Source organism: Rhynchophorus ferrugineus, unplaced genomic scaffold, assembly GCF_030347505.1.
Source record: "Rhynchophorus ferrugineus isolate W39M unplaced genomic scaffold, kcgeb_rfMv2 rfM1, whole genome shotgun sequence".
In the NCBI taxonomy this organism is placed as follows: Eukaryota; Metazoa; Arthropoda; class Insecta; order Coleoptera; family Curculionidae; genus Rhynchophorus; species Rhynchophorus ferrugineus.
This window is the reverse complement of record NW_027472580.1, coordinates 68262101-68323048: the sequence shown is the minus strand read 5'-3', so window position 1 is coordinate 68323048 and position 60948 is coordinate 68262101. Positions and strand designations below refer to the sequence as shown.

The window sequence follows — 60948 nt, the reverse complement described above, 5'->3', positions numbered from 1 at the left end:
GTTATCTATTCTAATAGTCCTCTGATGATCATCTTGAGTGGCCTCTCGTGTAGGGATGCGAATAAGGATCTTGGTTACCAGTCTGTAGCCGTCAGCGGTTTTGTAGAATACCATTTCCATGGGTCTTATCCTGTATTTTTTATATATACACGGACGATTTCCATATATTTGGTTTCATCCCGGAGTAATATCGGTGGGATTCTTCCTTCCTTCTTTTGTTTTTTTTTTCTGTATCCTGTAAAGTCTATAGTGCCTGTAAGAAATGTTGTACTTCTTGATCCATTTTAACCTGTGGCTCCATTCCGTTTCAAATTTCCTGATTTACTCTTTTAATAATTCGTTTTCTCACGTAAGCTCATCGTTGCGGGCTTATATTTTCTGTATCAGTGCGCGTAGCTCCGGGGCATCCTTGTTCATGTCTTGTCCGTTTTTCCTTTGATTTACATTTGTAGTGTTTCATTGGTTGTTCCTGTCGTTGAATTTTCCATTTTGAGGAAGGTGATCTATGACTTTAATAATTTTGAGTTGGAGTTGATTGTGCCATTGGGTTACCGACACTTTATTGGGACGGTGATCGAAGTTCCCGACAGATCCGGTCACTTCGAGCGCTCTACCTTGACAGGTTATATAACATGTGAACCAAAAATTCGGAAAAAATCAATAAGAGTTCTGAGTAACGAAGAAATATTAATTATAGACCTAGGATAGTATCCAATTTTTATCGGCTAGTTGTGAACATACTATAGAGTTCCATTTATACATTTTAGGTATATTTATTGTTTTTCAATGAATATTTTAGGTGAGAAATTTGGATTAAATGATTACTTGAATACAATAATGAAGTAATGAAAATATGCAGAAAATAAAAATAACTACATAATTTGCGATAATAATTGCGCATGGAACAGATGGGATAAATAGAAGAAATTATACAGAAATGTTTTGAAAAGGCAATAGTAGTTCATTTAATTTTTTTTTACTCTTTGCGATTCCACAATCTGCCCTATAGGCAATAAGTATTTCTTATGTCTATATTATATTTACATGGCATGCAGAAAATCACTTCATTAAGCAATCTTCTGTATATTATAATATTATCTTAAATAATTAGTCTTATTCTAAAGCTTATTGTAAAGTTTATATATGTCCAGTAATCAGATCAGGTGGTGTTAAACGTTTTAGTCTACGCACTTCACTATCACGTCGCATATTTAGCTGATTAGCGAGTACATTGGGATGCACCGACACTCTTTCGAAGTACTCCACAGAAACACGTTGAATTACACTCGTTATAGGTTCTAGAGGAATATAGCGTTGTATCACTTTATTTGAAATATAGTACGGAGCATTAACAATGGCACGCAACACTTTATTTTGGAACCGTTGAATGATGGATATATTTGATTTGCTAGCGGTACCCCATAGTTGGATTCCATATGACCAAATAGGCTTGAGTATAGACTCATACAGCAACACATTGTTATCTAATGATAACTTGGATTTGCGCCCGATGAGCCAATACATTTGATATAATTTCAGACGAAGTTGTTTTCGTTTATAGAGTATGTGCTTCTTCCAGGTTAGGCGTCGATCTAAGTACAAACCAAGATATTTAACTTGCTCTGCTTGGGGGAGTTGACGATAATTGATATTCACTGGTGGACATGTTCTTCTACGCAGGGTAAACGTTACATGGGTGGATTTTATTTCATTGACTTTAATGCGCCATGTCTTCAACCATAATTTTATTTGATCCAGGTGGGTTTGTAGGTACATTGATGCTGTGACCGGATCTTCATGGGATGCCAATATTGCTGTGTCGTCTGCGTATGTTGCCACAGTAGTTATTTTTGTGGTGGGAAGATCGGCCGTATACAGAAGATATAGTACTGGACCCAGTACACTACCTTGCGGAACTCCTGAATATATGGGATTTAATTCGGTATGTTCATCGCCTAGATTTACAATAAAATGTCTATCAGTGAGATACGATTTTAGTAACTGATAGCCCGGATGAGAGAGCAGTTTCTTTAGTTTAACCTGCAAGCCCGTATGCCATACTTTATCAAAAGCCTCAGATATATCCAGAAAAGCAGCCGAACAATATCTTTTGGCATTTAGGTCAGTGTTTATTTTGTTTACAAGTCTGTGCATTTGTTATATAGTCCCATGTTTATTGCGAAACCCAAACTGATGTTCTGGAATAATTTTTCTTTTTTCTATTATATAGTTTAGTTTCTTGATGTACAGTTTCTCGAAAACTTTCGAGATTATTGGTAATAAACTCATAGGCCGGTAGGAGGTCACATCTTCTGGTATTTTTCCTGGTTTAAGAATCATTAGTATTTTAGCTACTTTCCAGATGCTAGGGAAGTAATTAATTCGTAGCATAGCGTTAAATATAAATGTTAGTAGTTTCATACCCTTTTCACATAGTTCTTTTAAGATTTTACCAGTAATTAAGTCATAACCAGGAGCTTTTTTAATATTGATTTGTCTCATTATTGTTTGTTTAACTTTTTTGACCGTTAATTTCTCGTGCGGTAAATCTATTTGAAATGGCGAATCTAGAAAGCTAGTAATTTTATTTTCCTCATCTTGATGTAGCTGAGACTGGAAAGGTTTAAAAACGTTTTTTTAAGTGTTTTGAGATAATGTCGGCCTTCTCTTTATTGCTTCTAGCCCAATTATTTTCGCTTGTTTTAATAGGTGGGTTATGCTGCTGAGGTCTCTTAAGCTTTCTTGTTGCTTTCCACAACGAATAGTTTGTGGCTTCAGTTGGTGTCAAATTCTGTAGGTATTCTTGAATGCCTTGGTTTTGTTCATTTTGACAATTTTGTGATTAGACCGGTTAGTTCTATTATTGCACAGAGAAGGGGGTTTATCTTTGATGGCAATTTTTGAAAAAAGTGTTACTATTTTTTTGAGGTTATTATTCTTGAACCCCACATTAAATATTTTGCATTGTAATCTCCTCCGGTTATAAATCTATTATCTAGCGTACTGAAGAATTCTTGAAAGTGTTCTGCCTTGTTGTTATGTTTGGGTGGGCAATAAATTGCAGACATTGTTAATGGTCCATGGACTTCCTCTATGGTTATACTGGTTGCTTGTATGTAGTCTTTGCGGAATTTTTCTTTTTCGAAATGCTTTATATCATCTCGAATGATTATTATGTACCCCCATGTGCTTTATCATCAAGGTGATTTGTATGATAAATCTTATATTTGGGAATTTTCAAATAATGTTTGTCTGTAAAATTTCTTTCAGAAACCATCATAATATCAATATTTTGTTCAATTACGAACATTTTTAGTTCCCTGGTGTGTTGTTGGAGCCCATTGGAATTCCAGACGGCGATTTTGTAGCTAATGGTTTCAGGCATTAAACAAGTTTGCTGACGACGGTTGTGAGTAGACCAAACATCGTACGCATGGTAGACTGGTAGGTATGGATTGTTTTTGTTGCGGTTGATGCCTTTTTTTCTCTTAAGGCTGGGTATAGTTTCTGCTGCAGTTGTTTGTCAACTGCGCAGCCCTTGTAGTTCGCTGGATGATTTCCGTTACAGTTAGCACATTTCACTTTTTCATCGCGAACTTTACGAGTACAATCTCCTGTTTTGTGTTCTCCTGCACATTTTACGCATCTATATGATTTGCGAGAGTTAGTTTTTGTGTGACCGTGCGCTTGACACGTCGTGCATTGTGGTATAATTATTTTTGTGTGTGGTGGTTCGCATTTAATAATGTTGTTTTCTAATTTGGTGATTTCATACACCGCCTTATTATTTCCTTTAGGTTTAATATCAATATAGAACATAGGCAGAGGTTTTTTTGTTGTGCGATGTCCTATATTGTGAACATTTACGACCTCCTGGCCTTGTTCAGCTAGGGCTACCTTGATGGTGTTAAAGTCCGTCCCGTGATATAATCCTTTTAACATGAATTTAAATTTTCTCTCGTATTTAGGCCTGAATGTATGGTACTGGGTGTTTCTTTCATCTAATTCTTTTACAAGAACTTTAATGTGATCCGCTTCGAATAATTAGATTTTAATTGTTTCATAGCTCACTGTTTTAATTATGTAGTTAGTAGTAATGGTTTTCAATAGGCCATGGATGTGTTTTATTACTCCTACCTTATAGACTGTTATTGGTGGTGGTTTGGGAACAACTTTTTCAGCGCTTGGTTGTATATTGTCTTCAATTTTTTCCGACAGGTTGCTAAAGCTGTTTTTTGTCTCTATCGGTTTCTGTAACCAGTAGTCACTGATTCTTGTTTGGTTCCTCGCGATTTATTCTTCTGGACTTCTCAATCGTTTTTTGCTAATGACTGTAGTCCATTCTGATGCTGGATTTTGCATTATTGCTGATTGTTTTAATCTTATATCAAAGTGTGCAGGTGATTTGGTTGAATCGCTGTGGTTTGCCATTTTTAGATTCTTAATATTTTATTTTATTTACTTCCAGGGGATCAAAAAATAATATAAATATATTGTTTATTTCAGGCACTTCATTTTTCACTTACGTTATTTTTTTGACTAAAAACACTAGTTACTAAACTAACACTAATAACTGAAAGCACTAGTTTTTGACCAAAAATACTATAAAGGAATTTCAAAAGGACTGTTGTGAAATAAGAGGAAATAATTTTAAAACACTAATAAAAATGAGATGCAGTCTTTTTGTCTGGTAGTTCATTTAATGATTGCAAATATATTTCTTTAATATATATTTTTGAATGTAAAAAATTAAGTACTTAACACAATCAGTATTATTCTAATACACGTACTAAAGTCAAAGCATAACTTAAGTAAATATAATTAGTACAATGTATAGTATTTTAATATTCTTTCTATTTTCTAAACTATACAAATGTACCCATTTTTCATTATTTTGATGTTACTTTAAGTAATATCGTATATCATAGAAATCTTTTATTAGACATGTTATCAAAACAAGTTACAGTAACATTTAATTTCTAACCTATTATTTTCCTATTATAAGAGAAAGATGATTAACTTAAGAACTTGTATAATTTTCAACTTGTATTTTAATATTTCTAAAATTCGATTGAAATATTCATATTATTTCTCATAACGGAGCTCACTTTTTTATTCGAATCGAAATAACCATCTTAACATAGCACGAACAGCTTTTCAGATATATTTTTTATTAGATTGTTCGTATTGATAGTGCTAAAGATATTCGACGAGAGTTCTTGAATCTGAAATATATTGAACAATGGTGATGATTAACGAGCTCTGGGATTCGGATTTTTGTCAGTTTGCGTTATAATCGGAGTCGCTCATATTTTGTCTGGAATATCGTTCTGACGCTGCTATATTGAAAAATTGGATTCACATTTTTTTTACGTCATAACGTAAAATAACGTTGTTAAATGCCTTTTTTCGATATTGAAATATGGTGTAGAAACTTAAAGGTCAAAGGTGGCTTATATTATTCCTTGAATGATTTTTAATCTGGAATAATGTAGTATTATTGGTTAATATAATTACTTTTAAATAATTAACAGGCTAATATCTAAGGGTTTATTGGAATTATTTATCAACTAGATTCATTTTCTATGAATTTAATTTGCTTTTGTCTTTTGAATATGACGATTTATATAATTTTTGACTGTTTCAAGAGATAATGTTCTTTAGATTTAATTCTTAAGGTTTTAATAATTAGGTACTGATATAAAAACTATAGTACTGTCAATTTTTAATTCCTTTCGTCGAGTTAACGAGTTTGAACACGTCTCACACCTCGAAAGAACTATGACCGATCTTCGTGGGAAACGATCGACAAGACGGTAGTTCTCGACACAACAGGACCTAATATTTGAGTGTTATACGTTATTAGCGTGAATCACCTCAACTCAAAGAGATTTAAATTTTAATTTTATTAATTCACATCCGAACAGACTCTTGAACTTCTTGGGTCGGAGTTTAAAAACACAACATAATTTTTGCAAAAATGTATCTACAGTGCAGGTAAAGTACAATAATTATTGGTCTTAATAGCACACAATGTATATCGAACAAATCAGTATATAAATAACGAATTTAAGTAGACAAACAGGAAACATCTGTACACACATGTATGTATATATATTCAGGAAAAATTCTGCGATGTTTTAATAAAATTAGCATTGAATTAAAAAAAAAAATTTAAGAATTGCCAATTTCTTATCCTGTTTGAAAAATAATTGAAATTCTGTCATATTTAAGCTAGGAACTTCGATGTTTATTCCGTATATGCCACTCGCTTGAATTTTTGATAGCAATATGATGGTACTAAGGCTTTATGCATTTTTCGATTTTGAAAGACAGCCGGCCTTGTAGTGTTAATTAGCTTCACAATACTACTTGATTTTGTCAATTTATTTAAGCGTATTTAGGGTTTTAACAACGGTAAAACATCGAATAAATAATTTGTCTTTATAAGTGTATTAGATACACGTCAATATAGGTGAAACAGGGAATTCAAAGCAGTTGCAATATGGCATAGGCTATTTTTTTAGGTACTTCTATCCCTAAAACTCAAATTAACATTTCGAAGCACTGCTTTTGTGTCCATAGAAATTATAAAAGAAAATTACGAAGATTAAAGAAATTTGTTTAAAAAGTTTTGATAAAAAGTCCAACTATTTATTGGCCTAAATGTATTATTTCGAGCCTTATTAAATGGTGAAATAATAAACATTTTATATCCTGTAGTTTTTGGCAGAATGTGGTATAAATATAATCTTGATGAAGCACTTATTTATGTTTCTTTACATTAATTATATATTATATGTAGTGTTGGGAACAATCGACTGAAATCGACTATCGACTGTTCAGTAATTGACTACTTTTTACTATCGACTATTTCAGTCGCTATTTGGTTCGACTGTTTTTACTAGCAACTGTTTTTAGTCGCTATTTTCGGTCCGATTGATTTTATTACTATTTACTATCGACTGTTTCAGTCGTTTACTTTTAGTTACTATTTTCAGTTCTACTAGTTCATTCGTCTGATTTTTAACGTTCTGGCCTTCCGTCCTAGCCGCGACCTTGAAAATAGTGTGCCGAATTTATGCTTATGTAGATTTGTATGTAATATATGTGGTTTTATGTTTTTTTGTAGTTTGCTTGTGAAAAACTATATACTGTAAAGTAATATAGCAGCATTTTGGAACGATAGTTTTCGAGGGAAAAAAAAATAAAATTGTAAATGATAAATAGTAAAAAAAAGATACTTTTGACTGGCATAATAGGTAATACTTTTTTGATAAACTTTCACGATTTTTGCCCAAACCTCTTGTTTGTCGAAACTTTTTTCCTAAAATCTTGAAAACTAAAATTAGGTTCCAAAGGTTTCAGAAATTGCATAGATTCAAAAGATTTGAAGAATTTTTTACAGCAGCAGTTGTTAGATTTCTTTTAAAAATATTAACCGTAATGAGGTGAATAAAGTATATTAAATATTTGTAATAAATACATTTTCTGATAGGAAAACTCTACTTTCATATTCAACAATTTATTTTGTTGGCTATTAAGAAGAGCACCACAGCACGAATGGACTATCCTAACAAAATGGGTTCAACTTTTAAATCCATTGAAATAATGACCACCGAGTTATCTGGTGAAAGATATCCCAACGATGTCTTTAATTATACGGTTAATAAGAGGACTGCAACATTCCCTCAAATCTAGGATTTTAACAAGTGAATGAGGAAAATATGATAAAATTGTCTGTTAGATGTCATCAATAAAAGACTGGCAATTTTAGAAATGAATACGATATGCAGGAAATCCACATTTTTAGATCCTAGATTTAAAAAAGCAGGATTTGGTATTGCAAATAATGCTGAGCCAATATAAAACGTTATTACAAAAGAGGTATCTTCCATTCTAACAAAAAAAATACAAATATAGTTCCACAACTCGAAATTCAAGACAAAACTACTGACCAAAAATGTAATGACATCTGGAGATGTGTTGATAAAAAAATGTCTAGAATGAAAGAAATAATTACGCCAAGTACTGCAGCAACTTACAGATTTAGCAGTATTTGGAAATTCCATTGGGTCTTTAGAAAACTCATTGGATTTTTGGCAAACCCATATAATGAAACTACCTGAATTATATCAGTTACACATAAAATATTCCTCTATACCCGTAACATCTGTCCCATGGGAAAGAGTTTTTTCAAAATCTGGGCAAATAATTAACGATCGAAGAAATCGCCTCACCGGAGAAAAGTTGAACATGATAATATTCACAGTAATTTAAAAATATTTCCGTTAAAATATAAATAAAACTTTTATTTAAAAAGGGTCTGATAGTTATTGTATGATCATTTTTAGGTTCATCATGTATTAGATTTTTCAATGATTAGGTATACGTTTACATTTCATTTAGTAGTTATGGTTATTGAAAATCTTTAATTTTTACGTTTTATTTAAGTTGTATTCTACTATTTATATTTATTATGCTATGTTACTTAAAAAAAGTAATTCCATTCCTTTTTAGACATCCACAGAACATTCAGTATAAAAGTAATCCTACTTCCTTTAAAATTATATTATTTATTACATGATAATAGAAGTTATCAGGTGAATGAATATATACACATCTCTGTCTCGCTTATACTACTATTGGAGATTACAGACATTTAAAATTAACTGCTCCAAGCATTTATCTCCGTCCTTTCGTACGTCACTTTTTATACACACAAGAATTCGTACATCTTCGTCTGACATCACGAATGGAAAAAAAAACAATCGAACCGTGCATTTGAACTGCTATTTTTTTGACTATAGACTATTTCGGCTGTTTTGCGGCTATTGACTGTTTCGACTGTTTTCAGTCGATAGTTGCCAACGCTAATTATATGCATATTTTATCGAATTAATGTACTAAAAAGTATTAAGAAAGGTATTAAGCGGTTTGATAATTGTGGCCGATAGTTTTAATCAGTTTTGAATATTTTTGTCACAAAATAAATTTCCAAACGCGCCCTTAAGCATTTGACAATCAACAAATATGTCGATTACTACTTTGCTCGCAATTTTCTGCTGCATATTTTCTCATGTTATAAACCTTCGATGATCTCCAAAAATATTTTATGACCAAAACAAGCCAAATCGGAGCCGTTGTTTTCCAGCTTTGGCGTGTCTAACGAACAACGATCTACTAAGAATTGTTTACCTTCAATATCTAGTATAATAACAGCGGCTCTTAACGCTAACTTGAAAATGGTTAATCATTATGAATTTAGAGAGAATGTGTAATTTTTAGATAATAAATAGTCTATCATTATAACTCTCTTACTCATTATATATATCTAAATCAACTTACATTGTTATTTACTAGCAGCAAATAGTGTAACCCCAACTTACTGCTGCAATTTTAAATGCATAGCTTATGTTAGATTCTTCGTTACAAATTTAGTTAGAATAGCGAGAAGAACATAGTGGGTCGAGTTTGTATATCAGGGTAGAAAAATTGATTGTTTAATGCAGTTTTCTGTATGTCCAAGACGGACCCGAGGATAAAATTTGGTGTGTCATCAAGTACACAGTTCATGTCACTTCATAGTGTGAAGTTTGTCGTCATTAACCTTTTATTATACCTCTCTATTCTTTGTAACTTAAGTTTGCTTCCAATAAAGAGTTTTTTTTCTTTTTTAAATCGTTAATAATTTTAGTTTTATAATCGGGAGGAAAAGACGCGCAAAACACGTAAATATGTTAGGTTTGCAGATAATTTTTTAACAACATGAACATCAAGCAACCAGGAATAACCGTCAGATCGGTGACACAAAATATATAAATAAATAGTTTAGGCTCTACTTCAGTTGGACCTGAATAACCCGCTGCCAGATGCACTCCAAAGACAGTGGATTATTCGCCGTTTCTGTTGTACGTAAATCGACTAAGTGTAATTTTAGTTTGTGGCGGAAATTTCGCAGCGCGGTACCGCAAAGTGTTTACAGAGCAATTTTGAATCATAAGACACGTCCTTACGTTCTGTATTTGAAGCGTATTAATGCGGTATTAATAAGTGGGTGAGTTAAGACACTATTAAATGATTTTATTTAATTAGAAGTAGTGTTGTTTAAGGTTTTGTATTACTCGTGGTTATTCTCGTAGTTTTGGAACTATTACAGAGACAGAGTTATGGTAGTTATGATTTAAGGATTAAGAAAAGTTTGATCATATAAAAGTATATTTTACATAATTTGTAGGGACGACAAATTAATGTGTCCATTTTATCGGAATTTATATTCAAACATGAGAGAAATCACAAAATATGCGAAAATTTCATCTTAATATGGATTAACAAAATTCTAGAATAACAAGAATCATCTATTTTTAGTTGTTTACAATATATTTGGATTTTCTAAAGCAGTTTTCCAGATTCATAATATAAATATTAATCTATTTCCAGTTTTAAGAATTTCAATTAGTTCTGGAGCTCTTTTACGGAATAAATAAGTAAATAACGATACAATTTTATTGAAAAATGTAAGTATAGGAATTATTCTTTTATCAAATACCACTGGTCAATTATTTTTAATCGATTTATTGCTTTTGAATATGTATTTTAGGTGAAAAATATGTATAAAAGATAAATATTATATTAATACATAAATGAAGTAATGAAAATATTTAGATGAAATGAAACTTACTATGTAATTTGACTAGATGGAACACATGGGACAATATGAATTATAGAAGACATTATGAATTATTAACAGTATTTTGGTAAAATATTTTAAGCCTATGTATAAATATTAATATGTTTAAAGATTAATGTAATAACATACGACAATTTATTCTTTGAACCTTTTATGAATTATTTTAGTTAGTTATTTTATAGGGCTAACTTTTAATGAGTCAATAGCTCATTTAATTATTATAAATACACTACTTTAAAATATTTCTATATTGTAAAAAATAAAGTATCTAATTGTGTTCGTTATTGTTTTAATTTATATACAAATATATATTAGATCATTTAATATTCCATGTTTATTATTATAACATAAAAGTAAATTAAAATAATATATACTTCTATTTGATACTCTGTTACGAGTACAAGTTACAAGTAACTGTTAAGTTGTTACATTTATGAAAATAATCTTACTTATTATACCTTAGTTATAATGTTCACTTGTGGAGTAATTAATAATTTGTTGCTTATTAAAACTCAGTGAAGATTATATTTAATTAAACGCCCTTTTAAATAGCTTAGTGAGTGCTAGTTCTTGAGATAGTTTGCATATATTTTAACATACAGACATTTGTAATTCTAATTAATATTATATATCAAATATATATTTTTATACGATATCAAAAATATTAGCAAAAGAAGTTTTAGTAATATTAAGTTTCAACATTATACATTTCAACCCTTTAAAAGACCGCTGATGATCTAAATAAGTCGATATATATAGAGAGACGTGTTGACTTTGGAAAAACGTGGGAACGTTGAATCTCAGGGAATTTTTATCGAGATGAGAGAATCATCATTCCACAGGCCTTTCTTTGCTTAGAAATAAATACTAATCAGGTTGCGAGTAGGACAGTTGAGCCAATATATTTTGTCAGTACAAGGTATCCAAGGAGGTGCAATGGGAGATAAAATAACGATGTAACCGTTTAATTAACAGACTCTTGAAACGAAAAGCTCGCACAGTCTTTACACAAATCACTCGAGTTATCAATACAATTACAATCAGTACACAAATCCAAGTCTTACCCATATCTTTATGAACCTTCAAGAACAATTAAATACCTGATCTAGGGAGCTCACAGTTGGTTCCATTCTGACAATGTGAAGATTGTCGTTACATTTATATCGTCTAATCTTTGTAATTTAAGTTTTAATGTGAATAAAGTCGATTTAACTTTGTCACTTTTTCTCTTATAATCACTTGCAAAAAAGATTTGCAGCATATCCTATGGTAAATTTATGATTCAACAGAATTACAATGTAAATCAAATTTTGTGTAATGTTTGGAATACTCTAAATAATATATTACAACAGATAATTAACATATAGTACTATACTAACAACTTACCGGTTATTTTGTAGTAGTTTAATTGGAATCTGCTCCAACTATTCTTATAGTCACATACCTCGTAAGCCACTGACCATCCCACAAAAGGTATCAAAAAGTGAGGCGTTAAGTACACAATAAAGATGATCGCGTAGATATATTCATCGAATCTCCTGCTCTTATTTAATAATATATCAATTCTTTCATAGCCCACTACAAACACGATCAATAACGTTTAAGTCAGTTAGAATAAAAAATGAGCTGTAGGATATACAATTTTATTCCGGAAAAAAAATCCACACAAATATTTCTTTTTTCAAAAGAAAGAAATAACAGTAGTCTTTTTATGTTTCTTGGTTGATTTGAAATGTTCTTATATACAAATATTTTGGATTGTATTTTGTATTGTTTGCAAAATAAATGTTTTATCTGGTATATATTTAAAGGAAAAAACGCAGTAATTTTGTATTTTGTGTAAAGAAAAATGTGACTAACGTATCCATTTTTTTTTGATAACATATTTCTGTTTTTCTGTTTATTCCAATTTTGTACAACATTTTTAGGTGTAGTCTTGTTTCAAATATCATATAGCTTAGTTGTAAAGATCGAGGAATCGACATTTCTAGTTCGTGTTCGTTTATAAAATATTATATTTTTGATTCAGATCTTAAATGGGTCTGTTTATACATATAACAGGTCAATTGAAAAGTCTCCGGTCTACCATAGAAAAACACATTTTTTGGCAAAATTCCTTTTTTATTCAATATAATTCTCTTTAAGGGCGATACACTGATTATAGGGACCCTTCAACTTTTCTATATTATTTTTGTAGTACCATTTGTTCTTTGCTTCAAAATAGGCCTCAGATTCGGTGATCAACTCTTCATTCGACGAATATTTCTTCCAAGTGAGCATTCTTTTGATCTGATAACAGGAAATAGTCGCTGGGGGCCAGATCTATATATCTGGAGAATATACTATACAGGAGAATACGGTGGATGAGGAAGCAATTCGAAGCCTAATTAATCGATTTTTGCCTCTGTTTTCACTGACTTGTGACATGGTGCATTGTCTTGGTGAAGCCTTTCTTTTCCTTGAAATGCGGTTGGCTTTGGGTTTGGTTGAAACGGTCCAATAAGGTTATGTAATAGTCGCTGTTGATGGTCCTTCAAGTTTCAAGGCGGTCAATGAAAATTATTCCATGCGCATCCCAAAATGCAAACGCCATAACCTTGCCAGCCGACTGTTGCGTTTTCCCACGGTTTGGAGCGGGTTCATCGTGTGGAGTCCACTCGGATGATTGTTGATAGGACTTCGGAGTGAAATGATGCAGCCATGTTTCATCCATTATCACATATTGATGAAAAAACTCGAGTTTATCATCAACTCGTCGTTGTTTTTGGTCAAAAGTGATGCCGCATCCATTTTGCACAGAGCTTTCTCATACCCAAATATTCGTGAATGATATGATCTACATGTTCATTTGATATCTTTAGAGTGTCAGCTATTTCATTCAATTTCAATTTATGGTTCAAAATTATTGTGAGGATTTTTTAAATATTTTCGTCTGTAACAACCTCTTTTGTCCGGAAACAAAAGTTGTTCAACTAAAAATGCTATAATCCACAAACTAATGATCCGATAGCTGTCAAATTTATACACACATCTTTTGAGGGTTAGGGCTAACTGAAAAACATATGGATGTAATTCTAGTAGCGCCATATATGTGTCAGTTCGGTAACTTGCTTTAGGATTTTTGTTGAAAAAACACCTTTAACAACGAGGCGTATTTAGCTATGTTAACAAGTATAATCAGAATTGTTGCAATGACGTTAGTCTACGTGAGGACTATCACAAAATGGTAAATCATCGACAGTCGTTGAAAATTTGATCACTCAGATTGTGGATATTTGAATGATGTCTTATAAACCCATTTAAGCTGCAACAATGTATCATTCAAACTCAAACGCTTTCATGCAAAATGATGACCTTGTGTTTAGTACTCGAGTAGTTACTGGTCTATCTGGCAGTAACACACAATTTGTTAAAGTGATTGCGGTAGACTTATCGAGTAATAGTTTTATACGGTTTGGCTATCTCATAACATCTTGTTAATCTTAATAAATCCATATTGGGTTTTCGACAAATATGTCTTAAAATTTAGGATCTTTGAACTTTTTTTGATCTTACAGGTCGTTTTGTATAATTGACGTCAAAATTGCAAAATTGAATTTGAAACAAAATTGTTGTTGTTTTAAATCGTTGAAACTAAAGCGACAATTGGGATATGATAGAAACGCATCACCACATATTTTTAAAAGTGTTTGGTGGGCTTCGGTAGCAACTTTATTCAAATCAAACAAGAAATATAGTTAACATTAGTAAAATGCAATTTTCAGCGTTCCATGGTTAGCTTTTGTTTGTAGTGAATAATTTAATACTACTAAATGATAAACTATTATTTGATGTAAATTTGTATTAAAACCACACAACTTAACAGTTATTTTGGGCTGGTTAATAGTTGTTGGTATTTGTACGGTTTATTGTATACATTTTCGACAATTGATACCTCTGATCAGGTTCAAACTACATCTAAGCACCCAACTCTAGTACTATACATAACGAGTTTGTACAATGTGCTGTGTGGTTTTAAGTTACTAAAGCCTAGTATCGTTTTTAATTTTTTTAAGGACCTTTGTTAAGATTACCGATTGAAAAAAAAAATTGCTCTTTTTTATTATTATATATGTTTGCTTACCTAATAGAACAAGAACCGTCGTAACAATGTAAAAAACATAAGCATATATCATTGGTTTTGAAGTCCAACCAAAAGTAATTGTTCCAGCTTCTCCTCTTTCTACCGGCATAACACCCATAACCTAAATTAAAAATATAGTTAGATATCGAGTTTTATCAATATTATTTAATATTCAATTAAAGTAACCTATATTCTAAAGAAAATGAAATTAGTTTTATCTAAATTATTAAGTGTGCTTCCTGTTTACCAATTAACGGTTTTGTTTTATGTCGGCTTTTTTTGTTTTTAATATGTTACTTTAAAAACACAGTTATTAAGCTTCCATTTTACAGCAAATTAGTATTTGCCAACAGAGAAGAAGTATCGATCATATAGAGACAATTTTATCTACTCACATTGGCTACACACTCTCTGAGTGGCCTACTTACCGCAGGTGTTTTTAAAAAACAATTGATAATGATTACTACCGTAAAATAGATAATCATATAGAGGAAGACATGATATTTTTAATGATGGATTAAGAAAATATTTGTAATAAAAAATTGATATTGAACTTTATAAAATTGAGACTAAAAAGATGTGACTTGGGTCTCATTAATAGGCTTAAGCGCAAAAAATACTTATAACTATGGATTGTAAGTCTGGCGAAAGCAGTTACTTACAATAAGTAAACTGTGAAAGCTTTTTGTGATAACCTCTAAGATGCAAATAAATTCCAGAAGAATCACATAATTAACAGTTAAAATGAGGTCACAATGCATGACCAAATAATCATGGTCTCTAATTCCATATTCAAATCCAAGGCTTCAAGCAAATGCAAAGCTTAAAAAGTATATTGCTCTAATATTCGAAAACATAATTCTAAAAAGTAACGTGTTAAATATAAATGTGCCATAGGCATAGGATCGCATGGTATACAAATGTTTGGTATTGTTTGTTAAGGTGTTATTACATAATGGACCAACTTCTAGACGATGTAATGGTTGAAGAAAATTTTTTTTTTAATATGAGCCCGTAATTGGAATTGCTTCGTCTATAAAACTCATTTCCAATAAATATACTTATTGAAAGATGCTGCAACATGAAATGTACATCATTGACTAGTCCTGCGTCCATACTACTACTAATCGGCCCTCTTATCCGTAAAATCTTTGGACGGATTATTACTATTATCCCAGACTCTTTTAAGATAAATTAGGATCATCTAAAGCTAGATAATTAGCAGAAACAAATATTTTTTGTGAATGAAATTCCGATGTTTCCAAAATTTGGTAATCAGGTTTAGTATTTTTGTAGATCTGAATCTGCCCTACGATAAGTTATAGTTTTAGGTGGGAATTCTTGTCAATATTGTTTCATGTAAATACAGTTAGATTAAAGCGAATTATTGGATGCGTTCAATTTAATAGTTAGTGAAATGGACAAGTTAGACAAAGGGTGAAAAGTGTAAATGATGATATTTTGTCTAACAGATCAAAATGATTTTTTATATATGTTTGTCATAACATTATCAAAATAAAAATTGTTAGAATTTTCTTGTCTTTTCGCAATCAACAATCTGCAAATGGGCTAGCGACTGGGGAAAATACAGCTTAATAGCTCTAAATTTGCCTAAGTTAATTTTGCATGGCGGTGAAATGACAAAAAGTTAATTATATTACGGATACCCGATTCCTCAAGCAGAATCAGATAAATATCTCTGTGGATCTTGATAAGTTAAATTGGAAACATCATGTTAAATAAAAAGCAGAGTTAATTGGATACAAAATTGCAAGTGTACTGGTTAGTCAGAAGGTAATCAAAGAGATTTATTTATCATGAAATCATAAAACCAATTTGAACCTTGAGGTGCAAATATCGGATTGCACTAAAACATCAAGCGCACTAATAATCCAAAACTGCTAAAACAAGAGTCTACGATTAATTACGAATCAACGAAGTCACCAACGAAGAACTGCATGATAATATCGAAGTCAAATGAAGTTAATACAGTATTTCTCCTTAGACATGAAATACACTTACTAAATCACGGCAATCTGGAAGCAATACAGCTAGCACGCAAGACAACACGCAGGAAACCAGAAGATTAAAGCGAAGCAAACCAGATGGACTTGTATAGTGTATAAGTGTTACAGTTAACTTTAGCTAAAGTTGTTTAATTTAATTTTATTTTGGCAAATACGTGCTGAAATATTTATCCCGTACTCATCTTGGTCAGTCAAAAAATTAATTTGTAAATTAAGATTGTATTAAGCATATCGAATTTAAGATGTAATTAAAGTAACAATTTTGATTGGAGAAAAATGAAAAGTTGGGTGCAAAGTAGAAAGCAAAAGCAGTATTTTCTATCACATTACATAAAGCATTGATTTAGTGTTGCTTGTTTTCATGTACGTTATGCTATTTATACATTATTATATTATTTATATCTTATATTATTTAAGTTATTATATTTATAAGCTAAAAATGTTACAATTTATTAATAGATAAATGTGTATTATACGTACAATATTATAATGTAACTAACAGACTTGATATATGTTGTCCTGTTCAAAGGTGTAATGGTGTAAGGTGTAAATGTAAGTTTATCAATGATATCAATTTTTATTTAAACGCAAGTGTGGTGACCTGGCAACAACAAAATTTTGGGCCGGCTTCGTTGGCGCAGTGGTCAAGGAGACAGGATGGTCCTCCTGCTGGGTTATGGATGTGTATGTTTGTGATTGTAATTGTAAATGTATTTATAGGCAACAGTAGAAAATTCGACAAGGAACAACCATAACAGTCACGCCAATAATCAGGCTGGGTAAGAGCGGATGTGTTTTGAGATGGTCTCTAAGTTGGTCAATGGCCAGTCGGTAGGCTTAATGCCGGGGTTCGCCATTCGGAGCCCACGCTAAACTGTAGGTCCAGTTCAGATAAACCCTCATTGGTAAAAAGGAGATATTAAAATATTAAAAAAAAAGTTTCATCGCAGTTTGAAATCGCGTAAATAGCACAAAAGTCGTGCCGTCTTGAATATATGTTTGCATATCACGCGGACTACCAATATATGATAACGGAATAATATAACATATGCGATGCTGATGTTATTGATATCAGTAGTTTTATCTATACTAGTGATGAAAACATCAATAAAATATTTGTAGTCCTTATAGAAGTTTCTCTAGATTAAAGTTAATGTATCTTTATCGCTCACTTTTCATGTCCGCGTTCATATCAATATGTATTGATGAAATAGCCGACAGTATCGAATAATGTTATTTTCTTGATTGGCCCGGATCATCAATCGGTATGCGTAGAAGTTCATCGCGTTTTCTTATTAATATGTGCACCTGAACGTTAGAAAGTTATATAAGATACAACGAAATTACTTGTACGAAAAACATTTTTTGGCAAAATTAGTTTTTTTTATTCAACATAATTTCCTTCAAGGGTGAATATGATTCTCTTTGATACCATTTTTGTAGTATGATTTGTCCTTTGCTTCAGTAATACGCCTCAGTTTCGTCCATCACCTCTTCATTCGACGAAAATTTCTTCCCAGCGAGCATTCTTTTGAGATCTGAGAACAGGAAATCGTCGCTGGGGACCAGATCTGAAGAATACGATGGATGAGGAAGCAATTCGAAGCCCAATTCATCTTCTTTTCATCATCACTTCCTCTTTCATCAAATGCGGCCGTTTTTCAGCGATTTCGTCCTTCAAACGGTCCAATAACGCTATGTAATAGTCGCTGTTGATGTCCTTCCTTTTTCAAGAGAGTCAATGAAAATTATTTCATGCGTATCCCAAAATACATGGAAGGGCTACCGAGAATGATTTTCTTATGATTTTCCTGGGGCAGTGTTCGGAAACTCGGTATCAAGCCAAGTTTCTGCTTCCACTGTGTTTTTTCCCTTCAAAAAGCAATATTTTATCAACACGCGAAATTTTTTTTTATCTATTTTATTCACAATAATAAAAGTTGCTTCACTCAAAATGCTCTAATTCACAAACTAATGATCCGACAGCTGTCAAATTTATACACGCATTTTTTGAGGCTTAGGACTAACTAAAAACCATATGGATTTAATTCTAGTAGCGTCATCTATGTGTCAGGCCAATTACTCTTCAATTGACCTGTTATGTTGTAATCTGGAATTCTTTGTTTATATGATATCCATCTTCTCTTTTCTGAAATATAATGGATACTGTAAAGCACCGTAAGAATGATGACTCTCTTGGATAATATATACCATATTATCTCAGCGTTGTATACATATATATTGACATGTAAATGAGCCGTCAGCCATAACAATTGCAACTTCATTAACAGTTGGTACATTGTATCTTTCTAAGTACTCTCCATATGGTATTTTGTCTGGTTTAAAGATTATATTTTTGTAACCTATTGGAAACCGTGCTAAATAACTGGACTCGTATCTATTCGATGTGGTTGTATAGACAGTCTGTGTTAATATTTGTTCCTCGTTACCCATAAAACGGATGTGCAAAAAATTCGGAACATCCTCAAGAAAACAAAAAACCAATTTGATGGCGTACTTGACCCTGAATCTTAGCGTTGATTGAAAATTACGATCGTCTTCATTCTGAACTATTACTATTGCTCAAAATGATTTTATTTGGAAGCAAGAATAGAATTTACGTATTTTATGCAAAAAAATTCAATTGAGATGTGGATTTGTTTAATAGTCTTTTCAATGGTTCTGGTGGGATATTTAATAATGGAAGTAAAACTTTTCTTTATGCACCGCATGGATTTACTAGTTGACCTTTGTACTTAAATGGATGATAATGTTTACTTTATTTCCCATATTGCCAATGATAACTTGTGCATGTTACAAATGATCTATTTGTACGCCATATTTAAACGTGATGTTCCTTTCGATGTCTATTAGTTTGAAGACGTTCAATGTGTTGTTTTTGACCTTCATTTGTACGAGTGTTTGCAACCTGCTCTTTTACATTTACATTATCTGTCAAGTGGTACTATTTAACCCATGATAACTCGGGATATATTTTCATTGTGTGTACGTCGACCAATATTACCCGTTCATCATGGAAGACATTGTATTTTGATTTAATAAATACACAATAAATACATATAAGTATGTCAACCTTTTTAGTTAAAATTTTCAGCAACGTGGACGAAATTTCACTAATATTACTACACTTTGGTTATAACGACAATATGTCAAAATATTACCATATGTTAATAATCTTATTTGTACTATTTTATATATTACTGTAAATGAACACTATATCCTATACCTTATAAAGCAGTTAGCTCTGCAAATATCTGCGATGCTAAATGAATAACTTAATATATGAGGTAAATGTGATTATACTACATGTAAAGTTTTAGGGCAAAACCATTCAATATAACATATATACTGCCAAATTTTGTTACGCTTTAAAAAGTTGTTTGTAAAGTGACATCAATTAAATACTTAATTGTATAGAAGCTGTTCAGTTACTTAAACAAATGTATATTATTTAAGATACTTATAATTAATATTTTGGCTTAAGGTTACTTAACCGGGATAGGTGGGATTTTTTGGGTCTACCCATGGAGTCAGAAAAAATTATGTTTTAAAATATGTTTAGAAAAACATTAACACAAAATAAAATAATATAATTCGTAGACTAATAAGTTGAGACTGATTTTATAGACAAGATAGTATCTCTTGATTGTTTTATTATTATTGTTAATAGATCTTTGAGCTGTCTCTTTAACTCCTCGATTTTACGATAATAAGAGCACTGTTGTAATTTTGATATATAAAATAAATTTTTGCTAGTGTTCTTTAAGGTATTACTTTTTGATATGTTTTCTCGATTCTGACGTATATCATACAATTTAACATTATAAAACATTATATAACATTATAAAAATAATTATAACTTGCCTCAATACATTTTTGTTTTGAACAAGTAATGAAAATATTAACAGGCACAGACTTACTTTACTTTCAATATGAAGGTAAAAGTTAGGAACTTTAATACATCTTATTTAAATTGATAACACTAAAGAAATATGCAAAATATAAAAGGCGCTATAGGCAATTTTGATTATATTTACCAGGTGATATGTTGTGTTCTTAATTAGGTTGCATATTATTTATATCTTTACATTTAATTATTTTTATTTACACATAGTTAATTATTTTTTATTTATATTTTTATATTTCATTGTATTTTATTTATATATAATTTTATAGTATTTGGATTTATGCAGATTTTTATTTTAATAGAAGGTGACGTCAGGGGTTAGTTACGTGATGCCTATGAAATTCCCAACCAATGAAATGTTAACTAATAAAATATTTTCTTTCCAGTTGCCTGTAATGGTAATTTAAACTAACCAATGAAATGCAGCGAAATTGCGTTCCTAGCTAAGACCACGTAAAACAGTTCTGAAATTATATGTTTTAAGTTAACACTCTATATATAAGTTTGTGAATAATATAATTATGTAATATTTAAGGTTTTACAGAACTACCTGGCCTAAGATTGACTATAACCATTCTCAAATCCACATAAAGATACATAAAACATTTAATACAATAACAAAATTTAATAAAAATAATAAAATAACAAAAAATCAAATGAAAATAATTTAATTAACATCAATTAGGTTTATGAAGGGTTTGATTACATACACAAGGATAGAAGAATGATATATATTTTAAAATTACTATATTTCTATTAATTACCTTGAATAAAATTAAAAGCAGTTTATGATCTCTGTAAAATTGATCGTGTTTATCAATTACTGCTCCATTGTTTGGATCCAAGGTGAATCTTTTGGCTATTTCTTTAGCTCGGGGACTACCCCGTACTCTCGGTAACGATTTTATATGCAACTCTTCTCCATACAGATCCGCTAAATCTTTAATTTGCATTTGATGGATGGGCTTTTGCTTATCCATTTTGCTTTATAACTGTCTTGTCTTGCCAAAATATTATTGATGAAAACAATGTAGGCGTCTCCTCCAAAATGTTCCGGACGGAAATCGTTTCAGTATTATTTAATAAGAGGATATGTTGGAGTTTAACTATTATTTCGAAATATTTCTGTGTTGTTAAACGTAAGACCTTAAGCAATCAATAAGCCTTAATTATGAAATGATTATTATGCAAACATGTCGAGACGTTATGAAGTTCTCAACTATATAATTACCTTGTTTCATTTGTTTACGTTTGAGTAGAATTGAATTGAATATAAATATACGTTATATAGCAATGTTAAAATATATATTTTATATATTTAAAAAATATATATTTAATAAAATATATGTCTATATTTTGAAAACGTAATTTATTTAAAGGTTTAAAACCTTTAAAAATTTAAAAATGCTACGCTTTTAATTACTTATTAATAGTATATATTTACTCTTGTTTTAAATTTGAATTTGAATATTCGTTATTTCTTCAATATCAAAAATGTAAATGTGGTGGACAATATTTGGAAAAGTACTAATGTTCATAATTTCTACGAGATTGTTCCAATTAGTAAATATTTAAACAGACAAATACGTTTTATAATATGTTCATTTGTAGTTTTTGTAGTAAAGTATTTTTTTAATTACATATTGTAATAGATATGCTTAGTATAATCTTAACTTAATTAATTTTTTATCATTGTTCTGTTGCACTTTAATCAATACACCAAGCTAACATAGACTAGGGTGCGGGATAATTACTTCGCTATGTATTTCCCCAATTAAAATGATATTAAGCTAAATTTAAGAGTAATGCTTATATATAGTGCCTCTAATAACACGGCCAATGCACGTCATAAATGCCGTCGAATACCTGCCATATGCAGTTTGCAAAATATAAAATTCGGAGTGCATTTGTCATTCTCATTTAACTAGTTATAGACCTAGTTAGTTATCAAATCCTGGTTTTAGTTAAAAATAGACAGAATGCTGGTTCTGTCTACGAAATTCGATTTGTGTTGGTACTGGTCGATCTTATTGGCAAATGCTTATAAAATTCTTGAAAATATTAATTAATAATAATTAAAGTGATAATAATTAGAGGTTATAAACCACTCTTTCTAATCAATTATTTCGAATAAGGTGGAGACCATGGTAAACCAATAAAATGCGTTACAAAGGTAAGCATTGATATCAATTATATATTAAGTTTAATTAGAAATATTTTTAGCGTACCGCTACACTTAATATTTCAATAAGCGTTGTAACTAAAATCTCCCAAAAAATTTAAAAAAAATATAAGGTTAGATTCACTTAAAAGAAAACCTCCATATAAAAACTGGTGACTAATCAAGATCACCTTGATGTTAGCTTTATTCGAGAATTTATGAAATGTATAAAATCAGTGAAAAGTTTTTGGACATGAACAGATTTTAATACAATTATTTAATATATTTATATATAGAAAGACTATGGACATGCGCTCTTTGATGTCATCTTATCATACAAAAACTAAACGAGGCAGGATATTTCAAAATCGAACATAGGGACACTCTTGGTAATACACTAATAAACAGGTCGATAAAAAGATAACAAGAGATGATGGAAAACCGTAATATTTAGAATAACCATTGGTTAGATTTTGTTATAAATAGTATTTTTTATAATTCATTGCAGTTATATTTTTCTTTATGCTGAATACAGGTGTGGATTTAGTCCTGGAGTAGCGTTCGTGTTTTACCCTAAGTTCAAGTGTGATTAGGATGAAAAAATGAACCATAACATGCTTTTGATCTGGTTTGAAAATCAACTACTAAAGAACTTGCCGGAACCACCATGCCTTAATTAAGAAATGGTTTGCTGAAGACAAAAATTAAGTTTTTAAGATGCCATTATAGAGAGTAAGCTATTTCTAATTGTTACTTTGTAACTATAAATAACATAGTTATTTAGTTGCGTTTTTTGAAAATCCAATCCAATTGAATTTATATACTGCAATGCTGCATATACTGCAATGCTGCTCGTACTGCAATGGACATGCAGGACAAGAATGATATATAAGCAAGAGCTTGTATTTGTTGTTGCAGTAACACCTTTAATCTGGATGAACTTTATCAAACACATAGAAGAAGAAGATGACAAATGGTGAAACCAATAAATAAGTGTTACATATTGACTAGAATGTGACTGTTTGTGAATGAGAGAAAGTGTCAGTGACTGAATGAAACTGTCGGGATGGGGGCTGACAATTACAATAACTAGAGTTAATAGAGTATGAAATATTTGTGTGCGTAGATGTGCGTAATTTTTCAGAATATACATTTGGCTAGAGAATTTGGTTACAATATATGAAGAGAGAATAAGTACACAATTGAATGTAACAGCAGATATGGTAAATATATTAGGAAGAATGTAGGGATTAAATCCAATTTTATCAAGAAAAAATGACACAGGTAGTTGTAGAAGAAATTGAGGCGAAATACACAGATATCAAAACCTAAAACCTATTATGGTTATAAATTAACTGTAGTTTAAGTAATTCGACAATATACGCATGCATGTATACGCATACGTGTACTATAATCTTAAAATAAAATATATCTTTTAATGTTATTTTTCTTTCATTATTTTATTTACATTTGTTATATTAGAGTCAAAATTAACCAAAAGTAGAATTTGATGCGGAAACCTGCGACTTCATACATTTTGATGATGTGAGTTGGTTGTTTTCTTCGAAAGACTATACTAAGGAAGATTATTTAGTTTGGTATGCTTTTTTAGTACCCAATTTTCGGATTTGCTGCGTGTTGTGTAGTAGTTGTATTGCTTCCATATTCTTGGATTTAATAACCTTACTGGATATTTTAAGGCAAATCATGGATAATTTCCTGGATCAATATAATTTCGAGGTCATTGCGCATGTCTTTCTTGTTTATATAAAGATAAATATTGGTAATTTTTCAAAGAACTTCGTTTTGGTAGCATTGGATTAGGCTTTATTAGGCTGACGTCTAAATAGCCTTGATAATTGACTGATAAGTCAGTGTCTTTAAGTAGTAAGTGGTACAAAAAAAGTAAAATAAAGTAGTTTGGAGAATTAGTTATTCATTATAAAAGGAAAAATATATAAAACATTAAATCTATTTTTGGCATTCGTGGTTGTTATTAATGAAAACTGATAATTAATGATTGAATTAAAATCTGAATTCAGAATATGCAATAATAGAAATGCAAAAATAAGCTATGACGAATAACTAAAAATAAATTTAAGCTATATTTGAAACTATTTATTTACGGAAAGAAGTGAAGGAGTGGAGAGTTGCTAAATCAACGGTACTGACGAAATTTGCAACTCAATCTCATATTAAGGCAAGTGGAAACCTTATACCATTAAAATAACTTCATTTTTGAATTTTAAACTAGGTTCTAGATGTACTGATAGCTGGTAACATACCAGCTGCCTAACAGGCGTATTAGTCGTGTGATATAGCACCTCCCTTCCGTAGTAATGACAAACGGATCTGTTTGGGACTTTGCAACGACGCTTATTTCTCTAACTTGATAACTAAATATTAATGGGCCAATAAACCTACGTAATATGATATGCTCTGCTCAGGCACCATATGACAATATAAGGGAAAATATTCACGTACAAGAAGTTGAGTTAGAAATAGAGCTTGAGAAGTTAAAGTTCGCCTAGGCTCAGTGTATTTTAATTTAAGTAAATAAGCTTAGTAAAGTATAGTGATACTGTCAATGCTATTTTGAACATTTTGGTTATATAGTTTGTAGTTTTTGGCTCATAAACCGCTTCGTTGGTTGGATTGTGATTACAATTCCCATCAAATTCCGCATCCAGATTTCATATAAAATAAATTTCTGAAGGTTAATGATTTCATACATTTGTCCTTGTATCTGCAGTTGCTGAAGTTTTTGTTAATTTATTTCAGATACAAATTTGAATGTTGGCGAAAAACTTGTTTGGTACAACTTTGAATGTGACCATGAAATTGTCCTGTAAAATATACGTTCCACCAAACAACGTCATGTTGGTAAACGATTATTAATTCAAGACCTTAACCTTTCTCTTTTTTTTGGCCTGGAACCGGGTAGGGGAATCCTGTTACGGATTCCTGGTCGGGAAGACCCGCAAGAATAAGCGAGTTGGACTGGTTATGTCAAGACTTTAACCAAGCTGTTGACTTCATAGAGACCCGAGACCATGCGCGAAGATTCGGTGAATATCTCTCCGTTTGCGGTGATCGAAACAAACTCGTGGCGCGTTCGTTTCCTCTCGGAAAGTTTCGGTCTCCAAAAACATTTGACGGTTTTGCATCGTTTGGTTCTGATTCGATGGCGAACTTAAAATGTCTTGCGAATCAATGTCTGACGGTACGTGTAGTGTTCTTTCACTAAAAAGCAAAGTTTATTGCTAAAATACTATGTATCATCTAAGCGTTTTTAAAAGACTGTGGAATTATTGTAAGGTCTGTAACATAATAAACAAAGTTATGATAAAGAAGAAAATAATAATAATATTGAAACTCAACTAGTTTGAAAATTATGGTAAGAATATGTCATAAAACTTTTATGTTTGTACGATCTTAGTATTCTATTTATATATTTCTGGAAAGATTTCAAATATTTACTTTCAATTATTTATTTTCAAATATTACATTGTAAAATATTGGTTAACTGTGTTTAAATTATTTCAGACACAACGGCTAAGTAGTACAAAAAAATAAAACCGACTGGTTCAAGATGATTTGGATGGAAGAGCCTCAGTCCTTATAAGAAGATATTATGCTAGTATCTTTTCAAAGTATAAAGTAAAGAATAAGGCACACAGCACAGTAGAGATATCTTGGATAAAATGAAGGCGTAACACCTTGAATCTGCAGCGATGTTCGCTCTCTAAAGAGTAACATAGGTAATTGACTTTTTACAAAAATTACTGTATTTAATGAGTTTTACTTTATATTTTAGTCTATTTGGAAAAATCAATTGTTGAGTATAGTACGATTAATGGGTGGCTTTTTTCAATTGCTATTTCTAGTATTTGCACAACTTTCATATACGCTCCGAACAATAATATATCGAAAAATATGAATGTTCCAACTTAATATTTTTATATTGTTACTAATTGTTTTATAAGAGATTATTATTAAACATCTCTTTTCTCACTGGTTGTGAAAGACTTTTCAACTTTTCCATGAAAAATAGAAAAATAATTCATATTTTTATGACACGTTTTTTTTAAATTAGCATTTATAAAATAGAAATCAAAGTTAAATATTATTTCAGATTTCATAACAAGGTTATTGCAAGTCAAATATAAATACTTGGAGTTTTCATGTTTTTTTATGAGGTTTTTATATAGTTATATGTATTATTATTAATAATTAATAGATATTAAATACATATTTACCAATCAAAAACATCTTTATAATAATAATCAAATTACTAGGAAAAGCAGGGTTATTTTCTCAAAACCAAAACCTATATCATTCATAATATTTTTCGCCTATTTTTCCAAAGTTTGCTCAAATTTATTTGGAATAACTCCAGAACGCCTTTCGTTATTTTCGTTATTACTAAAAAATAATAATATGTGTTTGAACAACAATAGAATGCTAATATATTATATATCCATGCACAGTAAACAAATAAGAAATATTGATTTTATTTTATCGATAGTTGGATGTGTTCCAATATATTTTTTTAAACTTGTATAAATCTAGATTTAAGCGTTAGCAGACCATATAATAATCCAAATGGTTAAGGAAAAACATATATTTTTCTGGAATAAATATACCGTCTAATATATGTATGACTAAATAATCCTTAGAATATATTATAATAATTTAAAGTTTTTCTTCATAATAAATATACATTATAATATACACTATAAAAAATTGATTAATATGTAAATTAATTTATGGAAGCTGAAAGATTTTTATTTCCATTTAGTTTATGTGAGTTTCCCAACGAATAAAAATTGAGGCTCTTAGAACGTTAAGAGGCTTTATAATATTTTTTAGTATACATTTATAAAATTAAAATAGCATTATTATGCATTTTTTTTATTAATAAATTGCTTATTATCTACGTGTAAAGCTAATTAGTTAAATTAAAATAAAATTAGTCACTGAATTATCCCTAACGCATTTGCCATATCTGCAAAGCAGTTGGTATTTTTTCTCTCCTCGCACATTTTAAGCAAATACTCAAGGTACATTCTGAACAATTCACACATGTCTAATGGACATAAATCTTTCATATTCTTAGAATAAGATTTCCTACAATTTTCGTATGTTAATTATAAACACACCTTTAGTTGTTTCCACTCTCATCGTCTTGGAAATAATCAGCAGTGAATCATTAATCCTATGTTCAGAAAGTTTCACTCAAGTGAATAACTAAGGTGTTCATTTCCAATCTACCATATGTTTATTCATGATTCCATAATTTTTCAATTTCTTCTTCAATGTGTGTGATCGAGGTCATACAAACTAAAGCTATTAACTTTTCTTGTTTCCAGCATAAAGCACAACATTTCTGTAATGGATTATTAATAAATGTTATGACTAACAAAATCTAATCAACTTTTATTTCAACGTTTACCTTTTACCATCAACTTTAGTTATCTTAACACCATTTTTATTATCATCTGCCATAACGGGCCGTTGGTCGCATTCTGAAATATCCATGCCTCATGTAAATAGACGAACTGAAATAATAAGTTTTTTAATTTTATTATATGCTTTTAAAAATTGTGTTATTTTAAAAGCAATGTCTGGAAGTTCCATTCGTCACTTTTCTGACCGACAGTTCCATCTGAAATAATTGTATTAAATTATGTTTATATTGAAAACATTACTCACTGTTTTATACATTTCATATATTTCATCTCTGATAGTTCTAACAAGTAAATCTTGATTCGTCACCCGCTTCGTATGAGGATGGTTTCTTTTCGGTGAATCCAAGATTGTGATTTTCATTTTTAAAATATTTCAGTGATCGTGTCCATACTAATATTCAGTGCAGCTGTAACGCTTTAAAAATATTTTTTCTGTAACCAGTTTTACTTGCAAGAAAGGGCCATCATTATCTCGTTGCTGTTCGAAGTAACTATTTAGAGTGATTTATTAAGTTATTTTAAATTTATCAAAACAAGCAAAGCGTTAAGACACCGTTAATCAGTTTATCACCTCTTACCACGGACGGACGACTTTGATAGGCTGGTTTGTTTATGCGTTCGAACGTATAAGACAACATTGAATGCCTTTTTAACTAATAAAATTATAAAGGAAAATATTTACAGCGTCTTTGGATAACATAGACTATAGAGATGTTGGTATCTATTTTCGTTAGAGTTTTAAAATATATACACATACTCTCAGACTCTACAGGCGTCGGTTCAAATGTAATTTTTCATACCGACTGATGTATAATCAGGTTTATTAACGATTTTAGTTCTTGTTTAAACACTCGGGCAATTATATTATGTTGATGCAATAATATTTGCTCTGAAAACATCAGTATTTTAATTTCATCTTTGGATTGCATGTAAATAAAACTACAAAAAATAAAAATAAATAATATATATGTTGTAACTGTTACTGAATTTCTTTGTTTAAAGTTTAAATTATACCTATCTCCTTTCCAAGATATCGATTGATTTTACAAAGCATTGTAAAACCGATGATAGTCTTGGATCATCTGCACCATGTTATCTCTGCGTTGTATACGTATATTTCGACGTCTAAATGGTCCGTCAGTCTTGACAATTGCAACTTCATTAATAGTGAGTACATTATATCTTCACAAGTTTTGCAGTTTATTGGAACACGGTGTTCTCGTTCCAAAGAACTGGACCAAGTGGTTATGACTTTGTCAGAAAGTTACCACAATTTCTCTTTCTTATATTTGTTTGATGTTGTTGTATAGATGGTATGTGTTAATTATTGCTCCTTGTCACGAATAAAATAGATTTGTCAGATATTTTGGGACAAAAATTTTGATGATACTCTTGGTTGTGAATTTTGATGCTGACTAAAAAATGTAAAAAATGATGATATCCTTATTCTAAACTCTGAAGAAGTAAATTTACGAATTTTAGGCAAGACAATTATGATTGAGATGTTGCTCCAACAGATGGTGTTTTCAGTTGTTCGGGTGGAATATTTAACAATAAAAGGGAAGAACAATATGATTGACTTTTGCTCTTAATTGAATAACAATGTTTGTCTGTTTTTCTATCTAGCGGATGACGATTTGTGCAAGTTACGGATGGTCTATTACGGTGTCATAGTCGAATGAGACATAACTTTCGTTGTCTCCACCCACTAGCTCGAAGATGTTCATTGTTTCGCTATCAACTTTCATTTTAATTTTTTTTAATTTAATATATTATTGTAAATTAGCACACACTATATAACGTAACATAATCTATATAACGAAATACGCACTACATGAAGGAGCAAATATCAGTGAGGCTGGATGAATATATTAGTGTTATGGGAATTAAGTTCAGTTTCGCTTGATCTGTCGAAGTGGGGAGGTTTTAATTTTAATATTTCAAATAATATATCAATATAATATTAATTAATTAAAATTACTTTAATTGGTTAAACGTCAATCTAATAGATATTCGCTAGTTGACACCAAAAATATTTTAGAAAATTTATAGAACCTTATCGCAGCCACCTACCGGGTCTAATTGTGCTTATAAACTATTTTTGAATCACAATTGACACAAACATAACATTTTATCAAATTCGGTCCTGTAAAGGGAGAGGTAACAAAGAGAAAAATAATCATCATTGGGATTATTAACAATATTCTTAATTCATAGTTGATTACTTTCAACTTACACAATAAAACATATTTTAAATATCTTTATAAAATAATATCTGTACCGAAATTGTCAACTATATCGTTTTTTATCGGATAAACTATTTCATGCAATACATCCGATAGATAGATTAAAAATGTGTTTTACCATATAATACGATGTAAGCTTATTGATAAGTTTTTGAAATATTTATTATTTAGTGTGGTGTAGTTTATAATCAATTTTGGTCAACGAATAGCCAGTTAGACATGGTTCGTGAAAATTGTATATAGATAAATGGAGTTACAGTATGAATAACTTGAATTTAGTACAATTTTTTATCGAAAAAATTAAGGTTAACATTAATAAGTGCTCGTATACAGAGAGGCTTTTACATGGAAATAGATCTATCACATAGAAATTATTTACATGTTGGCATCCTTGGCAGTCTGATTTTTTATAGTATGTAATAGCTAGATTTGTATACATTTATTTATACATGGTTGCACTTTATAAAGCTATCAATTAAAATATCAATTAGAGAAATAAAAGTGTTCTATTATATTCATCCTCATTCTTACTGCATTTGTATCTTTTGTTAACTATTATTTTATGTATTGTCAGTACGTATGGTCCTCTAATGACTTGAATTATGAATAAATATAAGTTTTTCATTTTGTCATAATGTCTACATCTTTACCTCCTTGTTGTGTTTCCTCCTATTTTGTTCTAATATATGAACAATTCTGGTTAATATATAATCCAAAGAAGTTTATAGGTTTGCAGTAGAACCGATTATATCATGCATTCTTTGTTTAGTTTTCCACTATAAGTAAAATATGTTATAACAGAAATAAATATTTTTATATTTTACTACTGTAGTCATTATAGATTTCTAACAAATCTATAGTGAAATATTAAAATGAAAAGCTATGCTTTATCTGTACCAAATGTCATGACAAATTTGATGTCCCAATTGTTTTTCGAGCTTAACATTTATTTGTACGTCACATAGTAGAAAAAAATCAAGGTATTTGTAACTTGTAAATTCAAATAAACCAATGAATTTCAACAATAATATATTTTATATAACTTACACAAAATAAAGAGTATCATATTATAATAAATTATGAAAATTTAAAGATTTTTTTACAACCTTTTTACATTAAGGATAATATGGATGTATTGATTCTGTCTATGCAACATCTAGTTACTTACTTAGACACTGACGCACACCATCGTCCGATAAATATTCATAGAACAAAAAACGCAACCTTATAAGAAGTTAAGCCATTTGAATTTCGTTTCCAACGAGCCTCACGAAGTCGATTAACGCAATATTGTTTTATACTACTGTACACAAAAAAGCGTGCCTCGTTTTTAAATGGCCGATTTAGAATCTCGATAAAGACAACAAAAGACGTGTTATGTTGTTTGTTTGTTATTCAAATGTGTTTAGTTGAATATGGACGTCTATATTGGATGTGTTTTAGTATACGAAAAATGTTAATTTAAAGGATTTTTCAAGTATTTGCAAGTCAAATTGGTTTTTGATAAAATCAGATATTTATCTTATCTAAACTATTATGAAAACTCGTTTAAATACTATGGAATAAATTCAAATTTTTAGTGCCCTAATTGCTGTTATAATGCAGTTAATATAATAATAATTGAATTATTTTAACTTATAATTAATTATTATAATATTTCAATAATTGTGAGCTAAATCAAAGCCAACTAAATCTAAGAAAGATTGCAATTAGGTGTTCAAAATTAACGAGGAAATGATTATCGTGGTACAACTAATTTGAAAATCGTGGATGCAAAGCAGATGATGATCATTATCACTTTCTACATGCATTTATTTTTGAAAAGATCTGGAATATCTTGGCTAAACGATTAGAATCATGAAGTTGCAAAGAAAATATAATAATAAGCACTGTAATGTAGTGGAGAAAAAACGCCGTATATTAGTATTCTGTATAGTTAGTAGTCACTCTGTAAAGTAAGGGATGTGGTGATGAGTAATTATGACACTGCTAATTTAAGTGGCATATTTAAGTATATCGTGATATCAACTACTCGATCTCGTGACATAGATATGCAATTATATATCTACCATAGATACTATTGAATAAGACTATTTACATAAAATTGGATACCAAAAGAGTTTCTATACGTCCGAATGAATTAATAGTGAAGAAAGAAATTAACTGATTGTTCATTTGTGAATCGACGAATGTACATTGCGTGATTTTTTGAAAATATGACTACTGGATATGAAAAATGGATCATGTATGACAATAATGTTAGAAAAGGATCGTAGATTCCAAGATAAGCTTTATTAACCTTTTTGTTTATGTTGTTCGCCCAACATTAGTTGTTCGAACATATGTCATTACAAAACTACCATATTGGTGTAAAACTTAATTTAAAATTTCTTGTGAAAATTAATTGGTTCTAGAGAACTGCAATTGTTCTTTTAGAAAAACATTGGTAAAATGTTAACAATTAAACTGGCATATCATTGATTAACCATTTTAAATGTGTATGAATAACTCCGCCGTGAAAATAAAAAGAAAAAAACATAGCATATATTTTTCCCCAATCCAATATTATAAAAAAATAAAGAGTATTTTGACGAGGGTAGAAATAAAATTAATATGTGTCTTGCAGCTTTCTCTTATAAAAGCCTAAAAAGATCCAATATCTCCTTTGGAAAATATATTAGGCACCGGTATTTTGCACTGAAGTAGTTTGAAGAAAGATTTCCATCAATGAAAATGCACGATTTTTTCTTTTCAACATCTTTTTTCATTTGTGGAAATAATTTCTAAGTCATTCTTAGAGTATCATAGAAATGGTAGCTCTAGAACGAAAACTACGAAACAAATTGTAATAAAATAGAATACGTGAAAATAAATATAGGCTAAAGAACATAATGCAAAGGTTTAAAAGCGAAATATTGGAAATTAAAAGCGAATTCCTAAATAAGTAACTGCGAGGTCTAATAGATGAAAAGGAAATAGACAATTTGGAAACACTAAAAATACAATCCTAAAGAACCAATAAAAATCGAAAGCGATCAAATTTGTACAGTTCACCTACAAGAGAACTAGGGACAAATTGGGCATGCAATAATCAACAATAAACTGAAGCACTTGCCGCCGATTTAGAATAAATCAAATAAAAGTGAGCTTGAACATAATCTACTGATCAGCGAGTGTGGAAACTTTCCGAATAAAGTTGTTATGTCAAAAGATGTCTTCGAACATATAAAAAATGCCAACAATCCAAAGAAACGCGTTACGATTTTAATTGGATAAGTGCTAAAAAATCTACCAAGAAAGGTAATTATAAACCAGTACCAGTAATATCGAAAGTATTTGAGAAACTCATGTGAAAAAAGTTAAAACCAATTATAGAAAAAATTTAATACTTTGAGAAAGTCTAGCCTAAGGGACTATAGCATAAACTCCATAAAATATTACGGAAGCAATTCGTTCAACTCTTAAACTCCTACATCTTAGCCAGAATGTTTAAAATTAAACTAAAAGCTTACTTAACAATGAAAGAAACGAAAGCAGCTGTATCGCCAGGCAGTGTTTTGGTGTACTGGGGACCATAGTTTTACGCAAGTAAAAATATAATTGAGTTGGCCCAAACATGAAGAATAGAAATCAACGAGAGCAAATCTGTGCATATTGTATTCACTTACAACCAAACTGTTCATAACATATACATCAATAAATATGAATAGTAAACGTATTATGGTAGCATTATGGTAGTATTGGACTTTCAGATTCGGAAGAAATACTCCACTTCCATGTTAACAGCGAAGTGCTGCAACTCTTGGATAACTCCGAACTAGGATGCAGGCTCAAGAGAACTAAGCCATATGATCCTATATAGTAAAGGGTACTAAATGGAGAAAACACCGAATTAACTGCAACTAACTTTTATTTTATTAAATACTAAGAGCCAATCAGGCTGCCTAGATTAGTATCTAGATTTAAGTCACTGTAGAGACAAATTATAAGTTAGTCGCCACTGACTAGTACTAATCAACATTAAGGTATTAATGAACCGTAAAATCAATATCATTATAATCTGGTAATCAACTGATATAATAATTCTTCATTAAAAAACACTATTTCTAATATATGCCAATTCACTGAACTTATAATTTTAATTGTCATTCAGTTACTTGTAGCATATTTTTACTGCAACATTTGTACTATCTGATATAGTAATCTTAGTACTCGTGTGGATTAATCACAATAATTGCCAGACTATGGTACACTAGTGAAAGTTAAATTCCTGAAGACTCACATAGGAATTTTTAAGTTGACAGAATTGCAATATCTGAAAATGCAAACCATTAAGTATTTTTTTTATTTTTCCAAATTTAGCTATAACATATTTTCTCTATATTCTCTAAATTCAAACAGCGATGACGAGGTCATCGTTAGACGATTAAGTAACTGTAGTTTAGTAACTGATTATATTATGCAAATTGTATATGATGCTGTTTAACCATCTGTTAACCTAGTTAAGTCTAATGAATTTATACTCAGGGCCGATGGTTTTCGGTGCTACTGACTATTTCTCTGGCTTCCGATTCTTCCCATTAGAGGATTTGAGGGGGATTAATACCTCATTCTTAAACTCTGCTTTTTTTCCTCTCTCCATTTCATCCCCCCGGCCTGAATAAATTCATTCTTGAGGCTTTACTCGTTTGCATTTTGTTGATTGGTAAATTATCGTAGGTTCCACTAACTCACATTTCTTGTCGTTATATATAGATCTATAAAATTTATATGATGTAGTGAATAGAATATAATTATTAATAGTTTGCATTCCTTCAGCCTCGAGGCGTTGCAGAAAATTAAATTTAAATTTAAAATCATATTTCAAAGTTTCTTTTTTACCAACTAGAGTTAATCTGGACTGGACCTACCTGGCCTTTGAATTCCAGAAGACTTAATTGTAAACAGCCTGTTATCCTTGTCAGATTTTATAATTTACTATTTTCTAGAGTCATTTGCAATTACAATCAGGAATATAATATACCTCCATGATATAAATCGCAGTAGCAGGAGGACCGTCATGTCTCCTTAACAACTGCGACAACCAAACGTCCAAGCATTGTCAGCATATCAATTTATTTGCTTATCTTATTACAAATTGACGCCACAAAATCACTGTGATTTATCTAGTCGCCAGATGACGATATCGAAAGGGACAAGAACACGACATGCAAATTTAATATTTATTTACTAATAATTTTACTGGGATATATTGCTTCAGTAAATTGTGTGGTATATAAAACATAATAAATTTGCTCTAAAACAACGTCGCTGTTTTATGTTTACCCTTTTTGAATTAAATTATCGTTAATTTAATTTTAATGTTAACTAGGCTATTTTATATATGGAGTTGTTTTGAAATGTTTGTGTACGTTGTACGGCTCTATATTATTAATACGGCAATACTGGGACTGTTTACGTTCAGCTTCTTTCAGTCTGAAGTCTGAATGACGCCGAATTTCCGAAGCGGCCAACTGTTGATTCATGCGCATAGTTTCTGGTCCAGAAGTTTGAGAGTACATCTCAGTTTCGCTTTCATTGGTGAGCGCGCCGTAGTGGTTGTAACATCGTATCCCTTTAGTGTTTTGTGTGCAGTTAATTGAACGAGTCTAGGTAAGTAAAATACGTTTTTTAATGGATTGTTGATACATATGAAGTATTCTTCGAATTATACAAAATAAAAAACCATTATCATGAATGATAGGAAGTTATAATAAACGGTTTATCAGAATCATATATATTATGATTATGATTTTCTAATATAAGATTAAATATTTAAGTTCTTGAGAAACTATGTATTTCTTATTTATTTTAATATTTTTAAATATATTTAAATAAATATATTAATATGTTGTTATACATATATAGAACTAATATATTTACAACACAGCAAAATTTAGTTCACAGATGAACCTGAGCTCGCAATCGTAGTTAAATTTTCTAAACTAAAAATTAATAAACATTTTTATTAATGATTTCAAAAGTGTTTAAAAAGTTTTAATTCAGTTACAAATTTTAAAATTAGAGATTTCATATATAATGAGCTTGTATTACAAATCTACATATTATATTGATTTTATTCAAATTTTATATATATTTTTTAATAGAACATTAATTATACAAGTTAAAATTATACATTATTTATAATTATACTAGTATTTATCAGTATATGAAAGTAATTTTTGTTAAGGCAGACATTTATTATAGAGTAGTTATTAACATCTACGCTATTTCCCAATTATTTATATTTTTTTATTAGTTTTAAATTAAATTAACGCTAAGGTAAAATCTATTTAGAGTATAATATTTTACTAAATTTTTTACTGTAAAGTATCGGTCGAGAGAATGCACTATTTCACAGTATGATATATTTAATTACCTCAATAGAGCGTTAAATGACTGATTAATTTTTTTTATTAAGGTATAATAAGAAATAACAATTAAATGGCAACTGAAATTGGGATTTAATATAAACAAACGATAACTAAAAAGAACTAATTCTCTGAGAACTAGATATAATGGTGTCCTCCAAATGTGTTCATTAATTCTTAATCGGAATTAATCCTTCTCTGTTTATAATGGTTTGTTTGTTTACAGCACTTTTTATATATAAATTATAAAATTGTTTATATCTAAAACTACTTTATACTGAAGTTTTGTGAATATATATTTATTAGATAATTAATATATATTAATGTATATTATTATATATAGATAAGTTAAATGAATAATATTTCTAATTGCTCTAACGATCATTATAAAAGGTGTACCATAGTACTACATATTAAGATATATATTTTTTTTAAAATATATTTTGAAGTCTCCTTTTACTAACTATGGGTTTATCTGGACTGGGCTTAAAGTTTAACGTGGGCTCCGAACCACGATCCTCAGCATTAAGCCTACCGACTGGCGAGTGACTGACTTAGATATCATCCCAGACGACATCCGGTCTTACACAGCCTGGTTACTGGCGTGACTGGGATCATTTTCCTTGTCGAATTTTGCACTCTTGCCTAGAACATTCACAAATTTTAAACAGTCACAAACATAAATTTACGACCATGCCCCAGCACGATTCGAACCCGCGGCTATCGCAGCCGTAAGAGGACCGTCCCATCGCCTTTACCACTGCGCCACCAATCCGGTTAAGATATATTATTTAAATATTGAAATAGGCTCTTAGGTTTCAGGTGATGTTTTAAAAACTTTTATTTTATTTTAACCTAAAAGTAATGGACATTATTATTTTCAATTTTATAACAATCATTATTCTAATTAATTTAATTATATTGTATTCATGACAATAACGAGTGAAAAGCAGTTTCAGAAATGTCAACAGTAGTAACTATCGCTCGAGAGAAAGTGCTGCCTTGCGGTATTACAAATTGTATTGCTTTAATTGAGCAACATAAACTGTCAACATTTTGTTTTATTAAGGAATACTGAATTTATGAATATAATAAAGAATATATAATGGTTATTTTGTGTATAGGAGCTTTTAAAGGTTGAATTAGTAAATCTAATTTTATGCTGAATTTGTATGTATGTATATTATGTTATATATATTATATATAACAATTAAAGTATATTAATTTATATAATAATACATAGGTAAATAAACCCTATTTCTAAAACTTTTGTGATAATTGTGTGAAACAATAGAATATATTATGATATATTAATATATGATAAATTAAATGTTGAAGTATGAAATATTTTATATGCGTAGTATAAATATAAATTTAATACATATCACAAATTTTATTAAATACTTCTAAATACTTAAACATATTTTGGCACATAAACTTGAAGACCATTGCAAAATCGAACGCAAGTGTATCGGAATTTTTACAAACAGGTCAATTGAAAAGTCCCCGGCCGGACACATTGCCATCTAGAGTTAAATCCATATGTTTTTAGTTAGTCCTAACCCTCAAAAGATGCGTGTATATATTTGACAGCTGCGGGATCAGTAGTTTGTGAATTATGGTATTTTGAGTGAAGCAACTTTTGTTATTCTGAATAAAACCGTCAAGGATTGATATGCTAAGTTTAGACGTGGTGAAATGAGCACCGAAGACGGTGAACGAACTGGACTCGCAAAAGAGGTTGTTACCGATGAAACATTAAAAATATTCCACCATGGTTTTGAAAGACCGTAAATTGAAACTGAATGAAATAGTAGACACTTTAAAGAAATCAACTGAACGTGTACATCATATCATTTACGAATATTTGGGTACGAGAAAGCTCTGTGTAAAGTGGGTGCCGCGCGAGCTCACTTTTGACCAGAAACAACGACGAGTTGATGACTCGGAGCAGTGTTTGAAGATGATCAAGCGTAATAAACCCGAGTTTTTTCGTCGATATGTGATAATGGATGAAACATGGCTGCATCATTTCACTCCGAAGTTCAATCGACAGTCATCCTAGTGAACACAATGAACTCGCACCAAAGCGTGGCAGAACGCAACAGTCGGCTAGCAAGGTTATGGCTTCTTTATTTTGGGATGCGCTTGAAATAATTTTCATTGACTATCTTGAAAAAGGAAGGACCATGAACAGCGACTATTACATAGCGTTATTGGACCGTTTAAAGGACGAAATCACCGAAAAACGGCCGCATTTGATGAAAAAGAAAGTGCTGCTTCACCAAGATAATGCACCGTATCAAAACTCCATGATTTGAGCTTCGAATTACTTCCTCATCCACTGTATTTTCCAGATTTGGCTTCCAGCGACTATTTGCTGTTCTCGGATCTCAAAAGGATGCTCGCTAGAAGGACATTTTCGTCGAATGAAGAGGTGATCGACGAAACTGAGACCTATTTTGAAAAAAAGGACAAATCGTACTACAAGAAATGGTATCGAAAAGTTGGAGGGTCACTATAATCAGTCTATCACCCTTGAAGGGAATTATGTTGAATAAAGAAACTAATTTTGCCAAAAAAAAAATGTTTTACTATGGTAGGCCGGGGACTTTTCAATTGATCTGTTATATTTAAGGCGTATTAATATTTTCCTTTTTGCAAGTGAGGTATATTTATCAAGTTACGATACGTATTGTGTTCATACGATAAAAATATTTTGTATGATATATACAATCTACAGGCGTAATATTAATACCTACTGATAATGCAATGTTTACTATAATATATTATTGATCATAAATATAATGCAATATTAACTTAATGAAGTAGTATTGAAATTTAATTTTAATAGAGAAATATAATAGTATAATACGGCTTGATAACAATATGAATGTTAGACAATCATTAATACATTTTTTAACACAGTAATTGTTGGTTATGAAGCTTTTAATAAATGTTAAGTCGATTGGTTTTGTAATTTATGGTGAGTTATAGTTGTATTAATATTTTTAGCTTTTATTAAAAATTAATATTATCTTCACTTTAGTATACATAAATAACTGAGGAAAATTAATTAAGACTTTGTTATATTTATGGAAATATTAGCCTTTTTACGTTGACCTTTATGGTTATTCTCTATAGGTTGCCTTTTTAGGACTTCTATCTTTCTTTCGAATAAATTATGTAATGTAAATTTAACGTTTGATAGCATATATGCTAACTTTAATACTATTGCCTATTAAACTCAGGGTTTTATATTTGCAATATTTTAAACATTGTTAATTATCGTTAATAAACGAATATTTTTTTATTATTTATGAAAATTATATTTTTATATATATTAAAATTAAATTTATATATTTCTACAGATGTAACTTATATCTATTTATATTTGTTTGGTTTTATTTATTGTTTTTAGTAATTTTATATTTTTTAATATTGACTAGATAACCCGGTGAAGATCATATCATCTACAACTATCTTTCAAATTATCTCTGACTGAAATATATTGATATTTTGACTAAATGTTCCCAAATCCTATAAAATAAATTTGTAAGAAACGATGATATAGATATTTGTTACAGCGCTCCCAGTGAGTTATTAATATATCCTGGTATCTGCAATTGTTTAAAATTTTGTTAACTTATTTCTGACTATTTAAATGTTATTAAAACTTTTATGGTGTAATACCTTGAAAGAGGATATGAAACTATTTTATTTTTGAATATTAGTCAAGTAGTTGCTAGAGGCACTTCATATTCCAGAAACTAATGAGAGTAATTGATTAGGTGGTAGGACCAACTGTGGAAATTTTACTTTTTTACTGGCAATAATATAAACCATTAGATGAACCGCTGTATTTTAATGCCTTATAGCAGGTCAATTGAAAAGTCCCCGGCCTACCAAAATAAAACATATTTGTTTGGCAAAATTAGTTTCTTTATTCAACATAATTCCATTCAAGGGTGATACACTGATTATAGCGACCCTCCTCTCCAACTTTTCAATACTATTTTTGTAGTACGATTTGTACTTGCTTTAAAATAGGCCTCAGTTTTAGCCATCACCTCTTTATTCGACGAAAATTTCTTCCCAGCGAGCATTCTTTTGTGATCTGAGAACAGGAAATAGTCAATGGAGGCCAGATCTGGAGAATACGTTTTTCGGCGATTTTGTCCTTCAAACAATGTAATAACACTTTGTAATAGTCGCTGTTGATGGCCCTTCCTCTTTCAAGTTAGTCAATGAAAATTGTTCCATGCGCATCCCAAAATACAGACGCCATAACCTTGCTAGTGGACTGTTGCGTTTTCCGACGCTTTGGAGCGTGTTCATCGTGTGCAATTCACTCAAACTGTCGATTAGATTTCGGAGTGAAATGATGGAGCCACGTTTCATCCATTGTCACATATCGATGCAAAAACTCGAGTTTATTACGGTTGATCACCTACAAACGCTGCTCCGAATCATCAACTCGTCGTTGTTTTGGTCAACAGTGAACTTGCGCGGCAACCACTTTGCACCACAGAGCTTTCTCATACCCAAATATGCGTGAATGATATGATATATAGGTTCAGTTGATATCTTTAGAGCGCCTGCTGATTCATTCAGTTTCAATTTACGGTCATTCAAAATCATTTTGTGGATTTTTAAATGTTTTCGTCGGTAAAACCTCTTTTTGGCGTCCACTGTGTATACTAATCTTTGATGGTAGATTTTCCTGGGGCAGCGTCCGGAAATTTGGCGTTAAGTCAAGTTTTTGCTTCAACTGTTTTTTTTAAATGGACTGAATGGCCTCGGTAGGCAAACCCTTACTAAAACCCCACAAAAACGCCTGAAGGGTATGTCAGGCTGGTCACTGCTTTCATCATCAGCTTCAACTTAAACTTATGCAATCTATGCGTCCCCATATTATTTAAAGAAATATCCTCTCACTCTTAACCGTTGAGGATTTCTGTCTTCCGTCACATCACCTCTGCAACATTATACACATTCATCTGATTATTTTGTATAAAAAATATATGAAAACATTGTACGTGCCGGATTCCAATGCAGCCACCTCGAAAGTGCACTCTTTCAAAAAAAAAAAATTAAAAATCAGTCCACAGTTGACAGAGAAATCGATGAACATGCATAAAAAAATACTACTTTTTTGAAGGCGACTAAAAAATATCATAATTTCTCCCTAAAAATCAATATATCTATTTATCACACAGTCAAATACATATTTTTAAAATAAGTTTTAATAAAAAAAATAAAATTAAATTAAAATTTTTAATAGTAATTTTTTTTTCATAATTATCTATGAGCCGTATATGTATGAATGGTAGATTTAGGAACGGTGTATTATCTTTTTACCATGCCTTGCCCAATAAATAATGATCTCTAATTTAATAATATTGTTATTTTCTTCTCTATTAGCTAGGACACACATACTATTTTTCTTGGTGTTTCTACAAATGTTTTCCTCGGACAATAAAACCTAAGTAAATATCATTTTCTCTCTGTAATTTGCCCTTTGTTATTTAACGTAAACATACGATTCAGTAAGCTCTTTTCCTGGCGACTCACATTATGTTCTTTAGAACATTTTTGAGTGCCTAATTTTAGTTTGTTATTTTTAAAATATTTACTTACATATATTGTCTATTATACAATTTATATATATATATATATATATATATATATATATATATATATATATATATATATATATATATATATATATATATATTGAAAGAGTGCACTTTCGAGGTGGCTGCATTTTAATCCGGCACGTACAATGTTTTCACATATTTTTTTATACAAAATAATCAGATGTATGTGTATACTGTTGCAGAGGATATGTGACGGAAGACAGAAATCCTCAACGGTTAAGAGTTAGAGGATAAATCCTTAAATAATATGGGGACGTATAAATTGCATAAGTTGAAGTTGAAGCTTGTTACATGTTATATCACCATTGTTGCATGTATTCGGTTTTGATTGAAGCAAATAATATTTTTGTTCTGCTTTATGCAAAATTTCGAGTTTATTTTATATGTGTCTGGTTTGGAGTTTTTATAAAAAATAAAGATCAATATTTATAATATTTGTTCATTCCATGTATTTCACAGTAAATATTTTTTCGCAGACAAAATTTATTAATTAAATATAAACACATTATTGATTAATTGTATCAAGCCTTATTTCATGAATTCTTATTGATAAATGATTATTTTGTTATATTTAGAGGTTCTTACGAATTAGGGATTATTTGTTTTTGAGGAATTGACATTAAGATTACTGATTGGCGAGCGACCAGCTTAAAAGACTGTTCTAGAAAACATCCGACTCCTTGTTAGATGATTAGATCTTAAGCTTTTGTTTATACACAATACACAATATACGATTTCGTACTGTACTATTTAAGAGGGAATATATTTTAGAATATATCATTTTAAAATACATTCTGAAATGAAATATTCTTTTTCATATCCTTCAATTAGGTATTTCTTTTTCATCGTGTTTCAAGCTCCGTAAAGTTATATTTCATATTCCTGCGTTACGGTATAAAATGTTTCTAAATATTTCTGGACTTAATAATTGTATTTTATCATACATCCGGCCAACAAAATGAAATTATTGAATGCCAATTTAATTGAAATTCGTTTGACGCATTATAAATACACTAATTTCGTCTATTTATAAGTTTTCTCAGTTAGGCCTATTAGTGTTTTATTGTATACTAGCTGACCCGACAGACGTTGTTGTCTCTTAGCTATGAATATTCAACTCGAACTAGAATAAGTAATAAAATATAAATTATTTCAAAAACATAGTGTTTATTTTAGAGCTTTTAATACACAGTATTGCAAGTTTTGTTTTCTTGCGAGTAAATAAATAATATTGGATGGTTCATTTTTGGTTCCGTTAGTAACCTACCGTAATCCGTAATTAACCGATTTGTACGTCATAAATTCAACAGCTATCTTATCTTAAATCTGCAAATTATTTCGTTAACGTCAACATTTTATGAAGTCAATAAAACACGTTTGTTCAATCAAACAAGATATTTAGAATTTTGAGCAATGTTTTGGTACACAACTTCGATGAGTTCCGTTCTTTATTCGGTAATATCAGCGATAATAATTGGTAGGTAATGTAATGTATCCAGCAATGTGTCGAAAATTATTTCTCCAAGACTGTTGTTCTGCAGTTTAACTGGGGTGCTCATATTTAATATGACTGTTTTGTGGTATTTCCATAAAGTGAATGACTTCAAACATCCATAAGTTCGTCGACTGGCTTTGATAGTGATATAACTGGACATTTTTAGAGAGTATTTTTATGAGCCAACGGTCATTGTTGGTTACGTTTATGAATTTGTATTTAATGAGTAGCGTACCTTTTTTTAGGGATTTTTACTACCACTGGCTTACCCCGAATCGAAACAATCCCTAGTTCTGTGCAACCAAGGAGCAAGTGAATCAAGTTATTAACACCAACAAAAGGGACATTTTTGTCCCTTTGAACTTCATTGAAATTGGCAGATACTGGCAGATACTGGAGTATTTTTGGGAAATCAAATAGAAATGTTTGGTCCTTGAAAAGAATTGACCCGAAAAAGGCGGTGTTGTTGAAGAATCTCAGTTCAGCACATTCGAAGTTAGAAAGCATGTATAAAGAAGCAAGCGGATAAGCCTAACATACCCTATCCCTTTGTTTAAAATAGAGATGTAGTGGTTACAAGGTTTTGTGATATTATTTTGGTTTATATTCCTTTCATCATGGCATCACCCGCTGAAAAAGAAGAGTGGCTTAGAGTCAGGAGGCGTACGTATCGTTAAATCATTGTTGAAAAAATATTTAAATCCCCCAACCCCTCAAAATATTTTAAATAGTACTAGAAGGTATTATTATATAAAATTTGAACTCAAAGAAATTTTTAATTATAACGACTAACATACCCTATCCCTTTGTTTAAAATAGAGATGTAATAGTTACAAGGTTTTATGATATTATTTTGGTTTATATTTCTTTCATCGTGGCATCACCCGGTGAGAAAGAAGAGTGGCTTAGAATCAGGAGGCTTACGTATCGCTAAAACATTGTTGAAAAAATATTTAAATCCCCAAACCCCTAAAATTTTTTTAAATAGTACTAGAAGGTATTATTATATAAAATTCGAACTCAACGAAATTTTTAATTATAATGAGTTAGGTTTTGAGAAATTTGAGGAAGCGCAAAATTGATTAGAATGGTATAGATAAAGAGAAATAGATGGACAAAAGCCACATTGAGAAAATCTATTATGACATAATGTTCAATGGGAAACAGTAAATTAAAAGGTTTCTGTCAGGTAATAAGGCCACTTTCAGAATGTCTTGTAATCACAACAATAACGATTACAAGTTAAAATTACCTCTAATTTATTTGCAAAAGTTTAAAGGTGAATCTAAAGAATGGATGGAATATCGAGATATATTTAATATTTTTATAATTGAAAACGATTTTTTTTGTCAGTCCAAAAGTTTAATTATCATAGATCGTCGTTACAAAGTCCTGGATGTTGCGGTAATTGGTTTTTTAGATATTTTGATTGATTACTGTAGTATGACATGGGTAATTTTATGCAGAATATATAATAAATACCAAATAGCGAAACAATTGGGAAAAATATGTTGCTTTAGTTAAGAAATTTCTGCATATTGCAGATAATAAATACTGTGAAATTAAATTACTTTAAGCTCTGCGAGCTTCAGAACATTTTAATTAATTATCTTGAATTAATTATAAAAGTCTTTGATGGCGTTCAAGAGAAATTGAAGTTGTATGCACCTGAGACTGAACTGGAGAGTGTATATGTTTAAAGAGATAAGTGTTTGTTATACATAAATTCAATTTTAGAATTTCCTGTAATCACAATAACGTTTATCACTTTTGTGAATACAGTTTAAAATTACCTCTTATTTCTTTGCCAAAATTTGATAGCGACTCTAAAGTATAATTAGAAATCGAACCAAGTTTAATAGTCTCACATATTACAACAATTTTCTTTGACAAATATAGAAGTTTAATGATTTAAGATCGCCTTTACAAGATACTGCCGCTAAGGTGATTATCTCATAGGACTTTTCAGGTGATAGTTATAATGACAACCTCAGGTCGAGTATTTGATAAATTATCATGTGTTGAGAAAATAAAGTTGAGTACATGTAATACGAGGGTAGAAGATTAGTTCTGAAGTTCTTGGTGACATTCCTTTTAGTGATTGCGAAAAATATTAGGCGAAGTAAAAGGAATTATCTGGCGTAAATTGTTGTTAAAACAAAGAATAAATAGGGATTTAGAATTGACACAAAAATCTGATGATTTTTTGCCTAAATATAATAAAACAGGAAATATGAGAAAAATTAAAAAGAACGAAATATTGCGAATAGGAATATAGATATAATGTATCGTAAAAACGCTGAGTTTATTAAAAGAGCCATAAAGGTTATTAATGGTTTGTTTTTGAAATGTATCCGTTAAATGGATTTAAAATATTTTGAAAATTAGAAAGGTAAAAAGGGATATGTGCTATTACGATGTTTATAGAGAGAACACAATGGCGAAAAACTATTTTTTAAGTAATATTCGAATTGTATTTTGTTTAGAACAGTATCTTTTTTTAGCGGGTCCTAATAATAGGCCAACAAAGGGCATATAATTCATTATACCTTCGGAGAGACAATTCAAATGGGTTTTATAGGGCTTCAACAATAATGGGATAATAGTAATGATCCATCCAGCTGAACATTGCACCACGTAGATAAACGATAACTAAGTCCGAAATACAACCTGGTAGGTTAATAGGAATTAAGGAAGAGCATGGTCATTCAGGATTGTGTTTGGGAAGAATTGTTTTCATGTATCCAAGCCCGAAAAACAGTAGCGTAAAAGATAAAAGGATGAGTGCTTCGCAAAATGTCAACGCATTTATGGGACTGTGCGTTTATGTGTTTAACATGTTCGAAAAATTTAAAATTGCATACGTGGCGATCGAGTATTATGGGTAGGTTTCTAGGTTTCTAGGGCTATTGAGGTAAGGTGATATATTCTAGATTCTGTATTTTGAATACATTTAGACTTTGTCTTAATTGGTTGAAAGTATGTTGTATTATTTTAAGGTTCTTTAATACACCTAACATACCGCCCATGTCAGGGAGTTTTTAATGGACCAACGCCCATTGTTTGTCACGTTTGTAAATTTGTGAATGACGTACCAATGACGTAAAATTTTCATCGTGTAGTCTAATGCTTCCATATATCTTTCTGTACCATCATGAATTTATTATAAACGATTAATTTGCGTTGCTGCAACAGTTTGGCCATCTCATAATTTTCTGAAAGGTTGCAAGTTGAAGTTTCATTAGTTTTCATGTTCAATGAGAACTTTACCGCTGAATGAGCTACTCAACTACCTCCTAACAATTTAGTTACAATACCTGATAAAACAAGTGCAAGTGCAGTTCCATTGTGCGATGGAATCCTTACAAACATCGACGAAATGTAGGGTTACAATAATAAGCAAATTGATGTCTTAAAAAACAGAGATCAAATTAAATGATATAACAACTAGTTACTCAATAAATGGCAAAATAAATAAATCAAATAAGCGAGATCAAGAGCAATGATCAAGAGAAGCTTGTGTGATAATGGATGGTATTGATAATTTAAATAAAAGAGGATGACAATGGTAGGCAATAACAGTGATAGAATAACCAGGATGGTCAACAGCAAACTCAGTCCATAGTAGTCAGTAACATTGGCGGACAATTATTATAAAACATACAATAACGGTAACTGATAGCAATGCTAATCTATGCTAGGATGACGTATGACAAGTGCACACGGTACGAAGGGAAGATAACACACGACGTACCCGAACACTAACATTAATAGACGTGCAATGAGATCAAGGAAACTGACGCCTGAGATCCTACCACCCAGGTTAATAGGCTTCGCTAGAATTAAACTAAATTCTCAAATATATAAATAAACCGTACTATTGTCATTGTGCAATCGCTTCTCTAACTCCAGCTATAATGAACGTGCAATGCGTACACGGGATAAAGTCAAAGGCCACACGATAGATATGTCGCCACCAAGAGCCAGCAGAAACCACTTTTGGGGGCGTAGCATAAATCATAACTACATACCAGTAACTGTGGCCACTTTGTGGCGTTAGTTTCTGGGTTATAAAATAGTTATAATTTATATTTGCAAGTGCAGCCATAAAAGTTTTTTTTAATTTAGCATAATTTAAGAATTATGAGGAATATAGGACGATTCGAAGAAGTGATCTAATAGATTAAAATAAAATAAATAATAATAAATGGATAAATAAATAAATAAGTAGATGAGAATGAGTAAACAATAGCAAACAGAAGATAATAAGTATAATATAATAAATATATACTAATAAATATAAAATAATATATGGCGATTTTATAAATAATAAATGGGAATAAAAAGAGAAAACTGGAATACTCTGAATACTCAACATAGTAAAATAAACTGAATAAGAGAAAGATGATGACACTGAACGAATCGCGTCTTCACGAATTAATCGTTATGAAGTTCTTACGTCTCTTGGACGTGATCACATCTGGCAAATACAACCCCCGAGGAAATATCAACTATGTTGCCATTAATGGTAATTGCTAAGAATTCGCAAAGAGAACAAGTTTTGCAATTAGAAGAAAGCGGCAATCCCTAGTTCCATTATATTCTCGTTCAAACCTTTTTAAAGAATAAATGAACGATCTAAAATTAAAAGGTCTAAAGTATTGCGCTACCAGATGGAATTCAAAGTACCATAGATATTCGGAATAAAAACGTTATTTTGCTGTTGAAGTTAATGCATGATTTTACAATTTTCTGTATATTCAGTGGACTTTAACCTTAATTTTTCCTTAAAAACATATTTGAAAAGAGAAAATGTAAAAAATCAATGGCGTGTGTTGGTGACAGCGTAGAACTAAAATTAAAGAAAACATTGCAGGTATAAAGTAAAATAGAGTGGAAATTCCTGTAAAAGAGGTGTGAAAAATATTGTGTGCGTTTCGCTGGTGTAGTTTTGTATGCGATATTTGTTGTATGGTTCATGATAATACCTGCAAAAACTGCGTATGTCTTGGAATATTAATACTATTAGGCGTCGTGTTTTATTAGTTAATAAAATTAATAAAAAATAAAGTCAAATGAAAATAGGTAATTATTTCATTTAAGTTACATTCATTTAATAATTATGTATGTATTTAACATGCGTATATAATTTAAAAATATCTAAATTTAAAAAATTACGTCAAAATAAGTCTTAAATTATATTGTGTAACTAATCTACCTAATAAATAGAAAAAACGAGACTTTAAAATATGTTAAAAATAAATAAAAAAACGAGAAAGTATTATATAATTAATAAAAGCTTACCCTAGAATCACGTACAAATTTTTATCAATGCCAATCAATCATTTTCAATGTTAGTTTTAAAAATTTCTTGCTGGAATATTTCAACTATCTTTGTGAAGTTCAATGTCACTTATTTGTCACTTTATTTTCTTTAGGAGGATCGTAGATATCATGATGTCAAAACATTTTACTAAAAAATATTAGTGTATAAAACAACAACATATATATTGTATAAAATAGTATAAGCAATGCAGAAAAATTATTTTTTTTAAATAATATAAGCGCGGTGTATAGGGATACTATTTTAAAAAATTCTTAAAAATTTAAATTGATGAAACTAAAATGGGAAAGCGAATTTGTACTTACGACTTTATTTTTAGTATATTTTCTTTCAAGTTTAATAAACTCATCGTTGTATCCCTGGATGATTCCAATTTGGGTTATTTTTTATTTTAATTATTTTCTAATTGTTTAACGAAAAGTGTTTTTCGTGAAATAATTCTAGTGAAATATTCTAGCAATTCAGTTCTTTGTTGAATTAATCCGTAATATGATTCATTCGTAGTATTTAGTCGTAATTATGTTGTCTTGATAGAATATGTCTTGTTTTTCGGTAAACTGGATTTTTTTTACTAATGGTAAACTCGAACTTGCCTCGAAGGTTTCTTCTGTTTCAATATATCATAGTGATGAACCTAATTTTATCCATAGTAATAAAACTGTGCAAACATTTATGTGTTCTTCATTGATTCTGTAGACGATGCTTGCTGCACTATCAGCAAATACAGTACACATTATGCACACAATGCTTTGGAATCGCAAGCTTTAAGTAAAATTTGAAAGTGAAGTGCCTAGAGATTCTGTTAAATTTTTGATGTTGATCAGATCAACAGAATTAATTTGAAAAACCACTGTCACGTGAACATCAGTTAGCTTGCCAAATAATTAAAGGATTTACATACTGATATAAAATTTTGGAGATGTTCTTATTAGGAATAAAATATTGAAACGTTGTCGCATATTTGCTTTTGGTTTCTTTCTTGCAGTAGTTCTGACGTGTTTTAAATTGTAATAGAGTACTTTTTATTTTTGTCTATTATAAAGCATTGCATCAGTTCTACTGGCAGTATCACTTGCTATTTCTACATATTTCTATATCATATATATATATATATATATATATATATATATATATATATATATATATATATATATATATATTATATCATAATATATTTATGCGGATTATATCCAGAAAGCAATTTGTGATATAGCATTTGGGGATAATATATATATATATATATATATATATATATATATATATATATATATATATATATATATATATATATAAACTTTTTAAATAACTTTTTAAGGATTTACAGCAGCTTCTGTCATTTCGTGAAGGTGCTAACAAAACACTTTTTAAATCTGTTGAAAATTTATGAATTTGCACCGAGTAAATCAGTTTACAGTAAGTTTTACTTTTTAATTCGATTTGAAGAAAAAGGCTGCCAAAAGTTACCGAATGCCGTGTGAAGTTTGAGGTAACCATGCTCCATCAAATTTAACATGTAAAATTCTTGTTTCGACGTTTTAAAAATGGATTACGAAATTACGAGGATTTGGAGGCCTTATTCGATAAGGATCCATGTAAGATGCAAGAATATAATGAATTGTTGGGAATAACGCAAGCAACTATATCCAATTGCTTGAAGAACATAGGAACGATTGAAAAGCTTTGATGTTTTGTGCCGTATCACTTGAAGCCAAGAAACATTGAAAACCGTTTTTACGTGAAATGCTGTTTCAACTGCAATATCGGAAAGGTTTGTTCAATGGTATCGTTACTGGTGATGAAAAGTGGATCCAGTATGATAATCCAAAGCAGCATGCATCAACATCAACGGCAAAGTCAAATATTCATGGCTTCAATCTGATTCTCTGTATTTGGTGAAATCAACTTGGTATGGTATGGTATGAATCGCTTAAAACCTTAAGAAATCATTGATGGGGACCGCTAGTGATTACAATAGGGGCATTTGAGTGGAGAACTGCGTGAAAAACGGCTGGAATACGAGCAAAGACACAACAACGTTATTCTTCAGCATGACAACGTTCGACCACACGTTGCAAAACCGCTAGAGACATATTTGGAAACGCTAAACTGGAAAGTATTACTCCACCCGCCGTATTTTCTAGACATTACTCTTTTGATTACTACTTGCTCCGACATATGAGTCGTGGCCTGTCTGGGCAATGCTTCGCTTCTTATGAATATATTAAAAAATAGGTTGATTCGTGGATAGCGTCAAAAGGTACATCGTAAATTGCCTTAGAGATGGAAAAATGTAGACACTATCGATGGACAATAATTTTTATAAAATACATTGCATTTATTTTTCACAGTAGAAACTTATATTAAAAAAAAACTTTAAAATTAATTATATATTATATAATATTATAGGCCTATTATATATATTTATATAATATATATATTGCTTTATACTTGAACTTGAACGAACTAATTAAATGTTAAAAATATCAGTACCGATGGCGTAGGGACTAACTACATTAAACAAGTTTTCAATAACGCTTATGCCGTGACACTGTGGGTTGTAAAAGATAGCTTATATTTTAGATAGTATCAAAGGACGATGTGGGCCTCTAGATACTGTTTTATTACGTTAAGGTTAAACGATATTTTTAGGTTTAGCTTAAGAGTGTGGCTGAACTAGCCACATTCCTGGAATACCAATATCTATATTCTTATTCTCTAATTCTTATACCTTATTTTTTAAATTGATGCAAATTTCATATCGTAGTGTGGTTTTATGGAAATGTTTTGTTGTTTCAATTAAATTATAAGCTATATATTATTAGGACGATTGTTTACTTTTTTGATGTCTATCCATACAATTAAAAGGTAGGCCTATAAATTATACCTTAGGAGTTAACAATATCGACAAAATAAAATTGAGAGTGCAATTTTACTCTTTCAATAATTAAAAAAAAATTAAAGCGGATATATTTATCAATATCAATAGCAATCAATATCATATATATATATATATATATATATATATATATATATATATATATATATATATATATAGATATATATATATATATATATATATATATATATATATATATATATATATATATATTATTTAAGTGGAAGGAATAATTTTAAAATTATTTTAAAATCATACTTGTTTATTAGGACGCTTTTTGATACACAACATTGTTAGTTCTGTTTTCTGGTGCGTAAAAAATAATGTTGATGGTTTTGCGACAAGGGAATAGGCGATATATTATTGGCCGTGCGAAAAAGGTGGATTTCTAAGATTGATGCCACAATGAGTAAAGAAAATTGTAAATGCAAGTCTCACTGGATATTGAGACCGTTTAAGTCGAATGGCATGTAGTTTGAAATCATGGGAATGCATGCAATCAAAACATCTTCGCATTTGAACTTCCCTTTCAAAGTTCAAAAAGCTTCGATGACGTTGTTCATTATTTTTTCACCGCAAGCCGGGTGTCATTATAAAGACATAACTGGATTTTGTTCCGCAATAATATAATGATTACCTAATTGACTTTTGATTTTAGATTATGAGGTGTTAATCCCGACAATTCTGGTAGGTTTAAAAATGCCGTTGAATAGTTGACAACGTTATCTTGGTTAGTAATAGAGTCAACTAATCCGTATGCCATTAATTCGCCAAATATCTTATTTTGAATCAGAAAATACATTTCGTCGATATCAATGTTTTTTTTTGGAGTCAGTATAATACGTTCGCTCAACCAAACCATGATTGTTGTAATTTTGAGACTTATTTGTGAATACCATCCCTATCCAGGTCGTATCCAGACGATGTGTTAATAGGAATTTTGCAATTACCAATGTCGAGCAATTCTTTGGAAAAAACTTCCCGAGATAGGTTTTTCTGCATTACATATTCATGAATTCTGCATATTTCATGTTGATATTTAATTTGAGTGTTTTGAAGTATCTTAATAAAATGGATGACTTCAAATATCATCGGCATTCATTGTGGAGTCGATGGAAACGTTTATCTAAAATTATCTACCAATAGAATCATGACACCACCGCTTATGGTTGTTTCGTAAATCTGGTATCGTGTAGTCTAATACCTGCAAGATGCTTTCTGTACCATTCACCCTAAAGCATCTATAAATTAAATACACTACAGAAAAAATATGAACGTTGTATATAAAAACATAGCGGCCCGCTCCGACTTTGCACGGGCATAAAATATATATGCCTATGTCACTCAATGAAAACATGATTAAAATCGATCCAGTATTTTTGGTTCATTCATTACTGCCCTTGGCCTGCACGCATTAAATTTGGAGTAAAACAATTCCTCTTCCCCTATACTTACTATGAAGATTTCCTGCTATCTTTGGAATATCTAAATTCATACAATTTTTATTACATTACACATTTTTAAACGCAAATTTTAAATTTGTAATATCTCCGAAAATATTTGTTTAATTTACATGCTGTAAGGAACCATATTGATCTATATTAATTGCACACTGTATTTAAGGTACTTAATTCGGTAAGGATTAATGCCGTATTGCTTAAAATAGCTTCGTAAATAAGCCATTTTCTCACGTAAAAAGTAAACAATAAAAATGGTTAATGTGGGTTATCCCTAAAAGATAAACATATACCATCGCGGACTTTTTTGTAGACCTTTTTATGGTGTACAATACTGTAGTACATTAATTTGATCTAACTCGTAGGGTTAGGCAGCGTTTTTGCTAATTGCTAAATAAGCCTAAAAAAATAGGTTAATTTACGACATCACGTTAGAAACCTCTAAAATTAGCAATGTTGCCTTAGTATATTATGCATGTATTATACATATAAACCTTCCTCTTGAATCACTCTATCTATTGAAAAAAAAACGCATCAAAATCCGTTGCGTAGTTTTAAAGATTTAAGCGTACATAGGGATATAGGGACAGAAAAGGCGACTTTGTTTTATACTATGTAGTGATTGACTTGACTTGTAAGTAGTGTTGTATAACCGTGGGTTACCAATCAAAACTTACCAAAACCTGATATTAAATTAAACTTTTAATATAAGGCCAACAAACACTGCTCAAAAACTAACTAAAAATATCAAAGCAAGAAAAATGTTGAGATCGAATGAAATGTGCACTAAGAAATGAATACATACATTTTTCATTAATAGGTGTCGACCGATGCAATTATTAAACATTTCTAGCGCTCGAACTGTTAAACACGTGAATTTTCCACTTTTGTGAGCAATTTTCTTAATTTTTTCTTCCGTACGAAACTTCTACGGAGGAATTAGAAAACCTAAAAAAAGAAGAATGAAATCAGTAAAGTCATTCTCAAGTTATGGCGCGATGAAGAGAAAATAGGAAATAAGATTCCATCCGATTCCGTAAGGTGATGTTCCGTCTGAACATCTTATAGTTGTTTTTAGTTAAAAACAATTTTGAGCATGGATTGTACCTTCGTTCGACAGTTTGCCTTTAAAAATCTTCGATATGGAACTGTTTCTACCTAAATTTCCTTGGTGCCCCTTTATGGACTGGCTTTCCAAATTTTGGTACTTGGAATAGTTTATGGCTAGGAGTCGTTGATCCACCTTTTGTGACCTTACAGCTTCAGCTGCGATACTTTTGCCCGAATTCCAGTTAACTACATCAAGAAACGCTTCTTATAACAACCTGTTTCCTTTTCTTGATAATTAATATGATTACGGGTAATCGAATGAAAACAATTTACATCTTAGAATAGCGGCCTACAAAATTCCCAGTAAATATTATTCCAGATGTTGAACACGTGCGGGGTGTCATTAGCGAAGAGCACAAAACGATAACGAAGATCTGATAACCCCGAGACGTTGACCTGAGATATCACTGAGCATCGTTCAGTTTAGAATTGCCACTATCGACCGCCCAAGCCTTGTCTTCAGGTAACACCGCCGCCATCCCTTCATCTAATTGTATTTTATTGTATTTTATTAATATTCTATAAGATCAACAAATAACGGTCACTTTATGTAACCATCGCTGTTTCATTTCGTTTGACAGCCATTCACCGAGCCATATAGCCCTAAAAAATTCGAAGAATGGCTTTCTGGTCTCCCCAGAGTTCTACCGACTACGTCAGTTATATTTTATGAAATGGTATTAAACAAAAAAAACTATTATTTTACATAAATAGAACTGTTTTATTTTTCGGAAAGAAGAGGTGACTTACAGAACAGAGATACAAAGCGACATTGAGGGTCTATTAGAAAACAGACCAACCCGTCTCACTCGTGTATCTTTCTTTTAGTTTTTTATGTGAGTTTTTTAAGTTTGTGAGCTATATTTAATTTTTGTTTTTTAAATTGAATTATAACAATAATTTCAAAACTTACTATACATCCTGAGTGACATTAAATGTCTAAATAGTAAATGATGGTTTTAATAAATGGACAGATAGTACTTATCGTTTTTCGATGAACAAACCAAAATTATTTAATACGCTTAGGTATTCATTCGTATGCAGACATATGTAGTTGTGAACACGTAGCCCACTTCTGATGTTAGAAATTAAAAATAAAAAAATACTCGAGCCGGTTTAACACATATATTAATACACTCCTTTAAATAATTGCAACAGAGCAGATGTGAAAAATATATTAAGGTCTGATAAATAAATATTTAAAGCTTTCTTTGATTTGGTTTTAAATTTGAATACGTTGAAAAAAATAGCCTTGAAACATTTTTTTTATATTTAGAGATTATGGAATTTTGATGGTTTGGATGTAAATTGAAATTTTGATAAAAAATTGCAAATACCTATTGCAGTTGGAGAATGTGCATTCTATTTATGAATGAACTAATAGTTATTGCTAGATAATTGTCATTCTGTGACGCGAATAGCTTCGCAGAAATAATACATAATAATTAATAATATTCCTTACATATATAATTACATAGTCCGGAGGAAAATATTTTTGATTTATTTTGGCGTGATTTCTTCAGCCTCAGCTAATCTAATTAGTCCAATTGTTGAACTTGTACTTGAATTGTCGACACTTGTACTTGCATTGTATGCGTCTCGCCTGTCATAATGATGCTGTAACAGCCAAAAATAATTAAGTATTTTGGATATTAATGTAGATAACAGGCTTAATTTTTTTAGTTCATGGAATCGGCATAAATAGCTTGGTGTTTTCCATAAAATTTAAATGTCACTAGGTGATTTGTGAGTATCAATTTTTTATTAGTTTGACGTTGTTTAAGAATCATAATAAGATATTTAATGTCTTTTACTAGTTCCTTATTTCTTTAATAATTTATCCAACTCAAAATGAGAAATGTTTGGGCATTTGTATGAATACAATCGAATCTTGATAATGCGGTCTCAGTTTAAGTTTTAAGTTACATAGATGGCAGTGAGATTTTAAAAACTGGAACGATTTACATTTAAACGTTGCTATTTATGATCACATTAGTAACCATAATACATCATCATAATAATCGTTATTGCTGTTTTCTGAAATTTTGTATATACTTATATTTATAAAATTAAGGAATGTTTATGTTTCCGTCTAATTTGCCTAACAACATTAAGTAGTGAGGCTTAAAGTCCAATAATCGATCATTCATTGGCTTAAAAAGTTTTAAGTGCATGCAGATAATTTTCCGGATGGATTTATTAATATTATTATTGACTCATTATCACATTATGATTGGTTTGTTTTAACCTATTAATTGATATTTACGGGACAGGAGGATCGATAGGAATAGATAGGATAAGATAGGGATTTAGGTTTAGATCAAGGTTGTAGTATACAAGAAATAAAACAGGAAATAAGGAAGAACAAGAAAGTGAGAGAGACATATGTGTAATTTCATTTGTCGTTATGGTACCAATCTACGAATATTGCTAATCTTACGATGAGTCAATTAATTACATTCAGATATCTGTCAAATTTATTAGAAGTTCGAGCGGGTATTTCACAAGGAGATGCTGTTCATTGATTTTCAACATAGTAGTGAACGAAGTTATATGAAATATTTTTAAAAACAGACATAGAGTTCAACATGATGCTACAAAACTTTTTGGGTGATCTGATATTTGCTGGTGATAGTATTGTATTAGCTGATATAGATGTTTAACCAGTTAGAGCAAGTTCAGGAGCTCAATCACTTAAGGAGTAATTAAGACAGGAGTAGAAACTCATATCTATAGCTAAAATAGTGAACTTCAAAATAGTAAGCTTCAAAATCCTTTAAAAATGATAATATAAGGCAAATATATAATAACAAATAGAAATAAAGTTTTAATTTATTTAAATATATATATATATATATATATATATATATATATATTTAAATAAATTAAAACTTTATTTCTATTTGTTATTATATATTCTGATCTGATATTTGCTGGTGATAGTATTGTATTAGCTGATATAGATGTTTAACCAGTTAGAGCAAGTTCAGGAGCTCAATCACTTAAGGAGTAATTAAGACAGGAGTAGAAACTCATATCTATAGCTAAAATAGTGAGCTGAATAGGCAAAGTCACAGGCATTTTGCTTCGTGGATACCTTCACAAATACATCGTTCTTTCGAGATGGAATCTATAATTGCCTGAAAGATGGAAAAAACTGGGCGCTATCGATGGACAATATTTTGAATAAAAATCATTGTATCTTGTTATTCACAATAAAGCTTAAAAATCCTTTAAAAATAATAATATAAGGCAAATATATAATAACAAATAGAAATAAAGTTTGAATTTATTTAAATATATATATATATATATATATATATATATATATATATATATATATATATATATATATATGTAAAAATGAACAATAGAAAAGTGGAAAATTTCCATGAGAAAAGAAAAAACTGAAAACCACAAATTTACTATTGTGCATTTGTTCACTTTCTATACATAAGCTATACATTTTGAATTAACCTTTTGTACACAATCATTCCCTTTCACATTAACACTTTAATTATTGACGTGTATCTTTGTTCTCTTGAAGTTTTACTTTGCAACCGTTTCTCTCTACGGTAGCTTTAGGAAACTCACGGATCCATGTCATTGTTGCGAAAACTAAGTAGGCGGTGAGCTAAAAACTCGGTTATTTTTTAAATTTTAAATGGGCAAAGAGCAGACATTATATATAGAAGAATTATTATAGAAGTTATACCTGTTTGATTGATTTTTTCAATAAGAGCATAATAAAAAACCCAAACGTTTTTACATTTCTGTCGTTAAATTTTAATTTTATAAAATTTAGTAGAAATTTATTGTTAAATTTTTACTCAGACAATATTAAAACTTATATTCCATTATTATATATTCTATTATTATATATTTTATTATTATCATTTAAAAATGTTTTATCTATCCTCTCCTTGAATCGAAATTTATTCAGTTAACGGAAAATTATATTTTCGAAACTCGTGCCACATCGTGAGGTCGCACTATTTTCACTTTCATGAGATAAATTTGGTTTAGATCGATTCGTGTAAATATATTTGTTAAAACTTTGGTATAAGTTGTTTGCGTAATAAACCTGTTTAATATAAGACTTTTGAGTGCTATGTTGAAATTATATATCGAAGAGTAAATGCAGATTGTATAATGTTGAGAGTTCAACACTTCCTTTGGGAGTGGGTTCTAAACCCACTAATAATTCTATGAATATTCTAGGAATTACATTTTAACAGGCAAGAATGCAAAACCTACACCAACAAAACATCAGATCTAACTGTATCCTCTTCAGATGACTTTCAGTAATCGAAAGATTAAAACAAATTAAGCGAGTCAATAAAAGTTATAACCTATTTACTATACTATCACCAACGAACACATGCACACGTAGGAATTGTTTCAGGATTGATGTAGAAGAAAATAATAACCTGCATATTCCGCTTAACACAACTGAACAACAGAATAAGGAAGAATTGTTTTTGGTTACTTTACAAAAAATAGCATTGAATACTGCCATATTACAAAAAATAACATCAGGGATAGATTAGAAAGCTTGTAGTAACAAAACGCAACTATTGCAAACTGAGCACAAAAACAATTCATATTGCGAGAAATGAAACATAACAGACTAAGACTAAACAAATTTAATGAAATATGGCGCAATAAAGAAACGTAACTCCTTCGGCACTATTTTCATCCTAATTGGTTTGTGAGCACAAACTGTGCTCGAAGAGACGGAAATTGAATAGAGATAAAGTTACTTGACCTATTTGTTGACAAATTATGTATTCTTGAAGCTTATTTTCATATATTTAAAATAACAAAGTTAATGATGTGGAATTTTCCCGGTTGTGTACGTCGGTAAAAGGAACAAAATATATCAGAAGCAGATCGGGGAAGCAATAACGACAGAAAATGTAGTATAATTGTTTAATAATTAGCGTTGTATTGGGGCCCGGAACTTGATAAACTCAGATTTTATGATTCAGGTAAACACTGTTTATTTATTGCAGTCCTTGCAGCGATCCAAATAATAGAAATTATAATTTAAATATTAATAAACCTGTAGGTAATTAGGTATATGTTATAATTAATAGGTGTTTGTATGAATTCTGGTCATTGACATCCATGGGCACTAAAATGCGTAGTATCAAGCAACCAACTGTTAAGTAATCTACTCTAACTGTTAACAAAGGTATGGCGACTGTGATAGAGAATCACAAAAATATTGATTTTTATTATAAGGTTATAAAAATATTGACATAATAATATATGATAGATAGATCCTAAAATATTTATATTTTAAATTACAAATGTGATCACTAACATTTTCGCAAAAATAAAAAATTTAACCTTTTTAATGTTAAGTTAAACACCAATAAGAAGAGTTTCGGAACAACGACACCATTTAACGTTTCCTAATTATCATTTCCGCATTTCAATAGCAATGTTTGGACTTTTTGGCACGCTTCAATTTTATTTGGATTATTTGTCTTATAATTCACTGTAAGTTGTGTTACCAATGGGAAGAAGAGATAAAAATTGGCCAGTATCATTAATTTTTTATGAAATATTTTAAATTAAATGCTAATTAAAATGCACATCTTAATAATTGTGTATTGGAATCTTGTTTACCGAGTAAAAAAAAATAGAAACCATTTGAAAATAAAAACTCATGTCCTATTAGAAAATTTTATTACAAATATTAAAAAGAAGCGAAAAAGGCCATATTTATATACAGATTATATTGTTATGATATTATATATATGTTTGATATGTTTACACCAAGTTCTTGCACCATATTGAAATAAAGACTTCATATTGAAATATTTTTAGACAAAGTCCATAAACCATATTAACATAAAGACTTGATATTATCTAATATTATTTAATATTATTAGTCTAATATTATTTATAAGAAGTCCAAA

General features: G+C 30.3%; 1 protein-coding gene, 2 long non-coding RNA genes and 1 pseudogene across 6 annotated transcripts in view; 3 read left to right on the top strand and 1 right to left on the bottom strand.

Annotated features, from left to right (window-relative positions):
• The first annotated feature begins 9914 nt into the window (after nt 1-9914).
• LOC143206941 (uncharacterized) lies at nt 9915-10377 on the top strand. 4 transcript variants are annotated; one of them, XR_013008567.1, is made up of 3 exons: nt 9915-10053; nt 10102-10172; nt 10238-10377. It is a non-coding gene; the product is annotated as an uncharacterized LOC143206941 (long non-coding RNA). The 4 variants fall into 4 exon arrangements; XR_013008568.1 differs by having other exon boundaries at nt 9919-10053; nt 10113-10172; XR_013008569.1 differs by having other exon boundaries at nt 9931-10057; nt 10113-10172.
• A 1588-nt stretch (nt 10378-11965) lies between these two features.
• LOC143205485 (gustatory and odorant receptor 22 pseudogene) lies at nt 11966-14931 on the bottom strand (annotated as a pseudogene).
• Nucleotides 14932-16806: 1875 nt separating this feature from the next.
• LOC143206949 (uncharacterized) lies at nt 16807-28356 on the top strand. Its single transcript, XR_013008572.1, has 4 exons — nt 16807-16957; nt 23465-23661; nt 26476-26690; nt 26747-28356. It is a non-coding gene; the product is annotated as an uncharacterized LOC143206949 (long non-coding RNA).
• A 7904-nt stretch (nt 28357-36260) lies between these two features.
• The window catches only part of Gyc32E (Guanylyl cyclase at 32E), a 330290-nt gene continuing 305602 nt past the window's right edge, over nt 36261-60948 (top strand). The window contains exon 1 of the mRNA XM_076419392.1: nt 36261-36298. The gene's annotated coding sequence lies outside the window, so the exon portion shown is untranslated. The remainder of the gene's footprint in view (nt 36299-60948) is intronic.